Here is a 72,089-nt window from a genome sequence, read left to right on the forward strand (position 1 = left end):
GGTGATTGTCAAAAATGAAGATGTATACAGTGAAAATGGCGAACTTGAGACTTCAAAGCAGCAGTCTACAAACCAGTGGGATCACCGTCATCGTGAATACGCCTACTAATAATCTTATACAGTTATACTGGGAAATTCCACGTTATAATTCCACCTTTAAAACCTTTTTTTCATGCATGAAAAATGTGATGTGACCAATAGAAGATAATGCGTACATATAACCCAGAATACTTTATATTTAACCTCCTAATTCTACCAATTCTGTTCCAAGTTTTCTCATTGAGCGCCACATGGCGGCCCATGGAGTTTCTACCTTCTGTAAATTCCTGCCCTGTTGTGTTTGTAAAGTGATTATAATGTCGATGTTGCAGAGGGACATTCCGGTCCGGCCCCGTCGTAAAACATTTGTCTACCACCACCTGGAGAAGGTGTTTGAAGGCTGCAGCTCCTGCTAATGGAGGGCTGCAGATAAACACACACACAGTCTGTAATCTGCCGCGTGTCTGTCAGCGTTCCTGCAGGCGATCAGCTCCGGCAGCTGAGCGATGATGATAATGTCTGTGTTCAGGGCACACGGTCAATTCAAACAGGCTCCATGAAAGCCACCTCAGGTCCACAGAGAGGGGTCCTTCAGGGGTTTATCGCTGTCTGAATGGCGGCCAAAGTCTGTGGTCATCACTGGCTCAGGTCTGAGTCATGAGTCAACAGATGTGGACGAGCACAAAGACTCTTTTCTCTGTTTATGTCTCTGTTTGTCTCGTTGTCTCGCTTTTAGCCCACTTTCTCTCATTTCTTTCACTCTCGTCCGTGTATTTTCATCTCTGCATCTCTGCAGAGAGGGGAGGGTCAGCCAAGCATTTGGTGTAGATTATTCATGCTGCTGCTGTAATGCCTGTTGACCTGGACAGAACGAATTGTCCACGGTCTTAAGTTTAGTCAAACGTCCCGTAAAACACCTATTCTTGCTTCCTCCCACCTGCTTCACATGAACTATAGGTTTGATTTAAGACTATGTAAAAGATGTTAAAGCAACAACTCGTCTGCTCTAAATCCTTCAAACCAGATGAAAACAAAAGCTGACTGTTTGTGTTTTGGCTGTCGTCCCCACCCGTCTATCAGCTCGATCTGTTGAACTAGAGGCACTGATAACACAATTTTTACTTCAAACTCATTGTTCCACATCATGCCAATGCTTGTTCAAGTTTTTTTTCAAGTTGTTTGGTTTTGTTGAGGTATTTGATGCTATAAAATGGTGCTGTAACGTCACTTTCCTTTGTGGTTATGCTGCCCACTGAATATGTAGGGAAGTGTTCCTTTTTTGGCCTGTAGACCATTCATAGTGATGACGTCACAGATTTTTAAACAGCTTTTTGTGGCTTGAGGAAAGTTTCTTCATGTGTAAAACCTCCATGGATTAAAAACTGATAATAGAAAGAGTCTGGGTTTGCAGCGTCAAACAGGCTTTCTTAATATACAAAGCATAAATACATAACTGTTTCAAACCCCATTCTCAAAAAGTTAGGACCCTGTGGAAGATGTTATGATAAACAGAACACACCAAATTCAGAATGTGTGGTTTACCTTTTTGACCAAAACATATATTGTCTTTTCATTTGAATGTCACAAAGCAGTAGGAAATGGTTGCATTCTGTTTCCTCACATTTTTAAGACATTTAAACAATTTTGGAATCAGAGTTGTATACATGTAGGAAAACCCTTCGGCTTGCATTTATTTACTGCACAAACCTTTAGTGAATTACTGTATTTTTTCATAATCACAACTAGACAGATTCTATAAAAGAAAAGAGGAAGGTCTGTGAAACAACGTAAAAAATCTACCAAAACTTATCTTAACACACAGAAGAGACGTTTCAATGAATCGACCGATTCTAGAGTTAGGTCTCACTCCAAACCTTATTAGACTGTGTGTGTGTGTGTGTGCGTGTGTGTGTGTGTGTGTGTGTGTGTGTGTGTGTGTGTGTGTGTAGGACAAAGACTCCTCAGTATGGCTTTCTGTAGCCGAACCCCCCCCACCTCCACCTCCATCACCCCTTTCCTGTCTCCCTCACCGAACAACAATCTACTACCATCCTGCTGCTACTGGGCACACACACACATACATACACACACACACACACACACACACACACCTCCCCTTGGTGTGGGTCACAGACCAACATATGTTCTATAATTATCCACAAAGAGAATCATTCAGCTTGGATATTTTCTTGTTAAACATTTCATTGAGTGGACGGCTCTCAGTGTGTTTCTTACTTAACTGTTAAATATAGAATTGGAGATCCTATTTCCTTCAATTAACACTTAAAACAAATTAAAACCGTGTGGGAAAACACTTTATTCACCCTAAATGAGTGATGCACATTTGAATTTGCAGAGCTTAATTGCGTCACTGCTTCTGCATGAAATTACAGAATAATTACCTGAATGACCTTATTACTTTTGTGTAATCTGGAAGAAAATGTGCTTTAAATGTTAAATCACAAAAGAAAAGCACATCAGGGAGCAGTTTGATGCCACATACAGGAGCAGAATGTAGACCAGGCGCTCAGTTTACAGAGCCGCTTGTTAAAAAAGAGCAGCAGCGGTTGTTGACGTTGGCATGAATGTGAGATCACCACAACAAATGAAACAGTGGCTGTTTCTTAAAAGGTCTTTTCAAGTGCAGGCAGTAAAAATAAACCCGTTAAATTTCCTCCAGTCTGACCTTTGTTGCAGCAGAGATCCAGAGGAGGAAATGTTCAAAGGAAAAATCAGCTTTATTTTAGGTTTGGTGGAAACAGTATTCACATACTTTTGGGTGGAGGTAAAAAGTCAAACATTCAAGTAAAATGTACCTTAAACATTTAAAGTAAAGTACTTGCTAGGCATGTCCATTTCAGAGTGTCATATTACATATTGGAATATTATTACTGATGCATTAATTTGTAATCAGTATTTTAGAATGTAGAGGGTTTTTTTTTTTTTTTTTTACATAATTCATATACTGTCCCTGTGATAATGACTAAACCCTCTCCTGCTTTCTGCTCTATTTTACTGTAAATGGGACCAACATTTACTAAATGAAGATCATGCTGCACTGAAGAAGACTTTTATTTATGTAACAGACAAATATATAGGGCTTCCAATAGATGATGAAACAATTAGGTCAATTAATTAACTGATAGAAAGTCTCTTAATTCAAGCTTGTTAAATGAGAGGATTTGCAGCTTCTTTTGTGACAAGATAATAAATAGAAAATGTTTAAGTTTAAGACTGAAAACAGGCATTTTTTTATGTAGTTAATTGAGAAAATAATCAGCAGATAGATCAATAATAGAATATTCCTTACTTACAGCTCCTCTAAAAACATGTTTAGGCTGATGAACTGTTGCATCTCACCTGATGTATCTTAAACGTGTTGTACTCTATAATGTGTTTTGCAGAAACCTCGGAGTGATGTCGGGGTCAGGTGAGAGGGACATCAAGGGCAGATTCACAGGAAGTCTGCAGAAGACATTAACAAGTCCTGCTCCACACATGAGATTGTATACAAAGGTGGGCGCAATGTGCAAGTGTCTTCAACCTGTATTCTCTCTAATGTCCAGCAGGGGGCGACTACACTGGCTGCAGAAAGAAGTACGTTTGTATGAAAATCAATGAGAAATTCATTTCTGACCTCAGTAATGATTCTCATAATGAGTTTATGGTCTCAAAAGTACGTTTCAAGGCTTCTTTAATACAGCATTAAGTTAATTTAGTAAATGATGGCTCATTTAGACAATAAAGAAGGGGAGGGTTTAGGGTGGGGCTACAAGCCATTTGGTAATATCATAACTAATTGGGTTAATGATCAGTTAACGAGGGTCAGGGAAGAAAACATTCAAACAAAAATCCCAAGTCCTGTTTATGATCACCTCTCCATTCTTTAAAAGCAGAAGTGAATCATCTCTCTTCTCATATAGATACAGAAACTAAAGAGTAGAGAAGTAAATACCTTATCTGTGAACTGTATTTGAACTTCAGATTCAGTTATGAATACAATGTTTCTCCTCTGGCTTCTCTGTCTTTCCCAGGACTTATCTCCACTTTTGCACAATTAAATTTGCTGTGAAACAAATTTGATTGGACACAAGAATGAAACATTTGGAGGTTCGATCTGTGCTGGCGCTGCTCAGTGAGCACGCAGAGCTCGAAGCTCCACATATTTCAATCAAAACATTTTACGGTCCATCTTATTTTGGATCGATGCGGTTCTAATCCTTCCAGTGTCTTTCCATGACTGCTTGCTTGAATTTGACTGATGTGACTTCAAACTGTTTCTCTGATACAAAACAAATGTATTTCACAGAATTTCTGAAATATCCAGAAACTCCACAGTTGGAAGTAAATAACTCAAACTGTACAGTGTTGCAGGTATGTAGTTTTGGATTGATAACCACTGTTATGTTGTTTTCCTCCCTGCAGTCTGATAGGAAACACAGGCCGACTGTTTGTTTTCAGATCATAATGTTTCTAACAGCCTCAGAGACGCTGCAGGACACATAAAGGATGAAGGTAAACACGAGTATCTGTTTCTCTCATGATATAAACCTAATCCACCTTGTTGCTTGTGACAGAAAGGGGTGGATAATATTAGATTACTGGTGATTTTTTCTGTTTTTAAAATGTAATTTGCATGTTAAAGAAATTTCTCCACATTGTGAGATATACTGGAGTTAGATGTGAAGATTGACTAGTCCCTCTCATATCTGTCTGCTCCTTATGAAGCTGCCACTAGCAGACAATTAGCTTATCTTAGCATAAAGACTGCAAACAGTTAGTCTGGCTCCGTACAAACATAACAGACTTCACCTACCAGCACCTCTAAAGCTCACTGCATTTGGCCACTTTGGTGAACTATTTTAATTATTAAAATAGGAAACATTAAAAAACATTTTTGACTGAAAAGCATATTTTATGTTGTGATACTGAAAATACAAAACCAGTAGCATAATAAAAAATGAAACCTGTGCCTTAGGAGGAGTTTTTTTAAAAATTGGTTCCACCTTGGTTAGTAGCCAATATATGCATCAGAATGCTTTTATAGCATAGTACTATAGTATAGTTCTGGTTTTTGATTCTAAAGGTTTCCTGAAAGCAGCAAGGATAAAAAGTTGGGTCGTGGTTTGTTTTTTTTATGTTCCGGTGATCAGCACATCTGGATGAAGCCCTTGACTGTGTGATCGCATGTCAGACGACGTTACTCTACATCGGTGGAGTAACGTGGACACATCGTCCTTATTTTATACTCCTCTCTCTCTGTCTTTGTTGCTGTTGTTGCAGCTGAAGGGAACCTGCAGGCGAGTTTTCAAGCTCCGACATTTCATTTGCGCTCGCCGTAGTGTGACTGACTCACACACTTCACTACTTCTAATGAGGTACAGCTGAAAGTTTCAGGGCGGATCTCTCTTTTGTGTTCCACATTAGCTGAATCACTCAGTGTATCAGACTGTGACCACGAACAGCCCCAACTCTCACTTTAAAGCCCCTCTGTGTAGAATTAGAATGTGATTATTGCATTTCTCAAATGACTGTGATGGCATAAACATAAAATATTAGAGAATCCTGGTAAAATTGGTGCAGTTTATGTGTTATTATGGTGACATTTATTTGTGGTGTTAACTGAGTAATTCATGTAGCAGCTTTAAGTAACTCTAATCATTAACTACTGCAGACTGATAACCATGTCTGAAGGCCGTTTGTGAGGAATTATCTCATATCTACAGTATTCTGCATTATACTTAGAGGGGACTTCTGCAATGACCTCAGCATTGTAAAGTCATTTAGAGCTACTGGAATCAATTACAGCATTAGGTCACTGTTCATCCAGAGCCAGACTTCACTCTCAGTAAACAAAAATTATCTTTTATGCATGTATATACTCAAACTGTACGCAAACTGTTTTTAGGTATACAAAAACAAACAGGAAAGCTCAGTGGTCACCCACAGGATCAGATAAGTTGATGAACACTAAATGTAACAGAAAAAGCAGCACGTCTCTGCAGTGTTTGCCAAAGAGGAAAAGGTGTGTGAGAAACCTGCAGTCCGACAACAGGTGATTATCTCCTTATCCACACAGACTGTACACACACACACACACACACACACACACACACACACACACACACAGAGCAGTGGTCAGATAACAGATCCGGGAGTGCAAACATGAACACACACACGTTTTTCACTGAAGCCTCTCTTACTGTAGATCGACTGTACATTGGGGTGGAAACACGCTGACTGATGGACATTTGTCACTTTTTAACTAAAATAACTTTCACTGCAGTCAGGACGGTGGAACTGAGATAATTGTTGCAACACCTGGAACATCCGGACGGACAGAACCTGAACCTGCAGCACAGAGAACCAGAATGAGAAGAACAACAGGATCTTAAGCATCGACTTGATTTCAGGTGAAAAACAGGGAGAGGAACTCATCATTTGTTATTAATTCTTTTGTTATTGTGAGACTGAGATCATTAATGATGATTTCATGTTGTCACAGTCTGTTTTTGGTTCTGTAAGACATTTAAAGCCACGATGATCATCTTCAGTGAGATAGATTTGTTTACACTGGTCGAGTTTACACAGATATCAACATTTCAGCAGACCATCAAGCTGCAACACAAAGCCAACCTGATGTTCAGTCAACAGCTGCAGCTCTCAGACCTGCTGATGGACACTGAAGTCATTGTTTTATTTCTCCACAATAATATCTGCCAACCTTGCATTTGTTTGTCCAACTGAGTCCACGTCAGTCATGCTTTAACTCTGCAGTTCTCTTAACCAGCAGAGTGCCGATGGACCTGAGGAACGCCCCCTCTTAGTGTCAGCAGCATGGACGCGTTTGACATCAGAGAAGATGCCAACAAAGGTGAGCAGGACATGATTTTGCCATTGTCTCAATATTACAGTTTTTTGTGACGTCAAGCAACTAGGAACAGTTCAGGCAAATTAAGTATGGAATACTTAGTCCCACACCAATGTGGGATTTTTTTTTTTTTTTTCAAAAGCTGGAGAATCAATAACACTATTACAGTTCATCCAGAGGACATCATGAATATCTGAACCACATTTTATCACAATCCATCCAATATTTGTTGATATTTTTAAATCTGGAGAAAGAGGTGAACAAACTGAGAATCAGGGTTCGAATACAGGCTGCTATATGGAGTTTTGTTCCCTTTGAAAAGTCGTGAGCTTGACGCAAAAATTATTATTTGTGACATTTTTGGTGGCACTATTTTAATGTGCAAATTAATATTTTCCTGTATATTTTCAGGAAAGTTTCTGTCTGTTTCCTCATACATTTCATATGGTATCTTACAAAAACATCCACAACAGTACAACATTTGTATTATATGTTGCAAAATATGGATGTTTTATTTAAAGTTGTGAAACAAGTGATCAAAGTTTTAAACTTTTGGTCACGTTAAGAAACAGAACTACGTTTAGACTAAAGACCATGATTAGGGGTTAAATAGTCTCCACAGGGTTCTAGTGGAGCAGCCCCCTTACTAATCCATACACGCCTCTGAGAATGATGACCAGTGATAACGGCCATTCACTCACTTTATAACATCTGAAACGGTGTTCTGCCCCGGTGTTCTGGTGTTAACACAGGAAACAACAAACAAACATGATGACAGGGTTGTTTAATCTCAAATGATAAAAGATTTGTGTGTGTGGATATTAACTTCAGATAATGTTGACAATCAGCACGTTTAAAGGACTGTGTTAAAAAGCATACCTTGAAAGCTTAATGGATAAAAGTAAGCATTTTCCAAAAGATTAAGACTTAAGAAACCCTGTTATCTTCTACATTCTGTCAGTCGTCCGACCCATGACCCCTGATAACCATCCCGTGACCCCCTGCTGGGGGCGTGACCCTGAGGTTGAGAAACAGTGACAGGTGACGGATATTTGAGCTTGTTGTTGACGTCCTGTTGGAAATTTTCTGCTCCTCAGTTTGTCAGAGGCAGAACAACTGTATTTTCAGCACAGCAGTTTCTCCCGCAGCAGATATTAGTCTTATCCACCGTTGTTGGTGTTTTACTGCTTGTTGCTCTGACGCAGTTTCTGTTTGCAGACAATAAGCTTCTGTTTAATCTGCCAGTTCTGTATTTGGACTGCATGCTATACAACATTAAACACCTTGAACACAAATGCTTTTCTATGTATGTGTGATTATCAAGTGGAAACAGTGACGCCAATGCAGAAGTACATTAAACCTGCATTCTTTCTAACAGCCAGCAGGGAGCGACTCACTGGCTGCAGAAAGAAATCCATTTATATGTAAATGAGCCTACGTCTGACTTAATTTCTGACCTCAGTAAACATTCTCATAATGAGTTTATGGTCTCAATCTTTAGTTTCAGCTCTTCTTCAGTACAGCATGATGATCATTTAGTTACGGTCCATGTAGAGTTAAATAAACCATAAAGCTCTGTATAATCTAGGGCATGGCTATCGTCTGATTGACCATAAGCTATCACTATCTCAGTGCACTCAGTGGGCATTATTTTTAAAAATTGTAATTTGTTTCTCAGATACACTATGTCATGTTCATCCTTCAGACCTCTTAAAATATTAAAATAAAAATATTTTTTTTTGTTTTTGTTTTAATAGTCCTCATATGGTAGAAAAAGTGTTTGTTATTTTGTTACCTCCTGTGATCACGTCTGACATGTGACATAAGAGGTTCAGTGATGGAGACGACCTCCTCAGACATTTAATATTAAAGCAGCAGGTGAACGAGTGACAGTGTGAGTTACATATATGAAGCAGTTTCTCTGTGAGTTTGATTGACAGTCTGGATTCACACTGAGATGATAACATCAACTGCGGTTCAGATATTAGAGAGAGAAGAAGAAGAAAAGATGGAGACCAGATGTTAACACAGACTGGAGCAGCACAGAGAGAGAGAGAGACAGGTTGTAGAGACAGACAGGGAAACAGAGACATGGCTGGGTGTGCGCAGTGAGACAGAAAGTGTGCAGTCAGACAGGTTTGTGCAGTGAGACAGGGCTGCAGTGAGACAAGATGTGTGCAGTAAGACAGGATTTGTGTGAAACAAGGCTGCAGTGAGACAGGATGAGTGCAGTAAGACAGGGGGTGTGCAGTGAGACAGTGTGTGTGCTGTGAGACAGTATGTGTGCTGTGAGACAGGCTGGTGGTGGTTTGAGTGACAGCTGCAGCCCACACTGAGATGAACACACAGCACTTCTTGTTAGAAACTTTAAATTGGAACCAGATGTGACTCTGCTACTGTTAGCAGTTTCACTCACTGCCTGACTGTTTTACTGTCTACCTGCCCGCCCGCCCGCCTGTCTCACTGCCTGACTGTTTTACTGTCTACCTGCCCGCCCGCCCGCCTGTCTCACTGCCTGACTGTATTACTGTCTACCTGCCCAAATGTCTGTCTCACTGCCTGACTTCCTGTTTGACTGACTGACTCGCTCTCTGTTTGACTGCCTGGTTATCTGTCTGACTGTAGACACACTGAGTAGCCTCGCCTCCTAAAAATTTAATTCCCAAACAAAGAAGCTGCATCGTTAATTATTTCTCAAGAGAAACATTATTATTATTATCATATTACTATGGAACCTCTGGAGTTCACTTTTTATTTCCAAGGTGTTATTAACAGGCAACGACCGGCAACCAATCAACCAATCAGAACAACAAAACGTGACCCCAGCCAATCAGAGCATTGAATCGTGTGACTCATCGTGAGTGACACATGCAGGTTTGGGCGTTACTCTGACAATTTTTAAGCAGGAAAAACATGGCCGCCTGGTCTCAAATGTTCTCAAATTTTAGCTGAACAGTCACTAAATGTTTTTCTGAAAACACTTGAGAAGAGAAATAACAGAATCTAGATATTTGATCAGTGCTGTTGAGTTTAATTGGCCAGTTTGATCTGAGCTCCACTGGACGTCATTGTGTAAAAATGTCCCATTTGACAGCTGTAAATTATGCTGCATTCATGTGGTTTTTGGAATAATAGAAAAAAAAAGTTTTTCTGAATCAACTGTCCACAAGTTGCAGAGTTGATGTAAGATAACACAGAAACATGGCACACGAGAACAAATGTTGGGTTTTGACTTTTAAATTGGACTATTTGGAAATTAATTCTGGTTAAATTAACACTTGGCTGAACTCCCTTTATAAAAAAAGTTTCTGTAAAAAAGATATGAAGCCATTTTACTGGAAAATTTCACTGAAGCACAAAAAAAACCTTTCTGTAGCATAAAATCTGTGCAGACCTGTAGCTCAGCTGAGATGTCTTGGTGTAAAAACGGAGCAGTACCAAAACTGAAATCATGAGGGCAGCGTAGCTAACAGCTCAAGCAACACATTCACATATGACATGACAAAGACATTTTGAAAGTTATAAAAAGCATTACACATGTTTGCGAAATTAGTGAAACAAATTCTCCACCCACATTGTAACACATTAAATGTTCACTGTCTTCAACGCTGTCTCTGCTTTTGCCTCCAGAGTCACATTATTACGATCTCCATGTCGCCATGTTTATTGTTGTCAGAATCGTGTAACTATGTGCTGCCCTCTAGTGGATATATTATATATTACCTAACATCCATGACAACATAAAGGATGCATGGAAGTAAGTGAGGCCTTGTTTGAAATGGACATAACTAATTTTACATGTTATGGGAGCATAAATGAGGCTTTAAACTTCCACCGATGAGCTGAAAACATAAAACAAACATGTTTTCCACTGTTTGAAGTCTGACAGGAGCTCTGTTAACTGTCTCATATCCTTATGTCATCTTATTGTTCAAAGATTTCGGAGCAACAACTGAAGAATTTGTTTTAAGGAAGATGTAATTACCTTTTCCTATTAAAAATATACAATTTCACATTTTTTTGGACCACAATTATTATTACATGTGTGTACAAACATCTGGAAAATCTCAAGCACATAATAAACATCACTTTAAAAACTTGAAGACAAACTTTTTTTAAAGACGTCCACTGGGGATAAACTGCAACCTATAACCAGATCTGGAAAAAGTCAATACGTTAAGTTTGATGCTCTCTAGATTTTACATTCATTCGGCTTAGATGGTGCCAAAAACAGCCTGGGTGCAGAACCTCATAATAGTAAGAAAAACTTTTTTGTTTCCCCAATTTTCTGGAAAATGGTTTCTAATTTTGCACTAAATTTGGAAAAATAATTTACTCTAGTTTGGCGTTATACTGGTGTTTGGTTGCTCATTTTTTAAGCTGAAGATAAGTTATTATTAAATTATTTTTCTTTGTTTTTATTAAACTTGTACCAGACAAATGTCACAGTTAAATGAAGAATCAACACCGCAGAGCAAAATATGTCGAAAATATGTTTGTGAAACCTGGTCTGCTCTCAGTTCTTGTCTGACTATATGTCAATCAGTCTCACTGTCCAGCAGCCTGCTTGCATGTCTGCCTGCCTGCCTGCCTGCCTGCCTGTCTGTCTGCTCACTGGTCTGAATGCACAGAGCATCACCTCCAGGCAACCAGTGTGAACCCACAGCATTACCTCTCTCTCTCTCTCTCTCTCTCTCTCTCTCTCTCTCTCTCTCTCTATCAGATCTATTTTTAAACCTGCCAGCTCCTCTGATTTCTCTCATTTGATTCTTATTAGAATCAGATGACTAAAATGTATTATTGTATCTTTCCTTTATTGAAACCAAAACCTTTTGTTCTATAACATTAAACCAAGACTCATCAGAGACGCAACATAAATACTTTTACAACAACTCAAACCTGTTCACCAGAGCTCTACATCAAATATATATTATTAATACTTCAATTTTGTCACGGATACACTTTTAAAGTTTGGTTTGAAAGCTTCTGCTCTGACCTAAAAGCTGCAGTTAGAGATGATTTCCTCCAGTAATGAGTTAATTGTCTATAAAGAGTCAGAGAACAGAGGAGATGCTGATCACAATTTCTGAAAGGTGACGTGCGAATCCGAAGAAGTTACGTTCATTAATTTAAGAAGATCATTAAGAAAACAGCAAATTTCACACTTTAGAAGCGAAAAGAAATTATTGTTTCATATTTGGTTTGAGAAGTGACTGATTAATGTTGAATCGAATCAGTAGCGGATTGATTTGCTCTGCTGGTATCCTGCTGCACTGATCAGAAGAAGCTGCAGCAGAAAGTCACTCTGCAGACATCTCATTCTGCTTCTGCTGCTCGTTCGTGTTAATTAAATTGAGCTTCACTTCTTAATCAAACCCTTTTCGTCTATTATAATGTGACAGAAACATCGTGCACCCAGCCCGGGTTCTCCCAGGCGGACCCGGCTCTGTTGTACCCCCCTCCTCTGTCCCCGGATCCGGTCAGCCCGCTGACTCACCTGGGGACGCTGCTGGCGGGACACGACGCACCGAGGACCGGCGGATGGGACAGGTAAGACCGGGCGAACCAGCTTCAACCTCCGCGACAAAAAAGTCCCGTAACACACACACACTGTCCCGAGTTAGAGAGGTGAGGTCTCTCTGCTGTAGTTTATCCCAAACTTCTTCACCGTGTCGTGAGGAATGAGGAGCTCCGACGTTCACTGGTGGAATGAGGCGGTGTAGGGATGGTGTGGAGGTATTAAAACGGCAGGAGGAGAAGTATTTGTGGAGGCAGAGACCCCACCCCCCTGCCCTCTGAAATCCGAACAACGGGGAGTGAGAATCTGGGTCTGAGAGGTCTGGAGAGGTTTGGAGAGGTGCGGTGGCGCACGGAGCGCAGCGTGGCGCACGAGACAGGGTGGTATCACCGACGAGTCACTTTAATTGCCTCAATCTTGAAGTCGTTAAACATCCTCAAATATGTGTGTTGAAATGTCATTTTAATGCTTGACTGACCTTTTTCAGTAAGATCAGCCAAAGTATCTGAAAAAACTTTGATTTCTTGTAGTCTCCAGTAAAATCAATATTAAACTTACATTTAAAATAAATATATAAATGTCCAATTTTCACTTTAATCCCTCCAGAAGCAGCTGCATTTAGAGAAGTGAGCAAGCTTCAAATTTGCTTTGTTCCACAAGTTCTCTTAACCTTAAGTCTAATAAATAAACCACTCTGTTACATAATCATACAAACAGAGGTAAAATAGACATTAAAATCATACTGCAGACATTTCTATGCTTGATTATTTATCACAAGTTTATGCCGCAATGATTGGGTTGATACCATACAGATGGTGCTAAATTTGACAATTTTTTAACCACTCAAGAATGGATAAAATTGGTCAAAATTCCCTCCAAAGTATCACATTCAGACACCAAGACCCTTGAATTAACAGGGAAAATCCATGCTGTGCTTTGGTTTCAAAAACTTTTGACATGTTGGAGATTTCTGAAAAGTTCTGCAGATTATTGGACGAGCACTTGTGTTGTGTTGCCTGCTGTTATTGTGAATCTAGTGTTTCAGCCATCCATCCTCTGAATGCTCTAGGTCTCTAGTTTGTGGTTGTAAAGTTTCATGAGGCTGTGATTATCCTAGAGGTCACAGCAGCTCATTTTATAGCTCAATTTACACTGACTAAAATCATCACACTTGAAGGAAATTGGGTTCATTCAAACATAGATACACTCCTGGTTTATTTGTGTGCTTAGCAACATTTAAAGTATTTGTCACAATTAATTTTTCCCAATTTGTCTTTCCTTTGTGACTCTCTTGACTAAATTTATATTTATTTGATTTATTAATTGATGTTGACTATTTCAGGTGCATGTATTGACATTAGTATCTCTTTAATACGATCAAGAATAGATTAATAGACCATACTCACCTATGGTCACGAACTTTGGGTAGTGACCGAAAGAGCAAGATCGCGGATACAAGCGGCTGAAATGAGCTTCCTCCGTAGGGTGGCTGGGCTCAGCCTTAGAGATAGGGTGAGGAGCTCAGACATCCGGAGGGAGCTTGGAGTAGAGTCGCTGCTCCTTCGCGTCGAAAGGAGTCAGCTGAGGTGGTTTGGGCATCTGGTAAGGATGCCTCCCGGGCGCCTCCCGTTAGAGGTGTTCCGGGCACGTCCAACTGGTAGGAGGCCCCGGGGAAGACCCAGAACACGGTGGAGGGATTATATCTCTCTCCTGGCCTGGGAACGCCTCGGGGTCCCCCAGGAAGAGCTGGACGTTGTGGCTGGGGAGAGGGACGTCTGGAATGCCCTGATTAGCCTGCTGCCCCCGCGACCCGGCCCCGGATAAGCGGACGAGAATGGATGGATGGATGGAAGAATAGATTGTACCAGTTTCTGTTTAATATTGTTAATATATATAAAGTGTAGTAATCTAGAGCTTCCTCATTTTACATTCAATGCAAAGCTGCAGAAACACTTTCCTCTGATAAAACTGGTTGCTTTTCATCAAGTTTCCAGTTGAGATTGAACATGTTTTGTTTGATTCTGGCAGTTTGAGATCTAATAGAAACAATGATCTGCATGTCTGGAGTCAGACTTCTCCTTTATGTCCCAGTGTTAATCATTATTATAACTCACCATCATTCTTCTTCTCTAACACCTGCTTCAGTTGATGATTTGTATCGTTAACATGTCAGATAATGATTTAAAGTCCACTGCGTCCCAGTTTCTGCTGGAGAAGCAGGTTTCTCAAAACCTGATAAAGGGCTCATCCAGGTCTCAGGGTGTTTATTTTGCAGGATCAGAACCAGGATATTAATGTGAGAGAAGAGAAACTTTTCCTTGATAACTTGAACTTGCAGCTGTTAGGTGAACATGAATGTAACAAACACCTTCATCTGAACAAGTTCAACAGAAGAACTGAACGATGTTTCATATGTCTGAAAAAAGTGGGGGAAAATGCACAAAGAGCAGCTTTAAAGTTGTGTTATTATTCTAGAGAGATCAGGTTGGATCACATGGTGACTTTGTGTCTTTTTCAGTGGTGGAATTTTTCACCAATGGCCTATGTGATGTATTTTGTTGATAGTGTACCTATTTCATCCAAATGTATGATATAATATAAGTATAATTGTGCATTTAATTTGGTCACTTGGCTTCATATCCTTTTTATGAATATCTTAGCGTTGTGTTTGTCTGCCAGTAGCTTCATAAATTGACTTTTTATCATTTTTTAGACACTTTTTAATACACTTTTTAGATCTCGTGGTTTTTAACCAAATGAAGGAGTTCTTGATTTTAAGTTAGAAACACGCTGAACATGAGCAGCAGCTTGACTCGCAGCTCCTCCAGGACCATCAGAGATACATGATTTTTTTAGGTGAAACTGCTAAATATTCATAATTTGTTCCCAATTTTAATCAAAGGGTCAGTTTGTTTTGAGAGACGGAGATTATAGAACAGAGAGAGACTCTTGATTATAGAACATTGAGGAAATCCTTAGTGAGAGAAAATGATCCGACTGTTTTTATTGTTTTGACGCCCAGCGTAAAAATAAATGACATATTGTATGTTTAGGTAAAAATTCAACATACTTGTGAATTATTTTTGTAAAGTATAGTAGTAAATGGAGTGTTTCCATTATACATTATTAGTATTTTGAGTAAATTCTCCTTCTTTCTCAGCTAAATTAACTGTTTAAAAACCTTCTTGGATCAGCTGGAAAAGTCCTTGTCACAAAGCTGAAAGCAGCTGTTTTTTCGGACTCTTTAGAGATACGTGGTTCTCACAATACAGCCACGCTACAAATATAATGATGATCTGATAGAATATGATGAAACTACCCCACAGGATATAAAGGAGGTAAAATGAACCTGAAACATCTACAGCAGGAAAATGCAGCAGGAATATTAATCCAGAAACATGTAATAATAAAACGCTGACAGGGAACATTTTATTGCAATATTAATACTTTAAGTATATTTTGCTGATTAATACTTTTACCTGAGTGAGTTTTTGAGTGCAGGACTTGTAGTGGAGTGTTTTTACAGTGTTATTAATACTTCAGTAAGGGATCTGAATTCTTCCTCCTGCTCTCAGGTTGAAGTTTCCTCTAAACGACTTTGTTAAAGCGACACCTGTTGCTCACTAACAAACCTAATGATGATTGTAGTCGTTACAACAGAACAACCCCGGACCTGAAGACGTACTTTTCTGGAGGTGAAAGTGCGTTCTTCTCCTCCCCCTCTTCTGCTTCTTCTTCTTTCTTTTTTTTCTCCCATTCTGTGTTCACGGTGTGAAATGCCAGAGGGCCTGAGCTCCTGACACACTGACCTTTGACCTTTAAAGAGGGGAAGGTCTAATTTAGACGACTGCTGGCACCCTGGTGACTGAGCACACACACACACACACACACACACACACACAGAGCCAGTCAAGTGTGATCCCTGAACTGTGGTGTACTGGGTCAGTGGGATCCCCCTCAGATATGAACAGAACATTCAGTATGCAGACTCTCCTCTCGATACATGAAGCATTGTGTGAAGCAGGAGCCAGAAAAAACTCTATTTACCAGCTTCAGTTTGGAAACACAACCCAAATTACAAAAAATAGGGACATTGTGTAAAATGTAACTAAAACAGAATTTTCTAATTCCCTTTTTGACATATTCTAAACTGAAAACTATACAAAGACAATATATTGAATGTTTTACCTCATCAGCTTCATGATTTTTGTAAATATATCCTTATTCTGAATCTGATGCCTGCAACACATTTCAAAAAAAGTTGTGACAGAGGCAACAAAAGACTGGGAAAGTTGGCAAACACATAAAAAAAACACCTGTTTGGAAAATTCCACAGGTAAACAGATTAACTGGTTATAAAAGGGACATCCTCAGAAGTCTCAGCTGTTCATAAGAAAGGATGACTGACCACTTAAAAAATATAATCCAATAGTTAAACTCTCTGAACCCCACCGGCAGGTTCGAAAAGTATGTTTTCATTTTTAAAAAGCGCCCAAAAATCCACTATTAAAGAAAAAAACTGCAAAAACAGGCATTATCGTGTTAGACCTTGAACAGATCATCGGTTACAAAAAGTTTCCGTTATAAAAAGTAACCAAAACTTGTCTTAAAATGTTGATATTTCTTTCAGAATCTCTTTATTCTACATGTAATTAAAAAATAAAGTCCAGATCCTGTTAAAAAAGTTAAATCTGCTCCTCAGAGACACTGTGAAGACATGATGATTCTGTTGAGATGAACGGCCACGGGACAAATATTCACTGAAAATCTGTTTACACAGAGCAGAGAGGAGAGGACAGGAGAGGCTGTTTACATAGAGCAGAGAGGAGAGGACAGGAGAGGCTGTTTACACAGAGCAGAGAGGAGAGGACAGGAGAGGCTGTTTACACAGAGCAGAGAGGAGAGGACAGGAGAGGCTGTTTACACAGAGCAGAGAGGAGAGGACAGGAGAGGCTGGAAACATGATAAAACTTCAATCTTCAATTTCTTTTGCCAATATTCCTGACACAGGGAACTCGGAAAAGTGTTTTTATATAGATTCCATTTCATTCCAATTTCAAAACGAATAATTTATCAGAGAAAATAACTCATACAACCACACAAATAAATTCAAACTATCCCTTGAAGCCTATTGATCCAAACCTCAATGAAATAAGTCTTATTCATGAAAAACAAGACTTCAGTTAAATTCTGTTCACTTGATTCTGAAGCTTCGTCTTTGTTGTTGTTGTGATTTTACGGTCAGAGGAGAACGTGGAGCCATGTTGTTCAGTTCTGACCCAGTTGTGCTGTGAATGTTCTCTGTGTGCTGTGACTGTGTGACTGTGGTGTTATTGGCTTGTCCTCGTTAAAGAAAAGCCCCCCGCTGCTTTAAAGAGTCGCTCTGTGTTTCTCTCCCTCACGCTGCAGACTGAACTCACCAACACTTATTGAACAAGTAGCAAACATTATTCTGCTACAGTTTGGTTTCGTCATGCAGTCATTTCCTTTTTCTTGCACGACTGTTTCAGTTTTTATTTATTATTATTTATTCATGGGCCATTGGTCCAACATCCTGCAGAGGGCTTCGATTTTATGTGGTTCTTTGCAAATGAATATCATAGGATGGATGCTTCATCCTCCTCCTCCTTCTCTCCTCCTCTCTCCTCTTCCTCCTTCACTTCCTCCTCTCTCCTCCTCCTCCTCATCTCCTTCCTCCTCTCCCTCCTCTCTCCTCTTCCTCCTCCACTTCTTCCTTCTCCTCCTCTTCTTCCTCCTCTTCCTCTCCCTCCTCCTCTCCTTCCTCCTCCTTCTCTTCCTCCTCCATTGCTTCCTTCTCTTCCTCTCCCTCCTTCTCCTATTCTTCTTCCTCTCTTCTCCTCCTCCTCTTCTTCCTCCTCCTCCTCTTCCTCCTCCACTTCTTCCTTCTCCTCTCCTTCCTCCTCCCCCTCTACCTTCTCTCCCTACTCTCTCCTCTTCTTCCTCCACTTCTTCCTCCTCCTCCTCCTCCACTTCTCCCCTCTCCTCATCCTCTTCCTCCTCTTCCTCCTCTGTCCTCTCTCCTCCTCCTCCTCCTCCTCCTCCTCCACCTCTCTCGTGTCAACAGTCTTCATTATGAGGAGCATTCCTGCTCCGGGCCCCGGGGTTGTGGCTCCTCATGACGTCGTTGTTAATGTGACAGCTGCTATTGTTAGCGTAGCAGCACGGGGCCGCTGGCTGCGCTCAGGTTTCTGCTCCTTCACTCACCGTCCTGCTGTTCACCTGAACCTCCACTGAAATCTAATCACACAGATGAGTTTGCACAACATGTTTCTGTTTCAGTCTAATTGCCAACAAACAAGATCAGAGTAATTGCTCAAACTGAGGCAATAATTAATTCGATTTTAACCACATTTCCACAAATGTTAGAACTCCATATTTCTTTCTGTCATTTAAGTTTATTTTGTTGAGGTTGTAACATGTCAGGCTGCTCTTCACTTTGTCTCTATAAAAGTGAATTATTGGAAATATAATTAATTGTTCTGCTGCACACACAATCGTACCAACAGGTGCATTTAAAACCATGATTACAAACTATTCTGTCTTGACTGTAACTGTTTGTTTTGATTTGTTGTTACTTTACCCTCGGCATCATTAAAATGATGGCTTGCCCTCGATGATTTCTCGAAATTAAACAAAGTTAAAATGAAAATATACAGAAGGAATTAAAATTTGTTGCTATTTTGTGTAAGAATGGCACCGTTATAAATAATGTTAAATATTCTTTAATAAAGTAACTTCTGCAGTCATATCGGTGCATATTACACATAGAAAAGTTTTTATCCACATAATGAATTTTTCCCACAAAACTTTTGAACTTATGGAAAATATATACAATATTCTTTATCACACCAAAAATACAATCAAACTCTGCAATACTATCTTTTCCAACATTATTTTGATTTTCTTTATGCTTTTATCTCCTTATTTATCTTGTTATTTATTGAAATTTTGCTACTATCAGTTACTCGACTGCAACCGTACACACAAACACAATAAATCTGCTGTTGTTTGTGGCTGGCGGCTCTCTCGTCCCATCAGGAGGCTGGATCTCGGCTTCCCAGGCTGTCAGTTACTGGGATCAGCAAGGGATCCGGGTAGAGAAGCTCACGCAGACCAGAGCGTCACCATCCTGCACGCCAAGGTTGCTCAAAAGTCCTACGGCAACGAGAAAAGGTTTCATACACATCCAACAAACTCACACAGCTCAGCGGCACATTCAGTCCTTACATGAGGGAAGAAGTATTCAGACTATAATATCACCTTATAATAAACCTTATTTCAGTAAAAAAGTTTTACCAGCAACATACATTTCAAGGTTGTGCTCATTTGTACTCCTTTATATCCTGTTGGGAAGTTTAAATATTCTATTAGATTATCATGTGTGTGCGTGGCTGTCCTGTGAGAACCACATATCTCTAAAAAGTCTTGTCTTTAGTCCATAATCCTTCTATTTTCTATAGAAGTGTCTTCTGCACCCACAAAATTTTTTCTCACCTTTTTTGAGACAGTTGTACATCAAGTATACTTGTGTACACAATTGAAGTCTACAGTTAAAAACACAGCAGGGGAAATAAAGGTTGTAGTAAACACACAAAGAAACACAAAGTTAAATTACAGTTGTTATTTTAACAGATATTTGTTCAGATAGAGAGGAAGTTTTGTCACTTTGCCTGAAAAATTGGTAATAATGAGTCAAATGAATAAGCACATTACTCTTATTATATTATTGGTGGCTCTAAGATGTGAGGAGAGGAGGTGAGGATGTAGAAACTGGGGGATGGGAAAGGTCACTGCTTTTTACTGGACAGGAATAAGATGAAAAACTGAGGCTGTGCACAATGTGTTCCTCTCAGATGTGGTGGATAGCAAGTAAAACTGATGTTTGCAATGAAAATACTCAAGTTTGTACATTTGTAACAAAGTAGAGAACTTTAGCAAATGTACTTTGTTATACTCCCCCACTGGAGGAGCACAGATATACAGTATTAAGAGGCTTTTATGTCTGATCTTTAAAGTTAATCTAAACATTTCAACAATAAACAGCTTATGTTTACGTCTCATGTCTTATCACCTGCAGGTTCTTCTGCCCTCCTCCGTGTGTTTACATCAGTGGACATGGATGGAGAGTCATGCAGGACCATCTGAAAGGTAACCAAACAAACAAATACATCTAGAAGAAAACGTTGACTCACACCTTCCTCTTTCTCCTCCTTCATCCCTCCTTCATTTCTCTCTCCTCTCCTCCCTCCAGCAGCTGGTTACGGAGACTCTGTGTACCGGCTGTATGGTTACATGTGTCTGGACAGCTCCAGTCAGTGTCAGGCCGACTCCTTCAAACTGGTGTTCGATGAGCAACCCAACTCCAGGGTGAGAAGACTGTGTGTGTGTGTGTGTGTGTGTGTGTGTGTGTGTGTGTGTGTGTGTGTGTGTGTGTGTGTGTGTGTGTGTGTGTGTGTGCAGACCTGTCTCCGTCCGTCTGTCAGATTCCTTTAATGACAGCAATTTTCCTGAAGTTTAAACTGGCCTCTGTCAGGCTCAGTTAGCCCCGACATTCCTCTCCTGACATCAGGAGGAATCTGCTGGATCCATATCTATCCAGATCCTGACCTGTCACAACTTATCGTACATTATATGGCTATAACCTTTACATTAATATTTGCAGACCTCTATATCTGTGTATGGTGTGTTTTCAAAAGTGTCACATTACTTAAGAACGTCCCCAACATTTTAGCTGACACGATGCAGAATAAAGTGCAGTTTTTCTTCTGAACATTCTAAATGAAAAATGAAAAGTGTTTTTTCGCAGCGCCTAAAGTTAAATTAACAGAAAAAACACTGCTGAGACTTTTAGATATCTGTCATTCTCTGTGGCGCTCTCGTCTGCTGTCTGTTGGGTAATATTAGTGAAGGGAGGGGCCGAGGCTTCACACACACACTCACAGCTCCAGTGTGGAGTTGTTGGCCTATATATAACACTTAAAAAATGTTGGTATCGTTTTTTTCAGCATAAACTCACCTACAGTATATGACCTGATCAGTATTGTTTCACTTTGACTTATTGGATCAACATTTTGAACAGAAAAAACATAAAATCTGATTTTGAGTTTTTTTACTTTCAGAACATTTCCTGCTCAGTGAAGAATTTCAAATGTTTGTTACAAATCTAACGTCTCAGAGGTAAAATGAGGAGAACATCTAGATCTATATTTTATACTAAATATATTTGACCTTATCTCCAGTTTTACTTGTTCTATCATCATTAAACACACAAACCGGCCTCATGAAGTTTGAAGACAGAACTTTAGAGGGAAGCTGACGGCAGAAACATGCTGATGAAGGTTTTTGACGTTGTTGATGTGATCTGATCATCGTGATCAGCGACTCTAGAGGGTTAAAAAAAGACAATAATATTGTTTATCACAATTATTTCAAGGATAATTTATCATCCATCGGAATGAGCCGACCTCTGCTTCATCCTTCCACTGAGTTTGATGAAACCAGACCTGTATTTTATCTGTGATCCTGCTGACAAACAAACAAACAGCTAAAAACACATGTTCCTTGGTGGAAGTTATGATTTAATCTTTGATTGGTGTTGATTTAGAGTCGGACCACCGGCTGCAGAGGAAACGTCGGCCGACTGCAGCTTGCTGAGTCTGTTTGTCCAGACGAGACAATCGCCTCTTTTATTACAGAGCTGTTGACTCGACAAACAGTCAAGTCTGACACAAGAACTACGCTGCTGTAAACACACCGTGTGTGTTCACCGGCCTCCAACTGATTTACTGGGAGAGAGAGAGAGGACACGAGAAGCCGCTGAGAAATCACCAGGACGCTTATTGTTATAGAAAAAAAAAGGTTAAAAAAAAGTTTTTTTACAGAGGTGGAAGTACATTTACTCAAGTAGTGTACTTAAGGACACTTTTGAGGTACTTTACTTGATTATTATCGTTTATGTAACTTTCTACTTCTACTACTCCACGACATTTAGCTGACAGCTTTAGTTACTTTTCATGTTGAGATTAAACATAAAAACATGATGATTTTTTGATAGCTTAAACCTCATAACAGTATATTAAGCAGTTAAAATGGGCTCTACCTTGACATCAATAAAATGCTGCTTACATAAATGCATCAATAATAATAATCTAATAATATATTTGGAATATATTAAACAATCTGATTTGGGCCATTCTGCATAACAAGTTCTTTTTTGATGCTGATACTTTTGTACTTCAGTAAGTTTTGAATGCAGGGCTTTTACTGTAGTGGAGTAATTTCACAGTGTGGTATTAGTACTTTTACTGCAGTAAAGGATCTGAATACTTCTTACACCTCTGGCTATTTATCGGAATCACAAAATTTTTGTTACAAATAATTTGAACTCCTGAAGACTCGTCATCTTCTGAACAGACATATTAAACGTGTTTCATCTCCTTTCTGTGTTTGAATAAGTCTGAAGTTTTCCTCACACACATGTTTCCCTCTCTCCGTCTGTATCAGATGTTTGCTTCTGCCAAGTCGCTGTTCATCTCCGATCAGGACAAGAGGAAACATTTCTGCCTGCTGCTGCGACTCTTCCTGGGCAACAGACAGGAAGTGGGCTCGTTTCAGAGCCGGCTGATCAAAGTCATCTCCAAACCGTCGCAGAAGAGACAGTCCATGAAGAACGCAGACCGTGAGTCACGTCTTATACAGTTTGAACTTGACAGAACTTTGATATTTGATATTTAACCTCTTCCACTCCACCCTTCACTACATATTTGTATTTCTTTTTGTCATAGGGTTAGGGCCATTATGATTTTAGTATACGAGGATCATTCTTGTCCTCATTAATTTCTCATAAGTTGCTGCAGCAATTTTTTGTTTCAGTCATATTAAAATGTTTTTAAGACTTTAATGTCCTGGTGTTCAGTTTCTTCTTCTTCTTATAACTTTCTCTGGTCATTTCTAACATCCTCAAACCTCAGAGACTCTCAGGTTTTACTCACTGACTGACAGCTGGCTGTGATGGGTCATGGGTCACTGCAGCCCACAGGGTCACACACACACACACACACACCCACACGCACACACACACACACACACACACACACACACACACACACACACACAGCGAGGAGACATCAGCTGATCTGATATCTCAGCTGTCAGCTCAAAGTGACGTCTCTTTTTAGTTTGTCTATGTTTATTTTTTGTTAGTGAGGACATTTTGATTCCCTCTGGGTCAGAGCTTCAGAGGTTACGGTTCAGGTAAGAGTTATCTTTAGGGAAGTGTGATGTATTTTGTGTATTACTTGAAGCCTGACAAGATGGATTTGTGATCTTGTTATCTGCGATTCTCATGTTATCTCATGACATCGCCTTGAAGGTAACTCAATGATAGGCTGCCTTCCTAAATTGGCTCACAGTCATCAACACTTCCAGCCCCCCTGGGGGAAGGGTTAGGCTGGTGTGAGGCATTTAGGCATTTAGTTATGATGGTTAAGTTTAGGGTAAGTGGCTGGGGATAGCATTATGTAAATGGTGTCCTCACAAGTATAGAAAGACAAACAAATGAAGCATCAGCCAATAAAACTCACATTCCTACAAACAGAAAGGGACTTTAAGCCCGAGTCTGTTCTGTGTCTTTACAGTGTGTGTGTGTGTGTGTGTGTGTGTGTGTGTGTGTTTCAGTGTGTATCTCGTCCTGCTCCAGAGTAGCTTTGTTTAACCGGTTGCGCTCCCAGACGGTCAGCACTCGTTACCTCTCAGTGGACAGAGGAGCTTTCATCGCCAGCGCCCGACAGTGGACGGCCTTCACCATTACCCTGGGTAGGGGTGTGTGTGTGTGTGTGTGTGTGTATGTGTGTGTGTGTGTGTGTGTGTGTGTGTGTGTGTGTGTGTGTGTGTGTGTGCGTGTGAGAGTTCACTGTATGTTCTTCCCACATCGACTTTTTCCATCCTGTAAAGTCACGATGTGATCTTAAATAACCAAACTGATCAGGAAAACGAACAGTTGAGCAAACTGTTTTTTGTTTATTTGAGCTCCACTTATACTGCAGTCTTTTAATTGACACAAACAGTGTTGAACACGGGTCAGACAAAGAGCCCTTAAACTCCCAATAGAAAAGATCCTTCAAAACTGTTTGGGCCGAAAACGCATTATGTTTCTATGAATGAAAAAATAAAATAAAAAATCACAGGATTTCTTTTCCAGCAACCCTGGTTATTGGTGTGAAAGAGGTAACAGTGATGTCAGGTAGATTTGCTCAGCCCTACAAGATATCAAATCACTGTAGACAAGACAAGTATATAACTCTCTTTAGGCCTGTTTATTAAAATCCTGCATTATAAACCCTGTGACGGACTGAAGATCTGTTCAGTGTGTACCTCACCTCAGCTCACCTCTAGGAAACACTGCAGCTCCTGAAACAAGAGAAGCTGCCAACAGCATTAATGGACGGGTGTATGAAGACGAGACAATTTCAGACACGTCTGAGTGTTTTTTTCTGCATTCCTTCAGTCAGAGTCACGGCAAACCACATCTAAAAACATGCTCATTCTTCATATACCTGATATGTATACATCTGTGCAGTGAGCAGCAGGAGCTCAGAGCCAAAGACACTGAAATAGAGATGAACAGAGGTATCAAACCTGTGACGCTGCAGTCACAGTACGGTCAGTGTGTGAGCGGTTCGTCCCTCACACACGTCTGGAAACTCCGAAGATCTGTGGGGTTATTTATTTAACACAGACCTCCCAGCACCAAAACATAAACCTCAGTCATTCATCCATCTACACGCACACACACACACACACACACACACACACACTCTCACACACACGCTTGTCTTTGTTCATCTGTTGGTATGAAAGTAGGAAAAAGTTTTTACGGGAAACATTTAATAAGACTGTAATGATTCTGAATGCATGTATGAATATTCATGTGTGTCTGTGTGCGTGTGTGTGTGTGTGTGTGTGTGTGCAGTGGAGGAGCAGCGTGCAGACGAAGGGGACTTTGTTCTGAGCGAAGGCTTCATCTGTTACGGCCGTGTGGTGCAGTTAGTGTGCACCGAGTCTGGAGTCGCACTGCCACCTCTGGTAACACACACACACACACACACACAAACACACACACACACACACACACATTGAAACACACAGCCTTGTTGACTATACTTGAGCACAAAAAAGGCTATTTTCATTCCAGCTCATAAATTCAGCCGCTATATTAATAATCTGTGATTTTTTCCCCCTTTAGTCTCTAAAATGCAACATTGTTTGGGCTCTAGTACATAGTCCAGAGTCTTCTAGTCTCTCAGGTATTTACTCCTGATGTCTTCCAAACAACAGTTTCAGAAAATATGAACTGAATGTGTGTTTCATTACATTCTTTATTGTTACATTTATGTGCAAAACATGTGATGAAGCGCTGAGATAGAATAACTCAGAAAAGGTCAGCAGAGATAAAATGTCCTCATAGCAGCTCAAAGTTTAAAGATTAAATATCCTTTGTAGCTCAGCTCAGGAAATGAAAACAAAGACAATGAGGAGTTTAGAAAAGCCTCCTGATTTACTGAAAGTATGTGATTAAACCCTGTAACTCTCTACTGAAGTGCCACCTCCAGGGTACAGTGGAAAACATCTTCACCACCATCACCAGAGGTACTTCAGTATCTGGTCATAAATGTTCCAAAACACATCAGAAGAACAGACAGACAGATCCTCCAGGCTGCTGAAGATTATTTGTTTATTCATTTTAATTGTGTGCATCACTCTTAAGGTTTCTTGTTTGTGTTTTGGGTATTTGCAGCGCTGTCGTCGAAATGATTAAATGTTTCCTTGGCACCGTACAGGGACAACTGAGGTTTTCATCCTTTTTGAAGAGAAATCCTGTGATTTTTTTACATTATTTTTTCATTCATAGAAACATAAGGCGTTTTCGGCCCAAACAGTTTTGAAGGATCTATTCTATTGGGAGTTTAAGGGCTCTTTGTCTGTTTGCTCTCTCAAAGTAGTTATATAAGTTGGGAGTTCGTAAATTTTAAGTTACGAGTCAAAAAAAAAGTGTTTCCCCATCAGTAATGCCTGGACATCACTGTCGTTCCATTTGTCCCTTTATTTCTTCCTTTTTATTTGTTACGAGCTGCAGTTTGTGGTGTTTTCTGTGTACACGACTGACAGATTTTCTTAAAATTATGGTTGCAAGTTCTGCATCAGCTGTGTTCGCACAGTCAACATGCACTTACATCTCTGGATGAAACGTCAGAGCGAAAGAGAGCAACGTTTCATATTCTGAAGACATATTCTGGATTTCTGCCGTTTTATCGGCTTATAATAACTCTGCAACCCTGTTGGTAGAACATCTCACCACATGGCAGCTTTTAGACAGTTTTCTGTTTAATGCTAACAGACAGAATTGAAGAGGAGGCTCCTTCATTCAATACAATGTCAACAGGGAGAGATGATTGTTTGGGGGCGTGGCTTAAATGCACTCTGTCACTATGCGTACCTACTCTGAAACAGGAGATAAAAAGTTCCTCAAAATGAGGTTCTGGGAATTCTGATCGCTCCTCGTTCTTGCTGTGCAGACACAATAAAAAAGAGAGTTCTGAAAAAGTTCCTACGTTGCAGAAACGCCTCCCTGTGTCTGTCGTGCAGCACTGATGGAGGCTGGTTGATCTTTCTTCATAAAATAATAAAAACATTTATAACTGCATGTTTAACCACAGGAGAGTGAAAAAAGATGCCTGTCCTGTCTGATTATTCAGTGTTTCAGCCACAGAGTTAAACTATAATCACCACTCAGACAGATGTGAGTGTGTGCAGGTGTTACATAACCTGCTAATCCCAGAAACTCTGTTATTGTTGAGCTGGACCTCCACTTTAGGTTAAACTTAGACAAACCTCTCAGCAGAGTCCTTCACATTTCGCTGAGCAGACAGTTTCTCCTCAGCTGCAGCCGGGTGGTGAAGGTATATCTGCACCTCTATATGTTTTCATAGTGGAGACCTTTTACTTCACGGTTTGTTTGAAGACGGAGAAATTCTTCCTGCTGGATCCTGTTTTTTTGCGTGACGAGCAGCTCGACTCTCCGTGAGCTCGGCTGTGGTCGACGTTTAGGAGCTGAGACCGAAACGTTGAGCTGCATCAGCAGACGTGAGAGACTTAAATATAAGAGTGTTGATGCTCTGTGTGGGGCAGTGAGGGTGTGTGTGTGTTAGAGCTCAAGGTCTGCAGATACCAGGAGTAGCTCATGTGGAGTCAGCTGGTTTTTGTAGATACACACCTTTTTAAAATCAGTTTGAGAGCTTTGTCAGCTTCCTGTCTGCACCTGAGTCAAGTTTAATTTAAAGCTTTTGCCTTCTTCACGCTGTACATTTACAATAGTTGACTATAACCAAGTACATTTACTCAAGTACTGTACTTAGGGACACTTTTGAGGTATCTTCACTTGATTATTTCCATTTATATAACTTTATACTTCCACTCCAGTATATTTCAGAGGCACATATTCTACATTTAGCTAACAGCTTCAGATTTAACATAAAAACATGATCAATTAAAAATGTTTTTATTTTTTGCACATATAAATTTCCCCTCATATATTTGTACCGACAAAGAAAATATATGAGTCAAGCACTATTCAGAATTACTGAATTTAGACAGGTGCAAACAGAGCAGGTATACAGAGGCTCGGCACATTTAGAGAAGCTTTTCACTTGTTGTACCGTACATGCTTTAAGAAAGACATGCTTGTTTTTGTTATTTTGTCTCACTTGTTGTTAAAATAAACTTAAATACACACTAAAAGTCCTGTGAGTAAAGATCCAAGTCTGTAAGGGAACAAACTGTTTTTTTCTCCCATTACATGATTAAACATTCATGAAAAATATCATAAAATATCATCTGGATTCTTCAGAAGAAATTATATTTGTCCCATAAACATTTCTTAGATTCTTGCTGACTTTAGCTTTCCCCTCGTCTCTTCTGTGTCTCCAGGTGATCCGTAAGGTCAACAAGCAGCACGCCATCTTAGATGTGGACGAGCCGGTTTCTCAGCTCCACAAGTGTGCCTTCCAGTTCAGAGACAATCCACTCGCCTTCCTGTGTCTATCCAACGACTCCATCATACAGTACCAGGTCAGACGCCTCCCTCCCTGTTCCCTCTCTTCTTCTTCTTCTCCTCCTCTTCTAATGTCTCCTCCGTCGTCTCCGTCCCTCCAGGCGCCGTCCAGCAGCAGAGACCCCAGCAGGGTGGTGCTGAACGACGGGTCCTGCTGGACCATCATTGGGGTGGAAGCAGTGGAGTTCACCTTCAATCAGGGTCCCGCCTGCATCCAGACACCTGTCACTCCTTTTCCTGTCATCACGGGGTTAGAGGTGAGTCACAGCAGCAGACCGGCAGAGAAGAGCTTCACACAGAAAAAGCACAGCTGATGCAGTGAATTAGAAGTCCACATCAAAACTCAGATCCTGATCCTTTCAATCCATAAGAACTCAGAGGATTAATTGTCTTCCACAGAAAGTTACAAAACAAAAACAAGTTTTAAAGTTGTATGTTTAAGGAGTACACAGGAAGAAAACAGCTTTTATTTATGGGTCATTGAGGCTGTAGTGAAAACAGAAAGCTCACAGCGACACTGAGGAAAAGTTATAATAGATATCCTTAATAACTTCAGAAGGTAAACTACAGGATTTATTTGTACAGCACTTTTTTCACAAGGTTACAAAGTGCTTTACATAAAAAACAGATAAAAAAAAAAGTACAAACAACAGCGGGATCATACAAACATTAAACACTGGGGAATTATAGCAGACAAAACAGGAATTTTTTGCTTGAGCAATAATAGAGTGTGTGTGTGTGTGTGTGTGTGTGTTTCTGCAGGTGAATGGTGGAGGTCATGTTGCCATGTTGGAGATCCACGGAGAAAACTTCAGCCCTCATCTCAAAGTCTGGTTTGGAAACAGTGAAGCTGAGACCATGTTCAAGTGAGTGAACAGCAGCAGTGAGAGGAGATTTACTAAAGTCAGCAGACAGTTAAAGTGAGTACAGGTGAGACGGAGAGAAGAGGTAAGAAAGAAGTGACAGTACAGGTCTTTTTAGACTGCAGGAACTTTCCCACGGACGAGGCAAAGTTCTGTGTAGCACCAGGGGTTAAAGTACTTTCTGGGACCATTTTACCCCCCAAAGCTACCTGGTCAGTGGGTAGAACTTTGTGAAAGTACAGGACCTTTCAGGGTGAAGGTGTGACTGTAGTGAACACACAAAGCACGGCAGCTTCATCTTGTGTACTGTTCCACAAAGGAATTACTCTAGTATTGATTAAGGACCCTTTTAGTACAAGGAGAGAATATTTGTCTTTGTTCTCTAACAAATAAAGGTAAAGTTTCTGCCGACTTTCTGTCTCATTTAAAAAAAAGAAAATGATAGATAGAGAGAAAAAGTATGATCAAGAAATGTTATTTTCTATTTTATTGTGGTTACGTTCCAAATATCTGCACTTCATTGATTCAATCCAACGTGCATTATTCTCTACAATGCAGCAGCAGCAGCAAGAAAAAAACCAAGCAGCAAAAAGTAGGAAAAAGTATAAACACAGGTCTATAAACAGGCGTACAGTACAATATTACCTGCAGACGCTGGTAACAAGAGATGTCATTATATGTTTATTGGCTGGCTGCTCTGCTGTCTGTCGTCTTTATTAGCTGCTGGAGAGTCGGAGGAACACACAAATACCTGTCGGACAATTTTACACGTCCTGCTCCAGATCTGAAAGAAAGAATGCTGCTTCAGGATAAAAAATGCACGATTTTTATCAGTTACGCTTCAGGACTTCCTGTGTTGGAGGGTTTCTGCTCTAACAATCACTTTGGGAGGCCCTCTTGTTTAATTTATGGCTGTTTCGTGCCGTCAGATCTCATGCAGCTTCACCTCAGAGACTCCAGGTGTAGAGCCGAACGGCACAAAGAGCAAATTAAAGTTTCAGTCAGCTCTGTGAAGCCGGCTGCTCATAAAAGTTTGTTTTATGGCAGATTGAGTGGCACTTCCACACCAAATATTACATAACAAAACAGGTTCAACCCAAATTATATTTCATCTGACCTACTTATTGAAAGCAGTTATTTTCTGTTTGTTGTGGAATTTATGAGGATTTATGTCTGTCGTCCTGAAAACTCAAGTATGTTCAAGGAAAATATGTCTGACTGTCAGTTAGAGACGTTTCTCTAATAACTGTTCTAAAACTTATTGAAATGTGTTAATTTTTTGATTTTCAAGAGCATGACTTTACACAGAAATCTAAAAGCAGCAGCCATTTAAATAACAAAAGTATTTTTTTTAAAAAGATGACACTGTGTAGAAAACATTGCCAGTTAATTTCAGTAAAAATCCAGGCAAAAAAACTACATGTTATATATGATTTTGTGAAACAGATTCAAAGTAAAATGTAATATCTTTAAGTAAAGGTGCACTAAGCAGCCAAACTCTAATCTAAATATGCAACAAACAGATATTTTTACTAAAAGACAGATGGATAAACTCCTCTGCTCCATAATAAATCATAATAACAGCGGCCACTAGAGGTCGCTGCCACAATAATTAACATAAATATGGGCTGTAATCATAGACAAAGTAAAAACAGTGGATGTGATCATGTTGACGTCATCTATCGGTTTGTGCAGTCTGCTTTTACAGCCTCGAATTTGGCATTTTGGCCGTCACCATCTTGGTTTTTTGCAACCAATGCATGCAAGGAACAGAGTGGGAGCTGTAATGATGCGTCTTCATCAGCTAACATAAGTGCTAGCTTGGTAAGAAATCGTTCCAACAATGAACATTAAACTCCTCAGAGGGTCTTTTAGTCCAACACCCAACACTGGACAAGACTTTTATAAGAGACCAAAATGTTCCAGTTAACTCTGAGGAAGTGAAAACAGGGTCAAAGGTCAAACACACAGTCCACTGACAGTGGACTCGGCCCTAAACCCTCCCTGCTTAAGCATCTGTTTTACTTGAGACCATAAACTCATGATGAGAATGTTTACGGAGTCTTTTTTTGTCACACAGTCTTCTTGCAGCCAGTGTAGTCGCCCCCTGCTGGTCGTTAGAAAGAATGCAGTCGTCTTCACTGTTCAAGCTTCAGAGGTTGATCTCTGGTCGCAGCTGCTTGTACAAACAAGTTGTTTTGTTGGGAGGACAGTCTCCTTCATCATCCGTTAATGAGCTGATTCTTTTCTTGATCAGTTGATTAATCTGTTGGTCTTTAAAGTATTGTGAAATAGTGATAAATGTATTTCCCAGTTTCCAGAGTCCAAGGTGATCTTTAAATGTTTTTATTTGTCCGACCAATCGTACAAATAAACCAAAACCGTTTTCAATACTTAATTAATTGAGTTTTTACATATATATTTTTTTTCTCAGCTGTTCGACTAATAGATTAACTGACTAATTGTTTCAGAATCTTTATTCAGTTATATATATCAGTTTCAGAGTTTTTTTGTGGATTTGTTCGGTGAAAGAGTCTCCTTTTCTGGGACTGAATCCTGGACCCCCTCTGAAGAAAAGAAGGCAGTTTTCCCAACAAGTTTGACTAAAAAAATCCTCGACAGTCCTGACATTAAATTTACTGAACGTTCCAGCTGAACTTATACCTGTATTCATGCGTTTGGAGAGTCTGAGCCAAGCCTGGACCTGAGGGGCATAAAGGGGCTTATGTTATATTCAAACATCAGCAGGAGGAGCTGGGCTCAGCTTTTGGGGAACAATCCTCTCTCTAACTCTTGTGCGGGAGTCTGGGAGCTACAGAAGAAACTTCAGCAGAAACTTGACATTCAGGCGTCGCCTCGCAGGGTCTCATGTGACGCATCCCGAAAGAAAACAAGCTGTCTGACGTCAGAGTCCACCTCAGACCCCACACCTGAAAGTGCTGAGGCATCGTAAGTCAGGGTCTCTGGCTGCGAGCGGCTCGCCACCAGCTTCTGCAAATATTCCCCCCATCAGCAGAGGCTCGGCGGCGACCAGGAGAGCCGTATTTATATAACTCCGTCACCCACAATGTGCTGTTTGTACGAGAAGCTGCAGCCAATTAGGAACAGGATCCCCCGCCGCCATTCAGCCCGAGGTGTCCAGTACACCCCAATCAAACGCCTTCTTTATAAAAGGGCATTCAAGATTTCTGCAGCTCCACAGAGTTTCATATCAACCACAGAATGATGTTTAGTCTGTCACATAATCATGTGATTATCTACTTCCAGAGTTTATTTTCAGTATTTTCACTATTGTTGTTGTTGCTCATTGAAACCGACTCCTGCAAAGATTGTTAAAAATAATCATGAACACTGTTTTTATGTTTTTCTCTGTGAGAGGAGATGTGCTTACAGCTGCATTTGAGAGTTTTTTTAATTATAATTTATGTATAAATGTATCTTTTAAGTTGTCCTTGGCTAAGAATTATGTTTGATTTAGAGCATTTAAATCATTTTTGATTTCTCCTCAGTCATTAAGATTTTTCTGGTTTCTCATTTTTAATTAAAAGAGTGCAAATAGCTGTTTATTCACACACAGGCTTTGTTTTAAGCCATTATTTTTAGCTCTGGTTTGGTTTCCACCAACTCATGAGAAAAAATATCTGTCAGTTTATCTGGAATGCTCCACTATGGTCACCAGCTGGCCTCTAACTTTGCCTGGCTGCTGTTTTTCTGTGAGCATCAGCATTTTGTCCCTTAAAATGAAACCAAAACGATTAAAAAAAAAAAAAAACAATGAGCTAAAAGACACAAAGATGCACTCTGTTGGTTTGTCAGAATTAGAAACTTTCACCTTTCACGTACAGGCAGTCATGTGATCCATTGTCTTTATAGAATGTTTGAGAATCGCAGCTTTTAATCGCACTGTATTAACTTGATTTTAAACATTAAAATTCAATCATTCTCCTCGGCTGATAAATTATTGTAGTTAGTGTCATTATGGGGCTGTTTTGTCAGTTTTTTACTCATTTTCATCCTGCCTGTATATACATTTAAAAAATGTTCACCGTGCCATGTTGGTGTCATTGTTTTCAGCACAACCTCACCTATATGACCTGAACACTATTTTTTACTTTGATTTACTGGATCGACATTTTGAACCCAAAAAAACCCATAAAAATCACATTAAAAAACGAATGCTGTTTTTTTAACTTTCAGAACATCATGCTCTGAAGAATTTGTTGGTTACACATCTAACATCTAAGAGGTAAAATCAGGTTCTAGTTCCTTATTTTCATACTAAATGTATTTGACCTTATCTCTGGTTTTACTTGGCTGATCATCATCAAACACAAACTGGCCTCATGGAGTCTGAATGCAGAACTTTACAGGTTTTTACAGTGGGACGTTGTGAAGAAGTCATGTGATCTGATCACGCCGCAGTGATCTGTGACTCCACAGGGTTTAAAGTAGAAGCTGACAGTTAAATCCTAACAGCCAGTGAGTGTTTAAGGGAACAATAGAAGATCATTTAACAATGACCAGTTTAACCTTCATTTTGTCAGTTGAGATGAAAGAAGTTTTCCACGTTTTATTTGATCGTCTTGTTTCTTCCTCTCAGGTCTCCCAAGTCTCTGCTCTGCGTCGTCCCTGACATCTCCGTCTTCAGTGACGGCTGGTGCTGTCTGCGGCGCGTCATCACCGTCCCGCTGTCTCTGATCCGACTGGACGGCCTAATCTACCGCACCACCTTCAGCTTCACCTACACCCCCGAGCTCCAGCCGCCGCCCGCCGTCAGAGGAGCGGCAGGAGGCGGGAGGAGAGAGGGCGGGACGGAGGGAGGCGAGCAGGACGACGTCCTGCTAGAGACCATCCATCAGGAGTTCACCAGAGCAAACTTCCACCTCTTCATGCAGAGTTAGAGCTCCTGCTGACGGAGGTGGAGCCTCTGGTCTCATCAGGAGGACATCACAGCAGGAACTCATGTTCTGGTTTTGGATCAGTGCTGGTCCACGTCAGTGAACTAAAATACTCCCTCTTTGTCCTCTTTAGCTTCTTGTTTTCAAGTTAATTGGACCAGAATTTCACATTTATATGAGAGAGATTCAACAAGATAATTACGACAATGTCATGCAAAAAAATACGTATTTGTCCAACATAGTGAAGAAGGCCATATATATCAAAATAAAAGTGGCTGTGCACCACAATAAAACACTAAGACAGCAGTAACTATTTACTAAGTGAAGGAATGGTGTCACTGATCAGTTTCTCTGTTCATTATTGACAACAAACAACAAATAATTGTTGTGGTAGGCTGCTTGCCTGTCAGTGTCTCTGTCCCATCCGTTGCTGGTTTTAGTGCTGTTACCTGCTCGCTGCCTCAGCCGCCGCCATAATGAGAGCCGTATGCAGGCAGTCGACCAGCTCTGAATTCTGTTCACAGCCGCTTTAACTCTAGTTCATGACAGCTCCTCCAAAAAGTTTTTGTTTTATTACAGAATCTCAAATTAATAAGACAAATATAAGCAAAATATAAAGTGTATGCCAATGTTTTTTATATGTTTTGTGGTATTTTTGAGTTTTCCACAACGTCACTCTGCAGACACTCAGTGTTCATGTGGACATGAATCATTGGATTCATTATTAGAGGATATCAACACAATTTGAAAGTGTGAAACAGATTTAAATAAAAGCCTCAAGAACTTGAGGAAATCAACCCAGAACTTCAGAACTTTTTACAGAGTTGTTTTTACAGAGACTGTTGGGTGCACTTGTGGTTTCTGACTGTTTTTCACCAGCAGAGATTCTGCTGCAGAGTAAATCAACTTCCTCTCTGAAGAGCCGTTGAGCTGGACACGGACTCCTCACCACGCCCGACCTTTGACCTCTGAGACAGCAGGCAAGTCAAAGAAACTTTCGCTCCAGAGAGTAGTCAATCAAGTACTGCACTTAAATACACATATAACACACACATACACACACATCCCCCCTTTTTGTGCGTGTGAGATATCTCTGCTGGTTTGAGGTTTTCGTACTTTAAAGGCACAGTGTGTCATAACGGGATTGTTTTTGTATGACATCATTGTGATCTAAGTAGATTTAATGATAATACTTTGACATAAATTAGGTTTGAATGCAGGACTTTTACTAAAGTTAAGGTTCTGAATTCTTCCTCCTCCACTCATCATCTGTCATTGATTATAAAAAGTGTTCAAAAACGTTTTCCCTGTTGAACATTGAGTTTACCTCCGCCCTGATCTGATCCCCAACAGAGACGTTTAAACGATGTGTTCAGTGGCGATAGAACAGCTCAGAGAGGAAAATGAAGCGTGAACGCCTCAAAGATAAAAACACAAAGACAAGTACAGAGAGTTATCGGCTGAATGAGTGGGAGGAAGTTTTCCTGGAGAACGGACACGCGAGCCGAGGGCCGAGTGTTGTGAGAGAAAGCAGCAGTGAAACGCAGTCTGCTTCCTACTTGATCCTTCAAGGAGCTTTCAACTCTGTCGGGAGACTGAAGCCCAGTGTAATCTGAGTGTGTGTGAGTGTGTGAATGGCACTTTGTTTCTCTACTGTAACTGTAATAATTCACGTGTGTGACAGCAGTAGTTTGTCCCAGAGGAGCTCTGAATGTTTTCAATTATTTCACCGTCAGGCCTTTGTTCAGTGATGTCAGAACGAGCAAACAGAGCGGAGGAGAAAGAGCAAAGAAACAGAATATACCTGGCCTCAAAGTCCCATTTTTTTAGTTTTTAAAGGAAGTTTAATTTCCTCAATTTTAGGCTATAGAAAATATATCTTATAAACCGAGAATACCAAGGAATCCAACCACCAACCACACCAGGATAACACGCCAAACCTAACAGCCCTCTGACCTCAACACTGCAAAAAAGGTGTGTCTAAAAACAAGATAAAAGCACTAAGTCTAAGGGAAATTATCATGCTCACTTTATGCTGATAGTCTGTGAGCTGCATAAATCGGGTCTGACTGGAGAACTAAGACTCTTGTGGATTCAATGAGCCCAATTTTCTTAATGTGTGATGATGTTAGTGAGTGAAACTTGAGCTCAGTGTATAAAATGAGCTGCTGTGACCTCTAGGATAATCACAGCCTCATGAAACTTTACAACCACAAATTAGAGACATAGAGCATTCAGGCTGAAACACTAGATTCACAATAAGAGGGTTTCTCAGCAGGCAACACAACACAAGTGCTGCCATACAATCACACCTGTAGCTCATTTGGACCAGTTACTTCTGAACGGAGTGTTTCACTGCCAGGTTTTCTACTTTTGGACGGATTTGAAGACAAAAAACACACTTGTATACTAAGCAAAACAGCATTACAACAGCTGACCGCGCAATGTCACAGGTTTATTTCGTCCACATCTCCATGATCGCCTCCCATCTAAGTCATGAACTGCTCTGCTTTTCTAGCATCTAACTTCCTGTCAAGCTCTTTATTTCAGCATGCTGCTGCTCTGATGACACGTTAACAGCGACTAACAACTTCTGCCGAGTTGATGGTCACTCTCCTGTATTCGTGCATGTGTAACTGCAGCCTGGAGCAAACCTCATGGTAAAAAAGTAAAAAATGTTTAGGATAAGAATCTAGAAATGTTCTTGCATAAGCCTCAGTGTGTTTGAGTAGTTTATCATCAGTTCAGGACACTGAAGGACGTTTCCTTCAGGCGCTGCTTGACCTTTTGCTTTGTGTTCCCCCCCAACATATCTAATCTGACCTTTTCTCTCGGGAATAAGGAGCTTCTTTGTCCTCTGTGATCTCCTGCTGTACGACACATTTGATCAACAGAACACAGCGAGGACAGAAATCCTTCGGCTCGGGTCCAACGCGTCCACGCTGCCTCACATTTTGTCCCTTTGTCCCCTAAAGCCCTCGTCCTTATTATGTTAATCCAATTAATCAGTGTCCTGCATCAGCCGACTCCGTCTGCACTTTGTTCCTACTGTACGTTTGATCTCCAGGAGTTAACTTATGAGTTGTTGAGTTTGTGTAGATCTTTTGTTCCAAACAAGTGAAGCAGGAGATAATCACAGAGGCGTGACGGGACCTCCCACGTGGCCGCGTTGCTCCATCAGAAACCCAAAATTCACTCTCTTTTCATCCGTCACATATTTGTCATTCTTAACATTTCTCATCAGCTCAGAAACAATGAGAACAAGTCCTTTTCTTCTTTTTCACAGTAGCTGCAAAAAGTTAATCAGACGCTCTCTGCAGACAGAGCGCTCACTCCACCTGTTTCTGCTGACAGATGTTGAGTTAATGACCTGAGATGAACTCGGCACGCTGCGGGTGAGTGTCTGAGAGATAAAGAGATCTACGAGCCTGGAGAAGTACTTCACTCCATGTTTGTGTCGGCTTTTAACAACTAACCTGCAAATGTCACATCTGAATCCTGCAGCAGAATGTTTTATTACATGCCACTTTCAGAGTTTTGTTTCTCTCACCTACAGTGACCAGATACAAACAAAAAAACACATTTAGAACAAAAAAACATGTTTCTGTGGGATTTACTACGACTAAGTAGTTTTTAATTATCTTTTGTTTCCTGGCGGCAAAATGTGTGTTTTCTCTTTTTCCCCCAAAATTCTGTTAAAATTTGTGATACATTTGGAGGGAAACGTGGCTACTTTAAAAAAACAGTTTGGTTAGGTAAAAAAAGAAAGCATGAACATACCTCCAGTGTTGGAGCTGGAGCTTTGTTCATTCCTATGAAAGCTGCTCAGTGGACCATGAAGCAAAAAGAGTTCGACTTCCGTGGATAAAAAATATCTTCTGCTGCTCTGAATGTGAATAAAATTATTTAATCTTACGGCTCTTCTAGACTTTCAAATGTTATCAGACTGAACGGATCAAATTCTGATTTTAAAAAATGATCATCTGATTTAAGATGTTTCTTTAACAATGTAAGTTTGTGGGCAAAGTCTTTCTGGGGCAACGGCAACACGTGATGAACCTGGAAATGATCATTTCTGACACGGAGGGAAACCCAGGAATAGGACTCGGATGCAGAGTAGTTGAGAAAAACAAGGTCTTTATTTGTGTCCAAGAAATACGGAGCTTCAGGTAACAAAAGGCGCCTCTAAAAACGAGGGAGTTACTAAGAAAAAACCAAAACTAAACTGAGGAGATCTCTAGGCAAAAAGGGGCAAAAGGCCAACAAAAAATCACTCTTTACGAGGGCTAAGGAAAAACAACAAAATAACTTTACTAATCACTCTTTACGAGGGCTAAGGAAAAACAACAAAATAACTTTACTATGACTGTGGCAATACTGTGGTTCAGAGCTAGTGGTACGGACAAAAGACATGACACACTGGCACAGGACAAAGGGGAGACACAGACTATAAGCACATGATGGTAATGGGGAACAGGTGGACACAATCAGGGAATCAGGGAAGACAATCAGACTGGAGACACATGAGGAAGGGCAAGTGACCGCGGTGTGACAATTTCACCGTTTCACCGCTTTGTAAAATCGCCCGGCGCTCTTGGATGCTTGACTAGAAACTAGAGACTGTTAACTTAGCATAGCACAAACCAAAGTGTTTTCAAAACGTTCAATATAGCAATTGTTTCATGTTTGCAACTGTTGCGGTCATCAAATGTCACAATGAGAATAATAATAACAATAACTGTATATATATATATATATATAGCACTTAAAGAGAAGCAAGTTACAAAGTGCTTTACAAAGACAAAAAAACAGGAATATAATAAATAAAAGAACTGAATCACTTATAATGACAAGAAAGTTATGATTTACTAAAACAGAGTAAACAAGTAAATTAATGAATAACCGATTTCAGCATTCTGAAATAGTTTGTTTTTAACATTTAAAGTAGAGATGGAGCGAGTCTGTCTGATCTGATCTCTTTGTGCTTTGAAAATGTAACATTCAACGTATTTTTAATTTGGAGAATATAAAACACCAACATTTATTAATTTATTAAGTATTATTGCTTGATAAGGCCAAAGTCTTTGATAAAGGTCATTTGTTATCTCAATAACCAGGATTTAGTATGTTTTCTGCTTATTTAATAGAGAAATAGTCAAACATAACACACTTCAACTGCTGTTTTGATTCAAACAACATAGAAAAATATATAGGAAAGACATTTTTATACAGTTTTGACGCTTTATATCATCACATGGCCCGGCCCACACATATACAGTGAGTATATATATACGTTAGCTCGTCCATCACACAGCTGTGAGGCCTCCAGCTTCCCTCCAAACCTCACGTGTCAAATATTCTGAGGGGAGCTGAACGGCATGTGTCTCTCTTCCTCCTCCTCCTCCTCCTCCTCCTCATTAGCAAGACAAACATGTGTGAGGAGGAAGGAGACGGGCAGAAACACAAGACCGTTCGCTCTCAGGGCTCCTAATCTCTATCATGTGGGAGAAACTTCAAACTGAGAGATTCACGTGCCCAAAACACTGACGCCCGCCACGTTTCCCCTCCGTCCTTCCATCCTCCTGCTGATGAATGAGGAGCCGTATGAAAGGGCCCATTCTTAGGTCCTCATCTGCAGGAACACACCTTCATTCTTCATTCAAACCCTCCACCTCCTTAACCATGTTACATAAAGAGCTCGGCGGCTTTAAACCATCTGTAGGTTAAGGACAGTTCGCCATCGAGTCTCTTTACCACCTAAAAACAGGAAGAACAGCACGACATTTACTGTGTTTCATGATTGTTTTCACTCAATAATTAATCAGAAAACAGCCTTTTCACTGAAATCTTAGACGTAATTCTTCTTTTAATGCTTGAAGATGGAGAGATTCAAATCAGGATGGAATCCTTTCTTTTATGTTTTTGGATTTACGATTAATTTCCCGCTTCTGCTATAAGACATTCCTGGTGTAACTGTAGCAGCTGTTTATATCCTCATTCAGTACAAATAATTTTCTCTCGTCCTGTTGTCACCATGTGGTGCCGCCCACTGTGACAGCTCGTCAGTTTCTCTGTACAGAAGCTCCATCTTTTAGTTGTCTTAATATCTCAATGTTTGATCCTCTGACACGTAGGCCTGACACGATAACTATTTCTGTTAGACGATGTCTTGTCCCAGAAGTTATTGCCATAAAGGATATTGTAATGGAGTCAGATTATAATGCAAGTAGACCTTGTCAAAGACCAATGAGCTTTTAATTCTTAAGAATACTCATACATAAAGATATTAAAATCTAAATCTAATAAATAAAAGCAGAGAGCAGAAGTTATGTTATATTTCTGTTCACTGTGTCCAGCTCTAATAACAGTCGGTAAAACCTGTTTGTCAAACATCATGTTGGATAAAGTGATAAACAGACACAGTGATCCTGCTCATGTCCTTATATCATACCATAAATCCAGATTGTTATTACAGTGACAGGCCGAGATGTACCAACCGTTCTTAGGAAGAAATTTCTTCTTAAAACCCACTTTCTCATTCAAATTTTTCTTATTTGGGATTTGTTCTTAAAGCTCTAAGGAGCACATGTTAACATGTTTGTGCAAAATATTTGGTGTTTGCATTTTCTTCAATCATACAGTTATACAATATTATGGCAATAACATTAAATTTATGATTTTTAACATTTTTTACCCCTTTTTAATTTTACAAATTGTGCCACGGATTGGACTCTGCAGTAAGAATTAGAAATCAGATTTTTTTTTTTTTTACTAGAAATAAATACAGCATTGAAAATTGGCTGAGAAAACATTTCACACACTTGCAGAGCTCTGAGCTCTTATACATGAAAAGTGGCGATGAATGAGACCTGGATCCCCCGCAGTATTCTTCTCCAGTCACCAGAATAAATATTGGCATTGGATGTTTCTGAAGAACTAAAAGATATGATGTATCTCTACATTTTTTTAACCAGAATTATGTTGAATTTGAACATTTCTGAACCTCTAAACACATGATGTTTTCTGTTTATACATGCTGCAAACACAGTGTGTTTCCCTCCAGCTGTTTGCATGTTTTCAATATGTGCATGAAAAAAAATATGAGTGGAAATTTAAAATAAGGAAACTTGAAATATAGTAACAACAAAAAAGGTTTTGCTTGAATGTGATTTTTTCGGTTAACATTTGTGATACATTTGGATGGAGATCTTTTAAAAAACACATAAAAAACACAGGATTAGGCTTAAAAAACAGTAATTGAGGAGATACCTTTCAACAACTGATAGAAATGCATCCTGGACTCGTCCGGCTGCAGTCAGAGGTGAAGAGGTTGAAGTCAGGATTAGTTTAATATGAAGGTTCAGAATATGTTGAGATCAGTGTTTGTTGAAGGGAAATTGGATTAGAATAAAGTTTTGAATCCTGACAGGGGAAACACACGTGTGTGTGTGTGTGTGTGTGTGTGTGTGTGTGTGTGTGTGTGTGTGTGTGTGTGTGTGTGTGTGTGTGTGTGTGCAGCAGTATGATGGCGGGGCCCTCACAGTGTGGTCGAGGGGCCCCGTCTCTCTGGACTCTCTTTGTGTATTACAGTGGGATAAAGGAGCCTACTGTCCGACCTGCTCCGCTTTACCACAATCCTCTTCCTGTATGTCATCACCTCGACATCACTGTGACGGACAGGCAGCCGGGCGAGGAGAGACGGGAAACATGAGAAAATGCAGACAGGTCAGAAAATAAAGAGGACAAGAAGAGAGAAGAGAGGTTCAATAAAGGGCAGAAAAGAAGACTTGAGGAGGAAAAGATTTGGATCAGAGAAGTAAAGGCTGGTCATTAAACCATTTAAGCCTGATGTTGTAAAGTAGCATGCATCATCACAGTCAGTTTCTCTTGATTCCTTTACTGTTCATCATTTCAGGTTTTAAACAGGAGCAGAATTCTCCACATAATTCTCCTGTACAAAACATTTATTTGCTGATTAAAACCAACCTGCAAGTCGAGCTGCTGCTAACTTTTGTTTCTCTCATAACTTCAGATCCAGACGCCCCATGACTCGAATCCTTCATCTGGTTAAAAGAGTTAAAAACCACAATATAAAAAGAACATATCATAAAAAATGTGGCTTATAAAACTATAAAAACTCAGCTTATGACCACTTCTGACTCATTGGCAGGCGAGTAAATGAAACGCACCTTTACTTTGGTTTTGACAGATTTCTCTAGACGCAGGTCTGGTTTCATATCAATAAATCACACTGATTCATTGATATGAAACCAGATGAAATCAGTGAGATGAGCTGCCACGTGAACATTTGTTCAGCTTTAGACCCAGACATTCAGGAGGTTTTTACCAGAGCAGAATTATCCCCAGAGGTCTCCTCCTCCAAAACAAACCGAGTGAACAAAGCCGCTGATTAAAAACACTGAATAAGGAAGTTTCACATTAAAAATCTGTTTCTCTGATGCTGTCTGGGGGACACAGAACGTCCTGGAGGGGCTGCGAAACAAGCTGCCACTAAAAAGTTTCTCTAATAACTTGAGATCCAGACTGGGAGCCGAATTATCCGCAGAGGTCTCCTCCTCTCCATGACAAATGGTTTCTCAGATGCGGTTCAACAAAGGTTTGCTCAGTTTGTTTCTCTGATAAGTTAACTCAGAGTCTGTACCGCAAACGCCATGTCAGTGACGACAATATTCAAAAGACACAGAAGCAACTTCCTATTCCAGTTCTGTATTGCGCACAAATTTAAAGGCGTAGAGCAACAAAGATGCAGCCAAATTTTGGTTCCAGAGTGTGGCAGTGTAGGTTACAGTTTGAATAAAAGCTGCAGCTCCTCAAGGCCAAAGAAGTTTCTGTGTCTTGCTTCCGGAGCAAAAGTGAAGGTGGAGACTGTAGATTACAAACCGGACCTCTGCTTCTGTGCAGAGATGATTGCAAAATGTAGATAAATATGTTAATTGAGTGTCTTTTTATGCCTTTTTATTTAGCATCAACCTCACGTTCACATGTGTATTGTCAAAAAATAGACTTGAAGTATAAAGAATCCCTGCAGAGAGATGCATGGGTTAAAATAAGCGTGAATCTGCTGCGTGTACGTGATAAACGATTATAATGCTTGCAGTCTAGACAAGAGTAAGATCTGCGTGTCCGGTGTCTAAAATCCAGGGATCTAAAAAGTGTATTGTAAAAATACGGCTAAAACTTGATGAAAACTCAGTTTATGACAACTTCTGTCAGACAAAAGCAACGACGAATGCGCCATTAACAGGCGACCAAATAAAACACACCGTTACCTTAAAATGACAGATTTCACTGGTTTGAGGTTTTGGAAACATTTGGGATAATTTCAGTGTAAAACTCTAAGTATACAACGCAGCTCGTTTTTTTTAGACAGTTTAATGCAGAAAAGTTACATATTTTACCTGAAAAGGGAGAAAAGGGCTCAGGCTAAAACACAAGTGGGGACAATAGATGACACTTCTTGTACTTCCATCGGTGGATCTGACATTAGGACAGTGTCCGCCTGTCCTCAGAGCAGAAGACAGAGACGATCAGTGGACGTCCTCTCCTGTGGCTCACAGCTGTTGGGTTGCCGGTGGTGACAGGAGCTCTCAGTGAGGAATCTTCCTGTCAGAGCACTTGGAGAAATATGAGCAGAATGCTAATTGTCAGAAGCTAACAGAGCATGGGAAATATGGGAGGAATGCTAATGATGGTTAATGGAGATTATACCCAGGTGCTGCTGGTGGTCGTGTCCTGGAACAGAGCGGGATTCGGGGAAGATTATGTTTACGCAGACTACCAGCTTCTTCCAGGAAACGCTCTGTGATTGAGAGATTCCTGCAGCTCTTCAGCAGAGCTCAGCTGGACGAGTCATCCCTCATTCATTCCTCAAAGAAATTGGTCAATCGCGTTTTTCTGCCCTGATTATCATGTGAGGGATTTACCGATCAGATCTTAATCTTCATCAGAGAGAGATGTTGATATTCAGGAGTTATGTCGGTGCAGCTCGGGGTAGAGGATGTGGCGGCTCGTCATCCTCCAAATCCTCCAAATCATCAGCCTCACAAGCTCCTTTTCAGACGCCGTTTCAAGCCGCGATATTTTCCTACAATCAGTATTCACCTTCAATCTCAACATCTCAGAGTCCTGTGCCTTATAGGGGACCAAGTGATCCGGCTCTGTACCATCTTCAGAGCAGGCGGCAACCTCCCGCTCTGAGCAGGGAGGCAAACCAGGAAGTGCCTTAAGCTGCATTCTACCGAATATTCCATTAGGGGGCGCTTAGTTTGGCTGCAAAAACATTTCTGTCCATTAATTTCAATGCAAAATGAGAAAACTTCTCACTTGATTTATTACCTCAGAATTTTATGACCCCATTTAGAAGAAAATAGACAATAAAGAATCATATGATTTGGGGCGTGGCTACCTTTGATAAACAGGTCACTAACAAGGCGATACGTCATCAGGAGAGAAGCAGAACAATGCGTATCCATGGCAACGTGTCAATAAAGTTATATATAACCCTATATAGATTAAAAAAACTTTGACCCTTTCACTGTATTTTCACTTAATGACAGTTTATTTGAACGTTTTGTTCATTAAATGTCTTGTTCAGCGTTTGGTTGGACTAACAGACACTCAAAGGAGTCGCTGTTCATTTTTCTGAGGTAAGTAACATACATTTTGTTTTTGTTTTCTGCGAGCCAAAACTAACATCCCAGTTAATGCTCCAATTAATGCTAACATGAATTAGCAGCGGCTTCTCTCAGTCAGGTTGAGGTGTAGAGAGGCTGTAGTCAGTGATTAGAGCCCTCTCCTCCTCCACAGTCCAGATATGGTCTGCTCCGCGTATCGGAAACAAGATGGCGATGAGTGTAACGCTGAACTCGATGCTTCCAACGGGCCACAAACCAATGGGTGACGTCACAGTGACTATGTCCATTATTTATATACAGTCTATGCTTCAGAGATAACAGAGGACTAAAATTGGCGAGACTGTTTGGTCGAATGTGAACCGGCAAGACATTAAATATGTGACGTATGGTATTTGGTAATAAGAAAGGAAGTGGAGCGTCTCATCAGAAACAGCCTTTCACTGAGTCCGACAGAAATCAAATCATGTTCAGCAAAATGTAGAGTCTCTCAAGAGAGACACAGTTCTTCACCATCATTGATTTGAATCCACTTACTGCTGCCGTCACTTATTGTACCAGACTGTGTGTCAAAACATAAATAAAGGTCATATGTACAGGCAGCGAAATACAACCTATAGTTGCTTATCACAACGTGTCCGTCGCCATTGTTGTTAACCTACCTGTTGTTTACGTAAGTTGCGTGAATCCAATTTTGAACGTTGCTCTTGTGGCTCACGTCACCCTCGTAACTACTTCACTTCCAGCATTTCCAGCAATTATTTCCTGTTTAGAATCTAACCAGTGAGGTTTCTGCCCTGAACCTAGCTCAGTGGTTTTGTGGCATAAATTCACAGAAACTGCAGCCTTTTTTTTTTAAACCACAAACCATACGTTTCTATATAATGTGCTATTTTTAGAACGCGCTGCTGTACCTCGAGCAGCCGAACGCTCATAGGAGTCTATGGGTGGTGCTGACACTATAGACCTATTCTGTCATTTAGGTTGGAGATCTTTTTGATTGCTCACGTACTGCTGCTCTGTTACAGCCTGTACCGTCTCCTCTTACTTCGTTCTGCGATGTGGATTCACAGACTGGAGACTCCGACACGCTGTTACAGAATCAGTATGAATGTCCGAAGGCGAAATGACAGCAGAGTTTCTTTACAGTACTTTTGCAGAAGCGCAGTATGAAAAGGCTTCTGTTTCTGTGTGTCTGTGTCGTTGGAGAAGGCAGGGCTCTTCAACGGCAGAAACTCCACTTTCAAGCTGCTAATTATAGATATATCTGACGAGATGAGGTACACAGACTCAGTTGCTTCTTTTAAATCACCTCTTAAAACGCACTTTTATAGACTTGCTTATTGTTTTTTATTATATTTTATTCTGTTCTTCTGCCCTCAATTGCGTTCACATTATAGTAGTCCTTTTACCTTTTATTTCTGTTCTTTCTAGCAAAGGACTTTCCCCTTGGTGTCTTGTAATTTTCTGTTGGTGTTTAGTTAAGTTAATAATAAAAGAATATTATATTCTTCGGTGTCGCTTAGCTCGCATACGTTAGCTCTAACCTCAACCTGCTCTCACGAGACGAGAGTTAGTTAAAGAAAATATCTTTATTTTCATTTTTTGCAAGTAAAATGTATCATTACAGGTATAAAAAAGATTTTTAAAGTGTACATATTAATCTATAGAGACTTATTTTTAAAATATATGTCTTTAAGTCCTGTAAGTTAAAGAAACCAAAATTAGGAAGCGTGATGTAACCAGACTTCCTCAAATACAGATTCACAGTGGCCTGGATTTTTTCGGGGCCGTAACAACGGTAACCAGGGCGCCGTTTGTCCCGCCATCCGTCTTCTGGACAGTTTGTGTCCATCTGTCTCGCTCTGAACATCCAACATACAAACAAGCCTTCAGCCCGTCCTGACAAGAACAAATACAGATGTACATTCCTTCTGTTCACTGCCACATGGGGAATACCTGCGTACGTGTGTGTGTGTGTGTGTGTGTGTGTGTGTGTGTGTGTGTGTGTTCGTTATATAATGAAAGGGTTTATTTGATTTCAAAGACTTTCTAACCATTTATCTGTGGAGTGTTTTTATCCAACATCAAAGGATGATGACTCACTATCAGTGGATTGTGTGTGTGTGTGTGTGTGTGTGTGTACTACAGTATGTCTGTTTGAGTAACTGTGCACATGGAGGAAGTTACCCCAGATACCCGGGGTCACATGTAGAGCAGGACTGAAAGAATTTACGAGGCTCTGCAGACATGAAGCGCCTGGTATCGCGGTGCGAACATCGTTTTACGAGCGAACAGCGAATATCATCCGTCATCATCAAATACTCAAACAAGTCTGAAACAGCCGACACGCTGAAAATCACCTGGATGTGGAAATACCACCGGGGAGGAAACACGTTAATCGACAGGTCACTTTACGAGTCGACGTGTCATTATGTAATTTTGTGTCTCTTGTAGGTGAGCTGCATCTGAAAACTGTTTACAGTGTGAATTCACTGTCAGGCTCGTGTTTTGACTGCAGATCCAGTTTAGTTTTCCTCTCAGCAGGCAGAAGGTCTGAGAGGTCGTCTGGCAAACACATGTCTCACAGGAGCAGATTTTTATTACAATAATATGAAGCTAAGTGCTGTTTCACACTGTTTGGGTGGTGGAAAAAGTATTCAGATCCTTTTTTAATGCAGTAAAAGTACTAATAGCACACTGTGAGATGACTCCACTACAAGTTCAAGAAAATACAAAAGTATCAGCATCAAAATACAAAAGTATCAAAAGAAAAAGTACTCGTTATGCAGATTGTTTTATATATTCCAAGTATATTATTGGATTATTGTTATTGATGCATTTATGTAAGCAGCGTTTTAATGCAGTCAAAGTCATTTTAACAACTTAATTTACTGTTATGTGCTTTAATTTATTAAAAAAAAATATATATATATATATAACATGACAATTTATCATATTGATGGATACAATTAAATATTATGTAACTTTGTGACTATAAAGTTTTTTTAATGAATGTAAATTTAATGGAAAAATAAAACTGGTGCCGCTGGTTCACTTCTGCACAAACATTTGATCAAATTTTCCCTGTTGGCTTTTATCTGTCTCTTTAATCCATATTGTTTGGGGATTAAATAGGAAAAAACTGAATTTTTAACAATAATAATAATAGATGTCGGCAGTTTTCATAACATCAGCTGCTAAAACATCTCTCATATACCGACCACTGTGAGACGAAACTGGACACGTAACTCTGTGTGTGTTTGTTCTTCTACTTCGTACATAGTGAAGCCCGTAAAAAGTGTTTAACCAACAGAGCGAGGAAATATCGGCCGGTCCTCACTTTGTAAACGGCGTATTTGAAGGTGAAGACTTGGTTCTAAGGTGCAGGTTAGGGTTAGGCGTTAAATTTAGATGGTTAGGGTGAAGGTAAGGGGCTAGATAATGCATTATATCAGTGGTCCTCACAAAGATAGAAGTAAAAGGGTGTGTGTGTGTGTGTGTGTGTCAGTGGTGTAATTTGTGTTTTAATGACTGTTGACCTGCAGTGGAGCTTCTTGACCTTCACATCCTCCTGCCAACATGTGAACTGAATGCCACAGGACCCCTGGGAGGACTCACACACACACACACACACACCAAAGAAAACACAAAGACACACGTGGATACAGGCATCTACAAGTGGACAAACAGCATGAACCCCAAAACACATTTAGGCAGAAATGGTGGAACACACACACGCACAGAGTTTGTGCAGATCTCCTCCTTATAAGGACTTTGCATTGACGCCCATTCATTGTGGACAGCCTGACTCTGACCTCTGACCTTCACCAGAACCTCAGAAATTATGTTTTGTCTCCTTTGGTCCCCATGACGTCTACTGGTCCCAAGAAGGTTGGTGGTTATACACAAAAAGGTCCCCAGAAGGTAACAAAAACACACATATGAACAGAGTGTATCTGGCTGACCAGCTGGAAAGTAACGAACCAGTGTCAGCGGTGTCAGTGTTCAGGTCAGTGGAAAGTGGACGTTAAACTCTGTTTCAGATTCTCTCACCAAACTGACCTGAGACGAGTAAACACAACAACAGAGCGAGTGTTTTATAGAGATTAAAGTGAGTCTGTAAAGTTTAAAATGAAAGAAATGTCTCTTCTGGGGATGTTAGAGGGCAGTTCAACAAGTAGAAAACACATTCTGTCAGCATCAAAGAATTGAAAACTCACAATGAGTGACGTGACGGGTCATTATGGTTCAACATCAGTCAGTGTAAAGTTAGTATTGCTCCAACTGTGTGTGTGTGTTTGTGCGCTGACTCGACTCTGAAAGTGAACCTATTTCCTGACAGGAAGTGTTTACCCACAGGGATGCAGCCAGGAAGGTTAGTGACACACACACACACACACACACACCCTCACTAACACTTTTATGCATGAAATGTGCCGTGTGTGTGTGTGAGAGAGATTAAAAGTTGTTGTTTATATGTTCAAGATGACTCTTCGCCTTACACTGAGATTTTTTGGTAATAGATTTAAACATTATATATTTGATTGTTTTGTATTTGTTTTCATGATTTTGATAATTTTTTAATTGTTTAGATTTTTTGTGTTGGGTTTTTCTTATTTGAATGTTTTTCGGATGTGGTTTTCATATAAGCCTTTACAGGTTTCTGCTGGTATCTTTTGACTTCATTAGACAGTGGCAGAGACACAGAGTGAACCTGCAGGAAAGAGGTCCAAGCCAGAATCGAACCCGGCCCACTGCACCAGGACTCAGCCTGACCGGTATGCACTGTACCTTTGACCCACTGGGACGCCCCGTTGCTTTAACTTCTTTTCCTGCAGCTCCACTTCTGTAAACTGTTTCTTTCTTATAGAGCTGATACTTTGGTTTGACTGTTTTGGTTAAAATTATGTGAAATATTCGACTCAACATGACCGAAACACAACTAGATTTCAGGGAATACCTCCCCCTTGAATTGGCTTTTTGTATATTGATCACTCACCCTGGGTTGCCTTGAATTAATGATACAAAATACTGTTTTTCTCACATGCCTGCACAGTGAACGAAGAAAAGGAGAAAAAGAGAAAAGTCTTGATGAACCAATGAAGTAAATGGAGGCCATGTTTGGTGGTCGTGGATCTGTTTCTTGGCAGGAAGCGTTTACCCACAGGGAAACAGCCCAGGAAGGTTAGTCTCACACACACACACACACACACACACACACACACACACACACGTGTCACTTCTTTTCACCCTCTTACGCTCTTTCTTTTTTTGGATACAAAGTTTTCTCTTGAATGGATTTGTATGATTTCTAACAAATACGGCAGGATGAACGCTGTTTTAAACACATTCATGTAAAAACAGTTAGGGACCAAAACTTGGTTAAGGTTAGTGGAAATAAGAACAGTGTTAGGCTTAAAACACATACACACACACACACACACACACACACACACACACACAACTTCAGGCCAAAACTTCCATCAACAGGAACACAAACACTGACCTCCTGGCTCAAAGTCAGCATGACAGAATGCATACATTTGGATAAAGGAAACAAAGCCATTATTTTTACTCTAGGAAATTATTGTTTTAATTTGCACAAGTGAGCTTAGTTATGGAGAAGAAGGAGTGGAGGAGCAGTGAGAGGAGGAGCAGCAGGAGGAGGAGGAGGAGCAGAGAGCAGTGGAGGGTTGTGGCTCAGAGGAGGGAGAGGCCTGTCAGGAGGTGCCTGTGTGGAGGGTACCACCTCAGACCAGTTTGTTTCTGACTGACAGTTTCTCTGCTGGAACTTTACTTCTTCTTTACTTGTTTCTGAATATTAAGATGTTTGTAAATAATACAAAACTACAGACAACATATTGATCTGCCAGGTTGATTCAGTTTAAATGATACTGATGACCTGATAATAATAATAATAATAATAAATAAAAAATAAATAATAATAATAATAATAATAATAATAATAATAATAATAATTTTATGTATAAACAATGTTTATAAAGTGATTTGACTAACAAAGTTGAGCAAGAGCAGAAAGCAACAAGAAAAGACTAAACAAAAGCGAGACACAATCATGGTCAAATAATAAGGGAAGACAAAAACGCTGAACGTGAAATAAAATGCACAAAAAAGCAAAACACAAAGAAGGACTGCGCAACATTTGCCACAAAGTTTAGTTTTGAATCAAATAAAACTCCCAGAGCACTGAGGCTTCACTCTGTCTTCATGTTAAGGCGATTTAATAGAATGATTTCTGATTTGAGTTCGTAAGTTGAAGAAAAGTTTGTCACTGGGACAATCTGAAGAAGCTCTCACAACACAAGTCGGTTACAATCAGACTGAAATGGAAACTTTTGGGGGGTGTAGAATTGCCGTAAAGTGTTTTGTTTTCTCTTTCCAATCCTCCGATACAGGGACGCAGGTACAGATCCTGCAAGGCTGGTTTTCTGCCAGGAGACGGTAAGGGGGTGAAATTTGCACCAACATAGGTAATTTAACCATCACAATGATTTCTAAACTGTTTTATTAAGTTGCATAGTTCTGCTTTAATCTCCACATCACCGTCAATCATCCCAACTACGTCTGAAAGATGTAGCAGAGGAAAGTCTAAATCATAAAAATGAGTCGTATTCTGCTGCCTGAACAAACAACTTATATTGTTTTTGAGGGGAGATTTTTTATTATTTTTTGTGATGTAGCGCTTCAACAGTTTCAGAGTTTAATTCCTACAATTCTACAATGTCATCTAGCAGACGCTTTCATCCAAAGCAACGTACAAATGAGAGTTTATACAACACAGGCAAGGATGAAGTCAAGAAACAGCAAGAGTAAGTGTCGTTGGTTCAGTTTGAGTCCATTAGGACACCAGTGCTTTATAGGTCGCAAGAGTGGTCATTGCGATACTTGTTGTAGTCGTCAGTGTAGATCAAGAGTGAAGGTGTTCAGAGTTGGTCTTCAGTCTCTTCTTAAAGATTGAGAGGGACTCAGCAGAACGGATGGAGTTTGGAAGTTGGTTCCACCACCGGGGCACAAAGAGGAGAAGAGTCTGGTTTGAGACGTAGAGGCCTTCAGCGGTGGAGGAGCCAGATGTCTTTCACTAGAAGAGCATAGTGGACGGGAGGGTTTGTGAATCTGAACAAAGGAGTTCAGATAAGAAGGGGCTGTGCTCGTTGCTATTTTGTAAGCAAGAGACAAGGCTTTGAATTTGATGCTGCTATGACCGGATGGGAGCCAGTGCAGAGAGATGAGGAGCGGAGTGACATGTGCTCTCCTGGGCTGGTTGAAGACCAGACGGATCATCTACAGAGGCTTGGTGGTGCGGCAGGAAGACCTGCCAGTAGAGAGTTGCAGTAGTCTAAACGTGATAACACGAGGGCCTGAACCAGGAGTTGTGTCGATAGCTCGGTCAGATAGGGTCTGATCTTCCTGATGTTGTACAGGGAGAATCGACACGATCGGGCAATTGAGGACACATGAACCTTGAAGGTCAGTTGGTCATCAGTCATGACACCCAAGTTTCGTGCAGACCTTGTGGGTACAAGTTGCACTGATCCAAGCTGAAGATTGATAGGCTGATATGAGGTGGGACGGGGTAGGATGACAAGGAGCTCCGTGTTTGAGAGGTTGAGCTGAAGGTGGTGTTCTGTCATCCATGTGGAGATGTCTACAAGACAAGCAGAGAAGCAGAGAATTGAGACGAGAAGGGGGCCTAGCACTGATCCATGAGGCACCCCAGTGGAAATTCCCTTCCACAAACAGCTGTGCGAGCGTTCGCTATCATTATATTTGACTTGTGTTCAGAAACTTGTTGATGACTTTGTATCTATACTATTCTATCCCAAAAAGTTTCAAACTCAGGGAAATCTGTCATTTAAACCAAAATAAAGCATTTCATTTATTCACCAGAAGTCATACACTGATATCTTTTATCCAGTTTCAAGCCCAGTTTTTCTAATATGTTCTTTAGATCTTGGTGGTTTTTATAAATGTACTTGTTTGTCGTTTATGTTATTGTTTATGTATTATATTATGGAATATTGTTATAGATGCTTGAAGCAACCTTTAACTATTTCATATACTGTTGGCCAGTTTAATCTGGGGAACAGCATCATATTTAATAAACAAATCACATTTTTATTAATTCATCTGTCAGCTTAAGTTACTTTTCAGATTAAGATATAATAAAGAAAACAAGTAAAAAAGTACAATATTTACATTTGTTTAGTCGGAAGGTATGAACTTTTTTTTTTTCATCTCAAGTACTAGTAACTCAAAAGCTGTCCTTTAATACAGTATTTGATTAAATTACTGGCTCAGTGAAGTCTGAGCAGCATGAGTCATTGGACATTTTATATTATTTATCTTAAAGTGTTTTAAGTGTTTTATGAGCAGAGAGATGAGTTCCACATGACGCAGCGATCTGTCCGGTACAGATCTCTCTGATGATTAAATGTCTCAGCTTGTTGAAGGAGAGAGTAAATAAAGCTGAGTGCGAGTCGTTACAGTCACATCTTTCAAAGAGCTCTTTTACTTTGGTCGTGGCTCCGGTGAGAGTCTGAGGTGGTCCGGTCCAGGAACACCAGCCGCTGTTTGTGTTTGGCTTCTAATATTTAAACTAGCTGAGGTGATTTATTGGATGACATTAGACACATAAAAGTGCTCAAAAGTAGTTTGTTACATCCAAATATCAACCATAACTCAGAGATGTTTCAGGATTATGGCAAAAATCATTATCACCCTTATTTATGTCAATATTGAGATCATGATTTAACATTTTTACTCATTAACTTTGGAAACATGACCAAAAAAAATGTATAATAATAAATAATAAATGTTAGAAAAATAGTTACACTATATAAATGAGTTTACATTGAAATAAATAATTAAAAAAATAATAAATAAAAATAAATTAGATAAAATCAACTTACTGCACTTCCACAACCTATTGAAAAAAATACAGAATATATATTCAACATTCAAAATAAATAAATAAAAATGCAGTGCACTGCCAGAACTTAGTGAAAATTGCTGAATATATATTCAATATTCAAAAAGTAGTAAATAAAAATAAATAGGACCAAAATAGATAAGATAAAATGAGTTGAGTTGCTACAAATTACTTAAGACTGCTGAATATATATTCAACATATAATAAATGAATGAAAAATAATAATTTATAATAATAAATTAAATTACATAAGTTGTTGTGCAGTGCTGCAAAATATGTCATAAACATCTTGGTAAACGATATTCAACATATTTCAGTAACTCAGCAAAAATAGACAAAATTTTATAACTGAAGACAAAAACAAAACGAGCCTAACTGTGCGGTTAACTTATTTGTTTAATCTTGATGATCTTGTTTTCATTTTTTATTTTATTACAGCTGGTAAAGGTGGACACATACTGGTGCATAATACCTCATAATTTCTTGATTTATTTATATTTTGTATTAATAAATCAATCTGTATGTAAACAAAAGTTATTAAATTAGTTAAAACATGACATATCCCTCTGAGATGTGACAAGGTGGAAGTTTAAAGTGACATGAATAAAAATACTAAGGACAAGGACCTAGTAGTTGAATGGTACTCTTTATAGTTATAGAGCTCATAATTCTTACTGTATCTGTGTTAAATCACATGAGCACCAATAATTCAACGGACCTTTATAACTCCCAGAGGTAGACTACGTCACACAAACAGATGTCTCACAGCGTCCTGCTCACACTGAAGTCTCACTCTGTGTTTCCACTCCGGCCGCCAGCAGAGGTGTGAAGAGTTGTGATGTGATTTCCTGACGAGCATCAGCTGCTGACGGCTCACAGAGAACGGAGACGGGACGATTCTGTTTCAGAGCAACAGAGTGTTTGATGCTGGATCCACCTCAGACTCTGACACACATGCATGCACGCATAAACACACATATATACACACACATACACATGTACACACACACATGCATGCACGTACACGTACACGTACACACACACAATCAGACAGACACAGACACACACAAACATACACAAACATTAACACACACACACACACACACACTCACACTCTCTCTCTTACACACGCACACACACATACACTCACACATACACCACACACACACACACACACACACACTCACACACACACACACACTCTGGCTGCCTGCAGGAGATTTGGCTCACATGACCACCCTGGTGTTGCTCCATCTGACCGAACTAAAGGGTTGGGTAAATTTATGTGACCGAGTTGAAGGGCCAACAGATCGGCCATCGTGTGTGTGTGTGTGTGTGTGTGTGTGTGTGTGTGTGTGTAATAATCAGCTGTTGCTCTTCTTCTTCCGATGTTTCCTGTAAAAGAATGAATGTCTTGCTTTGACTTTCCTGCAGCTCCACATCTGTTTCTTTCAGCACTGAAACTATAAATATAACTATATTAGATACAGATAATTACTAAGTAGATTAATTAACTGTATTGTTAAATAACTGTGAAATGACTCAATAACACAAACTAACAGTTGTTTACTGTTATTTGACAGTTTGTGTTTGGCAATTTTTTACTGTTTTTTTTTAGGATTTTATTTTTAAAATCTAATCTTTGTTGAAGCTCAGCAGATGATGGACAGTTTTCCTGTTTTTAAGCAATGCAGGAAAATCTGAAGCAGTCTTGTCTGTGGATTAACCACAGAAACCAGAACATTGTCTCTGGAAAGACTCTAAAAGGTTTCAAACATCATTTTTCTATCCAGCACAAACACACTTCACCTCTGCTTTACTGATTAGGGAGCAGGAATCTTTCTCAAACCCTCAGTAAACAAAATCTGTGTGGCTTCATATCATAAAATATGTCTCTGTCCTCTCTCAGTCGATTAGTGCGAAGTTTAATCAAATCCAAAACAGAGAACGATTTCAGACAAAACAAAGACTTTGAGGCTGTAAGTTCAGCTCCACCTGCTGCCGGCGCTGCTGTTTCTATATCACATCATCTCATTACACAATAACGTATGGTCCAGTTGTGCCTGTTCCTGCCATGATCTCACCACCTGCTGTGATGGAGGTCACAGGGTGGAGGAAATGTTTCTGCTCACGCTACAGCAAACTCTCCAACAGCGAAGGCCTCAATTAACAAAAAAGACGAGTTTGAAGACGGAGAGAACGGGTTAGTTTAGGATACGCCACACACACAGGTTACAGGAACATTTCCCAGAGCTTCTGCAGGATTTAGTATTTAATATTTATGAGCGAGAACAAAGTGGAAAGTCAGGGTGACACTTTTCATTTTATTATTTAGTCATTAAAACATTTTCATACTATTAAACAGAGAGTCAGTGTCTGAAAATGGTCTGAAAACCCTGCCAACACCGACTCTGTATGAACAATTTTCATCGAGAGCATCGAGAGAGAGAGAGACAGAGAGAGAGAGAGAGAGGGAGGGAGAGACAGACAGAGAGGGGGAGAGAGAGAGTTGGCCTTTCACCTGATGAGAGCACAGTGACAGATGTGAAGTTTATCTGCTGTCTCTAATAACATAATAATAATAATAATAATAATAATACAGGTTAGAATGACAATGCATGCAGATTTTCCTTTTGTTTTGTTTTTTCAGAAATGTTTCTGTCACACTAGTCGTGTTTGCATCAATGAATTTCTCTGCATAATTGGCAGATTCTCATGACAAAATCTTGATGGAAAAAACAAAAACTCCATAAAATAAAAGTTTTTACACAGCAACTGGCACAGCTGAGGCCTACCTGAGCTCCTTGGTTCGGGTCCACACACCCTCCCGCCCACACCTGCTGAGTCTGGCCCTCTACTGAACACCTGCACACATAATCTACACAGATAATAATTAATAAAAAAAACAAGCACCGTTTGGACTTAGATTGTTGGACTATTTGTTTGTGTTGTATTAACTCTCAAATGTACGTCCCTTTGGATAAAGCATCTGCTAAATCTATCTATAAAGCAAGAAGCGTCTGTGTGTGTGTGTGTGTGTGTGTGTGTGTGTGTGTGTGGATGTGTGTCTAGGGCATATCTCGCTGACCGTGACTTAGATTTTTGAATTCATTTTTCAAAATATCATTATTTACATAGGACGTGTTGCGGCATTGCACTGTTTCTGATCGGACGCCTTTTAGGGGAGCTCCGCCCCATTGTGTGATAGGCCTACACCTGGTCAGTAACACAATTCACTCTGGATTTCCACCCTGACTCGTCTCATCTGTAAGCTACAAGGTTTTGCGTTATAAGTGTTTTATAGAGTTGCAGACGTTGTAGTGGTCTGCATGTAAGGTGCAAATTCTGTGATTCGTGATTAGCATGCTAAGCGGAGATTTAGCTTTATTCACTTCTTATGTTGCATTACTATGTAATTCAGGAATGACATTCATGTTGCTTAGCGTAATGCCCATAATCATTTGATATAAGATACTTACATACAATATTGTATAGTAATATAGTAATATATAGTAATATAGTATATCAACTAATTGGGTTCATGTTAATGTACTTTTAGTGCAGCATACTGCGTAATGTGCTATCTCATGATTAGCATGCTAAGCAGAGATTTAAGCCCTTTCTTCCGCATCAGTTTGATCCATTGAAAACAGTAAAAACAAAACTTTATTAACTGACAGCTAGGCATAATACTGACGGAAAGATAGCGTTTCTGTGTTATTTAAGGTGACACTAGCAAGAGGCATTAGCCAACACTATCGCTGCATGGACCTGGACCTGTAGGCTACTTGCATGCGCAACACACCTAATAACCCTTACTCACATTATTCACATCCATCTTTGTTTGTGCTAAATGTTGTGCTACATGTAAAATTATTTCTGTGTCTCTTTATATCTCAATATACATCCATGTATTACCCAATATAAACTTCATGTATTAACACTACGCAATAGTATTACACCTCATTGTACATCCCACTTTCATCCACTGCCTCATTTGGCCATAAATGAAAAATCTACTTAATCTCCCACTATATGAACACATACTTCCTACGGGCATTGCACTAGTGACTTTAATTGTAACCTGGAGTCTGTTGGCTCAGTGTTTGATCAGTAATTGGACCAACAGGTCAGAGTGAAGCAGGTTAGCAGCAGCTCCTCTGCCTCGGTGTGGCAGGGTGTTGTGTTTGGCTGCAGCTGCTCTCCCTGCAGGTCTGAGCAGAGACTCTGGGAGACGGAGCTGCTGACAATGCAGCGAGTGTCCCCGGCTGACCAGAGGGACCAGCAGATGTTATGTAAGCAGTCCGACCATCACACTGAGAGCAGGGCGCACAGTGGACGGCCACATCAGCCTTTAATTCAATCTGCCTGCTGAAGCCAAAACCAACCGCTCATGTTTCAGACCCACTCGGTCTTTTTTTTATTTTTTACTGAATAATCCAAAAGTTTATTCACAAGTTTAACTGAAGAGTCTGACAGTGAATCTTACAACCAGACGGAGAAAAAGTGCACGAAACACCACAAATAAACTGGATTCAGCTGTTTTCACAATATATATATTCGTATATTATATCATGTGACATTTATTCTGAGGCCGACGGGTTTCACTCTGTTGTTTTGCCTCTGTTTACGCGCCTTTTGTCTCATTTCACATACATTTCAAACGTGATTTATGCACAAATTTACACTCTTTTATAGCCTAATATCACTAATTAAAAAATGTCTGCTGGTGGCTTTACAGAGGAAGAAGTATTCAGATATTTTACTGCAGTAAAAGTACTCATACAACACGTTGAAATTATTCGACGACAAGTAAAAGTCCTGCATTCAAAACTTACTGAATTAAAAGACCAAAAGTGTCAAAATGTACTTGAAGTATCAAAAGTAAAAGTACTCGTTACACCGACACACAGCTGCATCTTACTGTTGTCAATGTATTTAATATACTGTTATGTGGTTTAATTTATAAAAATACATAATCATTTTAAATTTAAATTTAAATTTTATTTTAAATATTTAATTGAAAAGTAACTAAAGCCGTCAGATAAATCTAATGGAGTTCAATATTTACCTCTAATGCTGTACTCAAAGGGTAAGTAAATATTTATTCTTTGCCTATTTATTAACTTTTTGTATTTGCTTTTTTCATATTTGTTGTATTTTTTTCTTTTTGATGTGAGACTTATTTTCTTTAAGCCTTTAGGTTTAACTTTCTTTGCTTTTTTCCTGTTGTGTCTCTGGTGCTGGTTTTGTTGTGATCCAGCACAACACAGCTTACCAAAAAAAAACCCAACCTCAAGATAAAATGTAAAGATTAAGAGTCAGTTGTTCCTGAGTGTTTTATTTCCTCTGATCACTGTTTTCTGTTCAGGTCATTTATTGAGACTCGATTCTTAACACTGTGGCGCCCTCTGCTGGCCAACAGCCAACACTTCTCTTCACTAAGAGCTCAGTTAATGTTTCTATGGCGCAGATGTGAGTTTTTACTGCTCACTAAAGTTTAACTCTGTGGACAAAGTTATTCCCAGAAACTGGAAAACCAACACGGTGACAGGATATAAGCAGCACTACAAGGATAAAACCAGAATAAATCCTTGATGCAGCATTGTAGTAGTAGTCAGGCAGCTTTGGACCAGATTTGAGAAGAATGGGGACACGTTGGATAAAAGCACCACATTTTTTCCACATGCTCTCCATCACCATAGGTTTCAATTTTTGATGGGAGCCACTTCATCAAGATTGCAGATTGGAGATGGCAGCCATATAAAATCTATGAGAACCAATATATCTTCCAAGCCACTTAGAAGGTCAATCTCGGTGTCAAAATAAACATTTTCTGGGTCAAGAAATCATTTAAAGCTATTGAGAATAGCATTAGATGATTATTTGATCAAATAGATATGATCATTTTGGCCATGTATTTACGCAATTCCCAAGTTCCAAAGCGGTCGAACATATATTAATGTAGGTCATATACAGCACATGTATTCTGAAAAATGAATAACATGCAGACATTTAATTTAACTGTATTAGCTTCACTTGTATTATTTATTACATTTACAACTGACATCACAGGTTGACACCGTGATTGACCTTCCAAGTGGCTTGGAAGACATATTGGTTCTCATAGATTTTATATGGCTGCCACCTCCGATCCACAATCTTGATGAAGTGGCTCCCATCAAAAATTTAAACTGATTATGATCGAGAGTATCTGAAAAAAATGTGGTGCTATTGTCCGGCATGTCCCCTTTATTTAGCTAATCCGCCTGACTATAGGAAGAAAGTGTGAACATAGAAATGTAATTGTATCAAAAACTGAAGGCGACTCCCTTGATAACAACTGAAGAATTAATCCACAGCAGGAAGCTTCTTCTGGACCGGCTGAGCTTTTGTCTTCTGTGTTTGGTGAAAACGGTAAGAATCACTAACACTATTTTTATTTTTTAGTTTGCAGATAAGAATATAGAAACCAATATATAATATATAGCAGATAGATGGTTGATAAATTATATTTTGCAGGACATATTTTGTTTTATTATTTATTTATTTATTTATTTATTCATAAATTATGATTAAATAAGGAAGCCGATGCTGACTGATTAGATGTGTTGAACACAAAACACAAACACAAAAAGTTTTAATGTTTCATCTTCCACATTACTAAAGATATAAGGGGCAACCTCAGATTTTAATATTTTTAAGTAATCCCTGAGACAGGATAATTCTTTACTATTTGACGTTTTGTCTCTTCAACCTTTGTCTCTTCAACCTTCAGGTATGTGGGCCATTTAATACATTTAGAAGTGGGTTTAGTTCCTGCCACGCCCCTTTAGGAGTCCAGAGGCAGATATGAATCTTTTATTCTTATATATTATATTTAAGCTTCTGTTTTTAGCTATTTCTATTCATTTCTCTGTGTCTAATGATCTTTAAATGCCCTTTTTTCATGTGTTTTCTGCCCTTTGAATTGCCTTACTGAGATACTTGAGATGTGATAATGTCTCAGCAACTCACTCTCACGAGATCTGGTTAAAAAAAGGATTGCGTAGTTACACAAGATCTCGCGAGATGTGTTCGAAACTTTTATAAACGTCCTAGTTAACTCAGTTTTCCAACTCTAAATGTAACTGCAGCTGTGTAGATATCGCATGTTAGCAAAAGAAAATAATATGAAATTATTGTTGACGTTCACAAAACTTCTAAACGAGGAGCGTGAGAGGCGACCACGCTCACAGAGGAAACAGGAAGTGGCGTCATCTTTCTATCGTAACGTTAGTTTTATCTTTATTTTATTTGACCTGTCCATTAGGTATTTCAACCCTCTGAGAACAACATGGTGCCACTTTTGTATTTTTTATCAAGGGGATTGCAGATTGTCTTTAGGGGGAGACAGCAGGTCAACAGTAGATGTCTCATAGAAGTGATGAACATCATCTGAAAGCTGGAACCTGAAGATTCATCTGAGATGCAGCTCAGCACTGTGTGTCAAGTTGTTCTGGTCATGAATCTGAAACAAACATTGTCTTTTGGTTAGGCTCCTAATAAAACTTAACAACAGCGTTTAGCATACTATGATTTAAATATATGAAGGCCAGTCTCTTTTTGCAGCAATGTATAGATTCATACCATTTGTTCAACACTTGTGCTAATTTTAACCATTTAACATGTTTGACCGCTTGAGAGGTGAGAAAAAAAGAGAAAAAACAATCCTTCAACATACCACTAGACCTTTAGTAACACCATTGAATCCACAAGAGTCTCAGCTTTACAGTCATACCCGATTTATGCTGTTTACGGACCCCAGTATGTAGAAATATTCCCAGACAATAAGTGAGAATAACATTTTTCTACCACCAGATGAGATTCCTTTCGTCTTCTAGTTTCATATGACATCAATATCTTTACTGTAGCCTTCAGACTGAGCCGGCTACAGCCTCTGAAAGACAAAAAGTCAGTCATGTAAAACAAACAAAGAAGTATGAAGAGTAACTGTGGAGCCATTTCTCTAACCTGTAAATGTACTAATTAAAATACAATTTTTATTTTGTATCTTTCCCAACCAGGAGTCATCCACGTGAAAGAGGACAGTGATGTTGTTTTACCGTGTTCCCTCAGCACCAAGGAGAACATCGAGTTCAAGCTGTTTGACTGGAAGAAAGCTGCTCAGAAAGATGAACCTATGAAGGAGGTGTTCTACTACGATGCAGGCATCCATTACAACAATGGACGTGAAGGTCAGAGTGAGGAGTTCAAAGGTCGAGTCTTTTTTTCTCTAGAAGACCTGAAACAAGGAAAAGCCTCCATAACCATCAAAAACACAACGGTGACTGACAGTGGAGACTACACCTGTGTTTTTCCTCATCTTCAGCCACGTCAGACATTCCAGATTGAACTTATTGTTGGTGAGTACTTTTATAAAACAGTTATAAAGACTCCTCCTCATTTACAGACAAGACTGGTTCAAGAGCCCCAGACGGGCTCACGTTAAGTTGTCCACAAACCGTCCTCTAATGTGGGACAGAATTTGGGTCATTATCACGACGTGTTTGATCAGAGGAGATGTTGTGTTGCTCAGGATCAGCGTGTCGAGGACCCTCTCACAGCGAGGAGACCCTGCCAGATCTGTTTTCTGACTCTTTGACTGCATCCAGGACCGACACAACCAGTCTCCTCTATAAATGTTGTAATAAAGTTTGTAAATCTGAAACAGTGGCTTCTTTTTTAGCTTTATTCAGTAATTAAATCAATTTAACAAACAAGAGTATACTTGTATTACAATCATTCTGACATAATTCTGTTTTCTTTTGTCTTTCAGCTCCCATCTTAAAAGACAGAGAAGTACCAGGTGAGTCCTCATTTTAATGATGTCACTCTCTACCTGTCTGTTGGTGTCAAACAGAAGAAAAAACTACTAGAGAGAAGCTACAGGATCTTCTGAATGGACTTTAGGGTGAAAGAGGAATTTAAATTCAGAAATCTTGACCGTACCTGTTGTTTCACAGCACAATAAATCATCAAACTTTTAAACATTTTCCAAAAATCAAAAGTCAATTTCAGATTATTTTCTTTGTAAATGTGTGTTGAGGGATCTGAAAAAGTTTCTCACTCTAAACTACATGATGTGTTATTATTATAAAATTGAGGCGGCTGTGGCTCAGTTGGTAGAGCGTCCATCCAGTAACCGGAAGGTTGGTGGTTTGATCCACGACCATGGCAGCTACATGTCGAATTATCCTTGAGCAAGATACTGAACCCCAAATTGCTCCTGATGCTACGTTCATCGGTGTGTGAATGAATTCCCAATGGTGGCAGGTGGCACCAGTTTGCCCTGGCAGCCTCTGCCACCAGTATGAATGGGTGAATGAGCGTAGTGTGTAGTGTAAAGCGCTTTGGATAAAAGCGCTATATAAGTGCACTCCATTTAAAAAGTATTTATTGTCAGTTATTCTGCAGCTTGTGATGCTGAAATAATTTCCATGTTTGTTTTGTTGATTTTTTCAGATCTGTGTTGTTGTTTTTAAGGTTAGACTCAGTAGAGAGAAAAATTGATTACTATTTTAAGATTACCTAGAATGAATCATCTTCAAAATGCTTTTCTTGCGATAACAAGATTACTAATGAATAATTACTAAACATCTGGACAAACATACATACATTCTCTGTAACTCTGGCAAAGAGAAAAAATCTCATAATTTCATCCATTCTACACAAAACCACCAGAGATACTCAGGTTGTTTCCCCTGGGGGCCACTTTTGTAAAATGACAGGAGGCCAGCAGCCAGTTAATAAACAAACATAAATATTTACCAGATAAAATGAATAATTATTAGTTTTAATTGTTTTGTATGGTTTGTGTGCTGTAGTTTTATTTGAGTGTTGTATTTGTTTTTTGTCCTGTTGCAGAGAAGAGCTTCTTCACATGGCTATTCGGATAATGAGATTCTCAGATAATGAGAATATGTCGCAAAAAAGGTAAGTTTATACAGAGAGCTGCCGACTTGTAAAAGTAAGTTACCGTCAGAGTTCAGGCTGTTGTTGTTCGGGGCGATCTCAGGGTTCGTCTGTAAAAACCATTCAGACAGAATCTTTTGTCAACCTTCACTGTTAACGGTTTGACAACAGACTTATGAAAGATGAAACAAAAATAAAGCTTTTATTGTGTGGGCCACAAAAATAATTTCTGTGTATTTAAAGTTGACTGTATCTAATGTCAAGACTTTTATTATTTATCTTTATTTGTAGCTCTAAATAATTATTTAAGGGTTTTGTGCCTCTCCGTTTTATTTTGAAAAGTCTGTGTTGCTTCCTGTGTTGCATCCTGTGTTACTTCCTGTGTTATGGATTGCAGCAGTTGCATCCAGGGTTTTGACAGGAGCACATAGCCCATTGGTAAGCTGCATTTAGCTAAGGAATAGACTGCTAATAATGTGTGTCTTATAAATATAATGTACTGTTGATGTGTACTGCACTGTTAGGCAGGCTTGAAAGTGTTATTTAGCGCTCGCGGTTAGCGTTAGCATCGCCGCTAGCTCGCGTTAGCATCGCCGCTAGCTCGCGTTAGCATTGTCGCTAAATCCCGTTAGCATAGGGCTAACTTCGTTAGCTTTCAGGCTAGCACCTAGTTAGGTGTTGCTAGCAGTTAACCGCTAATGTTTAGCTAAGACACTGTGTATTAGTTTTGGGTTACTATGTTACTGCAGTTCATTACTTTAGTTCATAAGAAGACGTTTGATTATATTTAAAAAAGAGTAAATGCTTGTTTAATGTAAAAAGTAAGAATAGCTATTTTAAAGCTACAATTTCATTAATATTATTGTATGTAACTTGTTGTTTTTGTATTAATCATTTCAGGTTTATGACCTGTGGTCACCTGTGGTCAGTTTGTAATAAATAAAAGAAGACCAAGGATAAAACACGAGTTATTGCTTCAGTGTGCTTCCTGTCAAGCCTTTTCGGAGGGCGGAATTTTAAAAATCCGAACATCTAATATTTTATTTTCTTTGCAGCAGGTCCTCATCATGAAGAAAATGATTCAGGTGACCCAGAAACTGCCATGCCCCTAAGAGGTGAGCTATGAGGATGATACCCAGCTCTTCCTGTCCTTCCTGCTGGTCCAAGGAATTCAGATCCACACACCTTCAGATAAAAGTCAAAATAATGAGATAAAAAAGTCAATATAATGAGATAAAAGTCAAAATAATGATACAAAAAGTAAAAATTATGATATAAAAGTCAAAACTATGAGATTTTTGTGCAGCGCTATTTAAAATGTAAGAAAAATAAAATATTAAATGTGTTTTGGGGAGTTAATTTGTATTACTGCCTTCCCATTCTGAGGATTTTGTTTCTATTTTTTTTAAACAAATAATCTGTTTGTTTCTGCTAAATAATCTGATGATTGTGGCCTTTTGAATGTGTTCATTATTTGTGCTCATATATCATGTTGACAATAAAGGCTTTAAAATGTCATGTTTGTTTCTTCATATTCGACATTTACAATAAAACAAACATTTTCATTAATAGTGTGAGTGGAGTTTTTTTTATATCTTGAAGAAAAATTTTAAAAGTGATTCTATTGTAATTATTCTGATTTACATCTTTAAAGTCTTACTAAGACTCTTTGAAGTCAAATGTACTGAAATTAATATTTTATTGTTACTATTATGAGAGCCATTTTGGTTTGTTTGGTTTGGTCTAACATAAGAAACTGGTTATTACTGAAGATTACCGATATACCAACTATCTCTCTTTTATATGGATAATCTTAATAAATCTGTTTCTCACATGATAAATATTATTTTACTTTTGCAAGTGATGAAATAGTAAACCCTCCTTTAACTGTTTAAAAATATATATTTTAAGTTGTTTTTCTTGTCAATGGAGAAGATGCACTGTAGCAGGATTGCAAAAAAAGACAAGTACAGATTTTTTGTTTTTTGTTGTTTTAAATGATGAAATGCCTTTTACTTGGATCTCAATGTCCTCGCTCCGTATTGTACATTTTGATGAGCTTGATGTTTTATTTAGAAGACTATGGTTTTATGGATTTAACTTACTTTTACTTAAATTCCCCCTTTTGCTTTTTTATTTAAAAAATCTTGAAATATTGTTGTTTAGTTTCTTGTATATATCTTGTGGTGGAAAGTGTTTGTTAGTAGAGCGGACAAGTTGGCGAAGGAGGCAGTTAAGAGCGAAGATGTAGAAATAAAGGTCAAACTTTCAAAATCAGAGGGAAAAAGCATGATCTGGATGGAATTGGAGGGAAATGGCAATACTGGGATGGAGAAACTAAGGGAAGGCACCTGCATGAAATTCAGAACGCAATAGGAAGAACGGTAAACAGAGGAAACATCAGCAAAGAACAAATGACTTTGAGCAGAATGAGAATATGGCACAGTAAACTCAATAGCAGCCTATTTATAATAGGAAAACATCCAACAGGAAACTGTCGGTGTGGGAGAAAGAAACAGTAAATCAAGTGTTAACTGAATGCAGGAAATATGAAACAGAAAGGAGAATTATGATGACTGAACTTCAGAGGAAAAGACGAATATCAATCAATATTTTGGAAGCTGAAGGGAGGAAGGAGATCTTCTGGTTTTTGACAGAGATGGGACTAATCAATAAACTAATCAACAGACTGCGACTAAAAACAACCAGGGGAAGAAGAAGTAATGACTGTTTAAATCCTGAGGGAGGCAGTAATGCAAAACAAGGATGCCAACTGCCATAAAACCCCAAAGAAGAAGAAGAAGACAGAACGCAAAAAACATCAACTCAACATCGTTTTGGCCTGTCCTCTCTTAAAAACAGCTCCCAGCTTGTCAGCTTTGTTACGTTGTGACACCATGGAGACACACCTGACGTCTGTTTGCTGCTTTCTGATCCTGTCAGGGATAACACAAGGTAAGAATACAGTCTATGGATAAGAAGCTAACCTAGCATAAAGCTATCTGACAGCTAGGCCGCAGTTTGTGAAATTACAGAACTGTGTGTCTGATCGTCTGATCAGTGACATCCAGGGTTAGGGTTAGTGTCCCCCTTCCTCTTCACCACATACACTACTGACCATCAGTAGTCCAATGAGTCGTGTCATCTGCAGGAATTCTCTGATGACACGGTCATTGTGGGGTGTGTTGAGGGTGGGTGGGAGGCTGAGTACAGGGACCTGGTGGACCGCTTTGTGAAGTGATGGAGAACCACCTGCAGCCGAATGTGACAAAGACAAAAGAGACGGTGGTGGACTTCAGGAGGAACAAGCCCCTGTCCTGTCCTGTCAGCATCGGTGGGACGGATGTGGAGGTGCATACCTGCACATAACCTGCATATAAGTACCAGGGTATAAGTACCAGGGTATAAGTACCAGGGTGTCACACTGGACAACAAACTGGGCCGGTCCACCAACACAGAGGCGGTGGACAAGAAGGACCTGAGCCGGCTTTTCTTCCTGAGGAGGCTCAGGTCCTTTAATGTCTGCAACAAGATGCTGCAGATGTTCAATCAGTCTGTGGCGAGCATCATCACCTTTGCTGCGGTGTCCTGGGGGGTGGGCATCAAAGCAAAGGACGCCAACAGACTGAACAAAATGATCAGGAAAGCAGGGTTTGTTGTTGGCTCGAAGCTTGTCACCCTGCAGGAGGTGGTGGAGGAGAGGATGCTGGCAAAACCACTGGCAATCATGGACGATCCCTCTCACCCCCTCCACAAAACACTGGACAAACTAAAAAACAGCTTCAGCAACAGACAGTCAACAGTCATTGAACCCCGCTGCGGTTTTCAACGCGACCCCCAATTTAACCCCCCCTCCTTTCTTGAAAAAGAACAACAATAAGTATAAAAAATAAGAATAACATTCTCACAAATCTAACACTGTCAACTCACTCATTCGGCCTCTTTCCCTGTCAAAGCAGTTTACGTTTTGTTAACAAAAACTCCTAAGTCTATTTCATGTCTTCTTTTGCAACTGCAACTACTAGGCCTATTTAATGTGATGGCTGAGCCTGCTTGTTTGAACAGAGCAGTTCCATTCTTGGCTTTATGTTAGACACGGCCAGGCGAAGATTACTCTCAACAGTTGTGATCTGTATTTGTTTTTCATATATACTACAGGCCAAAAGTTTGGAAGCAACTTAAATTTTCTGTTCACAATGGTTTTCTTAAAAACCAGTATGGATTCTTTGGATTTTGGATGTGTTTACTGCATGATCAGACTTTACTTTGATTGACTGTAGATGCCATGCTGTTGTTAAAGCCAGAGGAGGTTACTTTAGAGAAAGCAGAGTCTAAGCAATAAAAACCTAAAGACCTGATAATTATAGTTTAAATGTATTCTGAAAAGTGACTGTTTTTATAACAATCATGTTTTTTTGTTGTTGAAAAGTATACAAATGAAACTATGATCTTTTTTGTACAAATTTGATCTTGCTTCCAAACTTCTGGTCTGTAGTGTATGTCAGTGCAGAAAAGGTCTTTTCGCACAGATATGTGGATGCAAATGGAAACAGTACATTGGTTGCAGCTTTTGACAACGCTGCATATTCTGTAGCTACTGACAACCAGAACTCTTCCAGTGTGCATGCTGAGCAAGCAGTCTAATGTTCGGTCAGAGCAGAGATCCAGCAGGGCGTCCTGCAGCTTTGATGCAGGTGATGCGCGGTGGAGTTGGTGAAAGGCTGGCGTATCCAGTCATACTTCTCCGGGGTGTCATCGTTTGGGAAGTACTTATTGAAACTTTCAAGCAGGCTCCTGAGGTGAGAGGCAATAATTCCTTTAATAGTTTGAATGGTTATTTTGTAACTGTCCATAAAGTCATTCAGCTCAGGGAACATTTCAACATTCCCCCTTCCACTCTCGCAGCCCACCGCTCCAGCTTTCTCTTAAATGCTGTGACCTTATCAGAGAGAATAAGGATATTTGTGTTTGGGCCTTGTAGGGACAAGTTTAAGCTGTTTAGTTCGGCAAAATGCTGGCTAAATATGCAAGGCTCGTAACCCACTTTTGGTCAGTCAGATAGTCAGCAAGGGAGAACTACAGTCTGATAAAAATATGCACACTTCTTCACGCAGTTCAAAGAGTCTTGGTAAAACTTTACCATGAGAAAGCCACCTGACCTCTGTGTGAAAGAGAAGTGCTTCGTGGTCTGATCCCATTCACAGCAGATTGTGGCAAACAGTCTGCTTTGCAGTGGCCAAGATTTAAAGAACAACCTGTGGATTATTCATTCATTCATTATCCCGGGTTGCGGGCTGGGTGAGAGGCGGGGTACACCTGGACAGGTCGCCAGACTATCACAGGGCTGACATATAGTTATAGACATTCACGCTCTCATTCACACCTACGGGCAATTTAGAGTCACCAGTTAAACCTAAGTGAATGTTTTTGGACTGTGGGAGGAAGCCGGAGTACCCGGTGAGAACCCACGCTGGCACGAGGAGAACATGCAAACTCCACACAGAAGAGCCGCAGGCGGGAGGTGAACCGGCGACCCTCTTGCTGTGAGGCAATGCAGAAATTTCACATGGGCAGCTACCTCATACACGGAGGCTCTTAAACCTTTTCTTGCCCCCTGCATAGCTCCAGCTCCATCTGTGCACACAGATACACAGGGACCCCGCTGCTGCTGCTGCTGACCCAAGTCTGGAGCTTTTCTTTGCAGCCACTGCTCCATTTTCCAGCATCAGTTATAGCTAGTAAACTGCAGCTGCGGTAAAGCAACAACGCGCCAGGTTTTTTTTGTGTGTGTTTATTTTCTCGGCTGTGCTCACTGAACAGAGTCTCACGCGCACATTTCAGATCAAACAAACTCAATTGATACGACAAATTTTGGACAAATAATGAAGCAGACAACAACTAAAACATCTCCCTGTCTGAAATTATGTAATTTTTATATTCATTTTGTGCATTTATTTTTTCCAAAATGATTTGGCGACCCCCAGAAATCATCTCAACCTCAATTGGGGTCGGGACCCCAAGGTTGAGAATGGCTGCTCTAAGGAACGATACAGGAACGATACAGGAAATGGTTCTTTCCCACTGCAAAAAGACTTTACAAGTCATCTACCTCTGTCAGAGCCACTATCACAGAAATGCACTAAATCGACCTGTTAACCGAATTGATATTGTATATTGTATTTATACAATATTCTGCCTTTTTGCACATTCTATCTACATATTCTTATTTTATACCTTTAAGATATATAATGTTATATCATATCTTGTGAGCATATATTTAGGTATATGTATTATTACTATTATATATTATTATATCATATACCATACATACTGTACTGTTATTATTTATGGTATCATTATATACTGTTTATACTGTTCAGTAACAATAACACTACCATCATATCATCAGTATCATTACCACCATCCTGTCACTGCCCCTTATTTACCTAGTTGGAGGATTTTGAATGTGATTATTGTTTGACGGTCCCTCCAAGTCCTAACATTCCCTCAGTTTGGAGGCGCTCATGCTCAACTTGTTGCTGGTGATAGTTTTTGTTGCGACAATAAAACTGTCGTAAAGTAGCAGTGTGATGTGACTCATTGGGTATCTTGCATACATGTAAGCAAGTTCAATTATTCCTAAATATGCAAGTATGGAAAAAAATTGTTCAAACATGTTTTTCTGATTTTCTCTCTTAATTTATTCATAATGATTGAAATATGTTTTGTCTTTTAGGGACAGGAGGGCAAAAAGTGGTCGTGACAGAAGGCAAAGATGTCATTTTACCGTGTTCCCTCAGCACCAAGTTCAGCTACTTTGACTGGACGAAAGCTGCTCAGAAAGATGAACCTAGGAAGGAGGTGTTCAAGTACGACGCAGGCAGACATTACAACAACGGACAAGACGGTCAGAGTGAGGAGTTCAAAGGTCGAGTCTCTCATTTTCCAGAAGAGCTGAAACAAGGAAATGCCTCCATAACCATCAGAAACACAAAGGTGACTGACAGTGGAGAGTACACCTGTGTTTTTCCTCGTCTGCAGCCACCTCAGAGATTCCAGATGGAGCTTATCGTCTGTGAGTACTTTCATAAACGGTTCATTCTTAATTTATTTACTTTTAGGATCTTCAGCTGTTATTTTAGGTTTGATGTGACCCTCTACTGTTTGTCTTTGCCCCTTCAGACTACTGTTTGAACCACTTAAAATGAGTAACACCTTGAATGTAGGACTAAATATCCCAAGATGTCAGCGGTGGATTGTTTAAACACATCACTGTCTCAGTGGCTGACATGTTCCTGCATCATCATAAACTTTATTCTGACTCCATCTCTCACACACAGTCCTGCTGCTCTCAGTTGTACGCCTCTTTGGATAAAAGAGTCTGCTAAATGAAATTGTAAATAGTTCCCAACAAATGCACTTTTTCCTCCGGACAATTCAAAGTAATATGCTGAGTTCAGACTATCCGTCTATCAAAGGGTCACACGACACCACTCGTCTTGGGATCGTGACTCTCAAAGACGTAGTTTTCCCACTACGTGACTGACCAGCGTAGTGAGGTCACACACGACAAGATAGGATTTGCCAATGAGTATTTATGGTGACGAGTGGGTCAACTGCAGAGAAATGGGTCAAGCTTTATAAAGTTTGGGATTCAAGCTTGCCAGAAAATGTTACTTTTTGGATCGGCAGCAGTATCATGGAAATTGACAGCAGCCTCATCTTGTCAGGTCTGGTTTCATGTCTCCATGAGACAGTCTCAGATCACAGATCACACATAATCCTGGTTAAAAATATTGTTTTCCTATTGGTTTCCTGTGTTCCACTCTGCCTCTTGCTGCTGTTTGCTCTAACTCCTAACTCTTTTGTGTGCTGCCTCAGACAAGTCAAAAGTTATGTGTTTCCTTTCTCATCAAGTATTTGCCAAACCAAATGTTTACATCCAAGCAGTCTTCTTCTCCAGTCTTTGGTGCATGTCCTAACTGTCCTGACCTGTTTATAGTGCTAAACTAAGCTAACTGTTTGCAGTTTATCAATGAGCCTCATTCACCAACCGTTCTTAGGAAGAAACATGTTCTTAAAACCAACAAACGCATTTTTTTGACATTCACTAACAGTTTTAAATATTATTTTAATTTTTTTCCAATGCAATATGGTGTTTTAGACAAAAATAAACTAGTTAAACACTACAGTCACACTTAAATTCACATTA

At 39.7% G+C, this 72,089-nt stretch overlaps 2 protein-coding genes and 1 long non-coding RNA gene across 5 annotated transcripts in view; 2 read left to right on the forward strand and 1 right to left on the reverse strand.

The window, feature by feature from the left end:
- The first annotated feature begins 6,216 nt into the window (after positions 1-6,216).
- On the forward strand, positions 6,217-35,114 carry rbpjl (recombination signal binding protein for immunoglobulin kappa J region-like). Of its 2 annotated transcripts, none has more exons than XM_059329457.1 (13): positions 6,217-6,452; positions 6,830-6,913; positions 12,313-12,460; positions 19,488-19,622; positions 20,527-20,597; positions 20,701-20,816; positions 22,953-23,127; positions 24,126-24,263; positions 25,420-25,532; positions 28,434-28,574; positions 28,659-28,814; positions 29,320-29,423; positions 34,021-35,114. In XM_059329457.1, the coding sequence occupies exons 2-13, from the start codon at positions 6,877-6,879 to the stop codon at positions 34,319-34,321; spliced, it is 1,635 nt and encodes a 544-aa protein (XP_059185440.1). In that variant the 5' UTR covers positions 6,217-6,452; positions 6,830-6,876; the 3' UTR covers positions 34,322-35,114. The 2 variants fall into 2 exon arrangements, with proteins under 2 accessions (XP_059185440.1, XP_059185442.1); XM_059329459.1 differs by having other exon boundaries at positions 6,833-6,913; positions 20,704-20,816.
- Positions 35,115-42,330: 7,216 nt separating this feature from the next.
- LOC131969207 (uncharacterized) lies at positions 42,331-44,334 on the reverse strand. Its single transcript, XR_009394094.1, has 3 exons — positions 44,048-44,334; positions 43,738-43,953; positions 42,331-42,381 (listed from the first exon to the last, which is right to left on the reverse strand). It is a non-coding gene; the product is annotated as an uncharacterized LOC131969207 (long non-coding RNA).
- Positions 44,335-66,696: 22,362 nt separating this feature from the next.
- Positions 66,697-72,089, forward strand: part of LOC131968757 (butyrophilin-like protein 1) — an 11,356-nt gene continuing 5,963 nt past the window's right edge. For both annotated transcript variants that reach the window (XM_059329762.1, XM_059329763.1), the window contains exons 1-2: positions 66,697-66,832; positions 70,614-70,952. In XM_059329762.1, the coding sequence (XP_059185745.1) occupies positions 66,775-66,832; positions 70,614-70,952 (397 nt within the window). In that variant the 5' untranslated portion in view covers positions 66,697-66,774. The remainder of the gene's footprint in view (positions 66,833-70,613; positions 70,953-72,089) is intronic.

The sequence above is a fragment of the Centropristis striata genome, chromosome 3, assembly GCF_030273125.1.
Source record: "Centropristis striata isolate RG_2023a ecotype Rhode Island chromosome 3, C.striata_1.0, whole genome shotgun sequence".
Classification (NCBI taxonomy): Eukaryota; Metazoa; Chordata; class Actinopteri; order Perciformes; family Serranidae; genus Centropristis; species Centropristis striata.

Excerpts from the sequence above, each read along its gene's own strand:
- rbpjl (XM_059329457.1), top strand. The coding sequence starts at position 6,877 with ATGGACGCGTTTGACATCAGAGAAGATGCCAACAAAG. Across the intron at positions 20,817-22,952 it reads ATGAGCAACCCAACTCCAGG|ATGTTTGCTTCTGCCAAGTC; the intron begins GTGAGAAGACTG and ends CGTCTGTATCAG. Across the intron at positions 23,128-24,125 it reads GTCCATGAAGAACGCAGACC|TGTGTATCTCGTCCTGCTCC; the intron begins GTGAGTCACGTC and ends TGTGTGTTTCAG.